At 38.6% G+C, this 72,089-nt stretch overlaps 1 protein-coding gene and 1 long non-coding RNA gene across 2 annotated transcripts; one reads left to right on the top strand and one right to left on the bottom strand.

Moving 5' to 3' along the window:
- Window positions 1-14,217: 14,217 nt before the first annotated feature.
- LOC148043834 (uncharacterized) lies at window positions 14,218-33,154 on the top strand. The gene is made up of 4 exons (XR_015697888.1): window positions 14,218-14,242; window positions 19,232-19,317; window positions 29,854-30,025; window positions 32,663-33,154. It is a non-coding gene; the product is annotated as an uncharacterized LOC148043834 (long non-coding RNA).
- On the bottom strand, window positions 31,937-40,016 carry PCDH18 (protocadherin 18). Its single transcript, XM_014064332.2, has 4 exons — window positions 37,527-40,016; window positions 36,280-36,365; window positions 36,020-36,183; window positions 31,937-32,842 (listed from the first exon to the last, which is right to left on the bottom strand). Exons 1-4 carry the CDS (start codon window positions 40,014-40,016, stop codon window positions 32,184-32,186), a joined length of 3,399 nt encoding a protein of 1,132 aa, XP_013919807.1. The 3' UTR covers window positions 31,937-32,183.
- Window positions 40,017-72,089: the final 32,073 nt, after the last annotated feature.

The following is a 72,089-nucleotide window of genomic DNA, read 5'->3' as shown; positions in this document are numbered from 1 at the left end:
ATTGACTTTATTTTTGTATTTTCGTCCTATAATGTATGTGTGATACAAACAATCATGAAAATCTTTTTATTCTATAACAGTGATGGCCAACCTTTTCGGCACCGAGTGCCCAAACCAGAATGTGTGTGCATGTGTGCACGCTGGAGCACCAGAAACCCAAAGACCGGCTGGCCAGTGCATATGCACATACTGGCCAGCTGGTCTTTGGGGTTCCAGCACACACATGCATGCCAGCCAGCTGGTTTTCACATCTGCCAGAGCACTGAAAACCTGAAGACCAGCTGGCTGGCATGTGCATGCCTGTTTTCTGGGCGTTTTTGGGGCCATTTTCCAGTGCTTGGCTTTTTGGTGGTTTCTGGTACTCTGGCCAGCAAGTATGCACATGCTGGAAACCCGAACATCAGCTGCCAGTGCACATGCCAACAGAGAGGGATCTGTGTGCCACCTGTGGCACATGTGCTATGGGTTCGCCATCACAGTTCTATAACATGCGGTATTTTTTTTAAAAAAGACACGAATAAAAAACTTATTAACATACTGTAGATCCTTATTTTCTCTACTATCTGCACTATTGGAGCAAATGTCCATTAATTCCTTCTATTTTCTCCTTATTTCTCTCCATGTGGATTATATGCAACACTATTCCTGTTCAATTCACAAATCTCACAAAGAATGTTGTTACAGTTACACATATCACCCCATCACCATCCAACCCCCCTCTCATTTCCTACAGCATGCCCATCCACCAAGTGTGGCAGCCCTGAAGATCCAAGGAAAAAGATGGCCTCCAGGGCTGACAGCACAGGGTTGGGAATTGTAAGAGAAACAGAGAAATGTTTAGGAAATGTTATGAATCTTGATTCCATTCCATTTACAAAATGAAAATTATATCTTAAACTTAATTTTGTTACAGCTAGATAACTACATTGCCCATGTTCAGTTCTAAGAAATGGATGAATGATATTTTTAGAGTACTTCCCATCAATATTCAAAAGCATACATTATCAATCCTAATTAATCTTTTTTTGATTGATGTCATCTTTGCCAGAGACTTGTATAATGCAATCCACTTCATTCATTCATTGGAAATTCTGGGTAATATCATTTTTCTACTTGTGATCCACCTACATTTTTATCATGTCTTCTTTACTCTTTTTTTCTTTTCCCACAAACACAAAATGTGTTTTAATGTGAAAACTATGCAATGCAATTTCACTGACAGCTGTAGCAACTAGGCAACTTGGAACTCCACACTAATTTCAAATGTCTCTTTAAGCAAACACTTAAAATCATTCTATATTAATGTATTCCTTGGAGAAAATGGAAGGGAGCAAGAGAGGAATAAAAAATAGTATAAGAAAAAGTAAAGATGGGAAAAAGAATGTAATAGAGACTAAAAGATTGCCAACAAGAGAAAACTGTGACCCTATCTACTTCAGTTTCTGATTACATCTCAGATAATTTCTGACCCATCCATCTATTGGCATATGTATTCTCCTAACATATAATGATGCAATATGTGTATTGAGAGTAAAAATGATACCATACATGATTTACAAGCCTCTGATTTGACTTCTACTTAAATAGGTTTTCCAAGTAATTTCCAAGGAAAGGTCTTAAGTATGCTATAAAAAAACAACCTAACAGGTGAAAAGAATTCAGTGCCATCATTTTCAATCTGCTAGATCATGATCTGAAGTTGGTGTTGTCAAAGGCAAACCCATTAAATACAAACACTTTGATTCACTCAAGAAAATAGCCATTTCCCTCAATCACAGGCTTTCTATTGTCACCATCTGCTTGCTCAGGTCTTGAGAACATCACATTCTGTGTCCTACCATTAAACTTTGGCAATCTGTGTGCTGCTTTCTCCAATTAACTGTAGCAATCTATGTGTTACTGTCAGCAGTTGCCAGCAGACTTATTATTGGAAAGGCTGAAAATTACTGTGAGAAGTTTGTCCAGCTTTTCTTTACTTCTTCAGAACATAGAGGAAGCTAAATCATTCTGGTTGGTAAAAAATATTCTTGTGTTGTCTACTTTGGGGGCATTCAAATATATATATATATATATATATAGAGAGAGAGAGAGAGATAGATAGATAGATAGATAGATAGATAGATAGATAGATAGATAGATAGATAGATAGATAGAGATAGAGATAGAGATAGAGATAGAGATAGAGATAGAGATAGAGATAGAGATAGAGATAGAGATAGAGATAGAGATAGAGATAGAGATAGAGATAGAGATAGAGATAGAGATAGAGATAGAGATATAGATATAGATATAGATATAGATATAGATAGATAGATAGATAGATAGAGATAGATAGATAGATAGAGAGAGAGAGAGAGAGAGAGAGTGATAGAGATAGAGATAGAGATAGAGATAGAGATAGATAGATAGATAGATAGATAGAGATAGATAGATATAGATAGAGATATAGATAGAGATAGAGATATAGAGATAGATAAATAGATAGATAGATAGATAGATAGATAGATAGATAGAGATATATAGATATAGATATAGATATAGATGATATAGATATAGATATAGATGATATAGATATAGATATAGATATAGATATAGATATAGATATAGATATAGATATAGATATAGATATAGATATAGATATAGATATAGATATAGATATAGATATAGATATAGATATAGATATAGATATAGATATAGATATAGATATAGATATAGATATAGATATAGATATAGATATAGATATAGATATAGATATAGATATAGATATAGATATAGATATAGATATAGATAGATAGAAAGAGATAGATAGATAGATAGATAGATAGATAGATAGATAGATAGATATTATATATCTATATCTATATCTATCTATCTATCTATCTATCTATCTATCTATCTATCTATCTATCTATCTATCTGTTGTATTTGTGCTGATAAATAAATAAAGGGAGACTAGTATAGATCTATTTCAAGCTATTTAGCTCTCATCAGCTAGCCATACCCTTACTGGGATTAGAACCTGTGCTGTATTGCATTTTAGGCAGATGTGTTAACCACTAAGCCACGGAGTTCTTCTCCTTATCAGCTGAGCCAGGGAATAGGTATGTATTTAAAGTTACAACCCATGGTATGCCCAAATATGGGAGGAAGTCCACTGCTTCCATTCTCTGTCCATCGGCTCGTCACAAGAGACCATCCAGACAGAAACCCAATATTTTTTTACTGTTGCCTTTGTTACATTTGTGTTGTATTTAATACAATGTATGTAATAAAGGGAGACTAGAATAGATCTATTTCAAGCTATTTAGCTTTTTTATAATCAAAATTCTTTGCCAATTGGATCAGGCAATTGTAACATATTCATTTTCTAAATTCATTATTTTCCAAATAGCAATTAAGTTTCAACAACAGTTAATAGAAGTATCAATAACATGTTCATCATTGACCCACAATTCAGTTTCAAATTCAGTTTTTGTATACTCAAAATAATGGCTTTTCTTAACTAGATTAAATCTTTCTATTTGTTGCAAATATGTGAAGCAATGACAAATTCTCCTTCCAAATCCAGTTCTTTTTTCAATTTCAAACTGGATTCATCTTGAGTAAAGCATAGTAGCTCACCATAGATCCACCATATTGGCCTTACTACTTTTGCTTTTCTTTTTTAAAAAAAGTTTCTTGGGGTGACAATTAAAAAGGTATTTTAGGATGGAGCCTTGTTTTATATGTAATCTAAAGTCAGGATGGCACGTACAAATAATTGAAAATTATTTGTAAAATCTGCATTCACCTAGACCAGTGGTTGGTTCTGGATCCCGGTGCAGCCGGTATGCTGTGCATATGGCTGGGCATCCTAGATGGGCACGTGCACTGCACATGCATGCATACTCCACCACCCTGCAGCACCCAGCTGCCCTGCTAAGGTCGTGCAAGGGCCAAATGTTGTGTGCAGGTGCGCAATGGGCCAGTCGCAGTATTAAACGCCCATAAAACGCGGGCGGGTGGGCCAAACGAGCCACAGTACCAGTATGTTGGCTGCTTCTCCCAGCTACTCCCAGTACGACTATACCGGGCAATACGGCCCGGAACCCAGCACTAACCTAGATCCATGCACAATGTTCCTCCAGGCCTTCCTTTCCTCCACCATCCTCTGGAGACAATTTAAGCTCATGCATACTGCTTCGGTGACTCCATCCAGACACCTTATTTTGCCCTCTATAGTCCCCAGCATTAGGCTCTTCTCCAGTGAGTCCTTCCTTCTCATTAGGTGGGCAAAATATTTGAGTTTCATCTTCAGGTTCTGGAGTTCTAAAGAGCAGTCACTGTTGATCTCCTCAAGGACTGACTGGTTTGATCACCTTGCAATCCAGGCGACTTGCAGGAATCTTTATGTGTAATTTTTAAAAGGGTTTTACATCATTATGCTTTTTTATGTACATGGTACACTACACTAGAAGCTTTGTGAAATAAATAAAAAGCATATGATCTCCTGTGATATGAGTGCATATATAAGGGGGAGACCAATAATAATAATTTTTTATTAAATATATTGAATTTTCTCAGAGACACAGTAAGGTCATATAGTCTGAAGAAATCTGAAAATATATTGTCAGGTTACCCCAACTTATGCTGGTAGAAGTGGAAGAGCAGAAATAAAAAGAATATAAGCTTTGTATTAATAATCATTATAATAAATATAAGTAATGTAAACATATGCTATATATTGCTACACCTGGTAAGCCCCAGATGCATGGAGTTCAGTTCCCAGAATTTCCCTGCCAGCACAGGAAAATTTGGGAATTAAAACCACACATTTAAACTTGATAGGTGTGAGCAACACAATGCTACCATTGGTTTTTTTTAAGTAAGTTTTGTATAATTAAATAATTTGGCTTCTTTGCTCGTTCTCTTTTTTTTCATTCTCATGAATGAAAAACCTTAGATTGGCACTTCCTGCAAAAATTGTAAAACATATCTATCTACTCTGCATCTTGACATTGGTTGACTTAATTCAATATGTTCCATATAAAAACTCTTTTTGCATATAAAAACTTTGGGTTGTGTGCAAATATTTCAAGGTAATCAATATTTTAATAGCTGACCAAACTTTTAGACGTTATTAAAATATTTGCTAGTGCAAATGAATAAAAATATTATTTCACATCTCAGGTCAACAGTTGATTTTGAAGTGTTCAATCTCATTGTTTTAATGAATGTTCAATATATGCAAAACAGCTTGATATTTAGAAATATCACTAAAGAAATGCTGCTGCATTATGCAAATTGAAATCTGATAACAAATCTCTTATTGTAATTGTACTTGGTAACCACTCAAATGATAATACCCAATGTAATAAACTGTTTCTTCAAAGAATTACAGCATGAAATAATATTTAAATCTCTGTTTATGAAAAGCTTATCTTAAGGTTCACTAAAAAATGCAAATAATACATTTTTGTTTGGGATAACTGGTGCACCAGTTACTTACAAGTTAGGAAGACAAGCTTATTTTTAAAATATATGTCTCCACAACTGACAAATTTTGATGTTCATATCAGAATATCTGTATTCAAAATTTCATTCCTAAAATATTAAAATATTTCAGAATTCATTAGCTACTAGCTATGTGTTAAAACTTTGATGCTAACAGAATAGAAGGCTCTAATTTACTTTAAATAATAGTGAACAAGATAGATGTATTCTGCAGTATTGGATTACATGAATAAATGCATTTCCTAATTCTGTGATTCAAATTAATCAGACTAAGTACATACTAGCAAATGGTTCCAATATGCAATAGAGTTAGGCAATAATTTATTCAAGAAATTTTAAACTGTAACACTGAATTTTTTTTTATTTTTTTTTATTTTTGCCACATGCTCAGCCTTCTTCCACTTCTGGTTAAGCAGTTGTTGAAGTGCTTCAAAATGGTGAAAAGACAGTTTCGCTTGAATATGAGAACAGAAATTAACATTGATTTCACCCAGAAGTGACTGCCAGGGACAGTGCTAAGTCCTCAACTTACAACTGGCACAAAATCCTTGAGCTACGACCGGTGCCAGGTCCTCGACTTATGACCTGTCAGCCTGGTAACTGGAAGACAGCTCCCATTGGCTAAGACGTGCCTGGTTTTAGCGGGACTTTTACAGCTCACTGATTGGTTGCTCTGCTTGACAGCTCAAGTATAAGTAGCTGTCAAGCAGAGCGTGGTGCTGAAGTTGTTGTGGTTTAGATCTGTTGCTGTTTTGAAGTTAATAAAGCGTTTTGGGTTACTTCAGTGTCACCTCCATGAATCTGCCAGCAAAGCAGACAGAGTGGTCATTTTTCACATTTATGCAATCTTCTCCTACAATGGCTTGCCTGGTAACTCCCTGAGCATCTCTCTGGTAACAATACAATTGCTTAGTTGCCTTTGGTTATAGAAGCTTTATTTTGGCACACTGTTTTCAACCTTGGCAACTTTAAGCTGTATGGACTTTAATTTGCAGAATTTGCTGGCTGGGGATTATGGGAGTTGAAATCTACACATTTTAAAGCTACTGAAGTTGAAAAGTACTTCTGTAGAGGGTTTGGGGGGAAGTAATGGTGGGCTGAAGATGTGTCCACAGAGAGTGAAGTCAAATGCTAGGCCAGAAACAGGAATGTGTGAATGGATTGGCTCTGGAACAAGTGCAGAGGCAGGATTGCCCACAAATGCTCCACACAAAGGCTCCACATGAGGAAACTGTAAGATAGTGGTCTTTGGCAGGTTTACAATTCTAAGAGACAGGGAAAGTCATCTTGCAATAAACCATGGATCAACACTTTCTAAAAGGCACTGGGTTCACATATGAACAAAAGCACCAAAAACTGGTGGGATTACTGTGCTTGATTGGCTCTCCATTCTTCCTCCATACTCTGGGACCTTGGTTTCCAAATGAGATGCAAAAGTTGCTCTCATCAGAAAAGAGGACTTTGGACCACTGTGCTTTATTAAGACCAGGGTCAACGCAGCCGTCTACCAGGAGATTTTGGAGCACTTCATGCTTCCATCCGTAGACAAGATTTATGGGGATGCTGACTTCATTTTCCAGCTGCCCACCTGGCCAAAAGCACCAAAACCTGGTTCAATGACTGTGGGATTACTGTGCTTGATTGGCCAGCAAACTCATCTGACCTGAACCCCATAGAGAATCTATGGGGCATTGCCAAGAGAAAGATGAGAGACATGAGACTGAACAATGCAGAAGAGCTGAAGGCCGCTATTGAAGCATCCTGGTCTTCCATGACACCTCAGCAATTGAGGCAGTAATTGCTGCAATAGGGGCCCAAACTAAGTACTGAGTACATATGCATGCTTATACTTTTCAGAGGTCCGATATTGTTCTATGTACAATCCTTGTTTTATTGATTGCATGTAATATTCTGATTTTCTGAGATTGTGGATTTGGGTTTTCATGAGCTGTACACCATGATCATCACAATTATGACAAATCACGGCTTGAACTATCTTGCTTTGCATGTAATGAGTCTTATCTCATATATTAGTTTCACCTTTTAAGTTGAATTACTGAAATAAATGAACTTTTGCACGATATTCTAATTTTTCAAGTTTCACCTGTATATGTATGTCTGTGTATACACAAAGTGGTGTTTGTGGGGGGGGGGAGAATTTGAAACTAACTATAAGAAGTTGTCTTGTGGGAAAGTGTTATTGATTAGTTTTAAAAAGGAACATGATAAAAGTGGGCTTTGAAGTTTGATTAAAGGGAACCAGAGAGTACTAAAAATTGCATTTAAAGGAAAAGTGACTCATTAATATAATGGAACAATGTTTTTAAACTGTGGAAAAATTCAGGCATATTTGGTAACAGATTTTACTGAGATTTTACTAATGTGGAAGTCAGGCCTGCAATTATATTCCTTTTAGAATTTTGGCCTGCCACACTTTCTCTTATTTCAATATGCTGTTTCATTAGTATAGTTGATGGAGGGGGGAATAGAAGGAGTAGGATTGTGGAATGTATTGTTTTCATTCTTTACTAGAAGCCGAGGTCATCCTTTGTCTTCGTACTTTGACACCTGACCGGAAACAGCTGGGTTTGGATGCCAGCATGGAAGGAGAAGATTGGACCATGTGATGGATTGTGGGTGTGGGGACAAGATCATGAACTTTTAACTGGGTGGAATTCTGATGTCATTTCCAGTATTGGGATTCCATAGCACGATGCCAACCTGTCTGTCTTATTAAATTGGAACCTTAAAGATAGCTCTGCCTTGGACTCTGATTTAATTCTGCATGATATTTGGAACGCTAACATTATCCCAATACTCCCTTCAAAATAAATCATCAGCACCCCTCCCTCCCTCATGGAGAGGGGGGGGGCTGGTGAGGGTTGCTGTTTTCCCAACGTGAACCACCCGGTCAGCGTAAAATATCAGTGAACAATTAAGAGCCAGCTTTTTGAGATAAGAAGCTGAGATGAGGCACAACTCTTCAAATCTTCAAAGACGAAGGAGTTTTGTCTTTTAAAATTTATTGCCGCTGGCAAGAGGCCCAACCTGTGGGGGATGGAAAGAAGAGGAATGAAGAAGCTTATTCTCAATGCAGAGAAAGGATGGCCAGATGATCTGATGAATGGAGATCCCAGCCACCCTCAAGCAGTCAGCTTCGATGGCCTTCCTGGACCATTCTGGACAACCAAATGTGAGTGCATATTACCCCTCCTTCCCCCCAGCCAAGGCTTGGGAAAACCCCTGTAGTGGAGATTTTCCCTCCTTCCAAACGGGGACAATTGAAATGAGCCAATGCCCTGCAACTGAGTTGAAGACAGAATCCCTATCAAGATGGGATTTTCAACCCAGCCAGCAAGAAGGGATTTGGCCAGCATCTTTCACTTGCCAGCCACCAGGAATTGGGCTGCAGCTAGTGGATGAAGCACCACTAAATTGGATTTTCTTCCCAGAGTATGGATGGTTAAGATGCCAGTGGGCACCTCCAGGACCATCAACATGGGAAAGACCCCCAAGCCAGCAGAGGGGCCCTTGGCCCAGAAATCCTCCAAGCCAGCAGAGGGGCCCTTGGCACATAAAACCCCCTAACCAGCCATCATTAGGTGAACTGCAACCTGTGAATCAGGTACCCTCGGGATGGGTCTTAATCCCAGGTCATGGATGGAAGAGATTCCAATTGGTACCTGCCCTTCCTCAGCAGATGGCACCATGGCAGACAACTGGGCAATGGCCAACCGAGGGATTGACCTCCCCACCGGTTCCAGTCTCCCCTGCAATGCCTCAAAAGGTTCTTGGCAACCTTCCTACAGAGAAATGTTCTGAACAATTGAAGAAGGGATTACAAGGGGCAAGCTACAGAATGGATGGTGGAAAATTGTGATGAGGCGGTTCCTAAGTTTAGAGATGTAACTAGGTCCCTTTCCTTGTGGGGGCCAATAAAATGCCACCTTTGCTGTCAACTTGGCCACAAAGTGTCAGAGTGCTTGGCTCCAGCCCCATTGCCACAAATATGCACACCAACCACCACCACGGTGGAAAAGAGAAGGCCCCAGATGCCACCACAAAAGAATCATCTGGCCCAACAACCTCTAGAAGAGGATCCCCAATTTAAGGTGATGAAAAGTCGTACCAAGGGGGAGGCCTCAGAGGAGGAAAAGGGTAACCAACCTCTGGAAGAGGATCCCAAACTTAAGGTGACAAAGAGTCCTACCAAGGGGGAGGCCTCGGAGGAGGAAAAGGGTCAACAATCTCTGGAAGAGGATCCCCAACTTAAGGTGACAAAGAGTCCTACCAAGGGGGAGGCCTCGGAGAAGGAACATGCTGAAGATAACCCAATGGTAAATTCACCCATCCGCTCCCTCCAAGTCAACCTCCAAGTGCCTAAGATGGGGTTGGAGGGGGAAGTTGAAGCAGTTGTGAGCACCAGTTGTGCTCGATGCTTAATCAGCACATCAATTGTCAAGCAACTAGGCATAAGCACAAGACCTCTAGCCTGTCCCATTCGGGTTGAGCAGGTAGATGGAATGCTAATTGGAGGGGCCCAAACCACGCTAGTAACTGACTGGTGAAGTTACAAGTGGGCCGTCACTGTGAGCTTCTCAGATTCATTGTGGCTCCAGAGATGTCAGAAAAATAATCTTGGGGCTTGCATGGCTTGACAAGTGGAAGCCTATGATAAAGTGGAAAGATGGTGGTAGGAAATTGATGATGGTGGTTGAGCCGCTACCACCGGTGGAGGAAAAGGGCCAGCCAGGGATGATTGAACTCAAGAGCCCAGAACCTGCAGCAGAGACAAAAACCCCAACTGTTCAACAAGTTCCCAAAAACCTGTTGGGGGATGTTTTGTCAAGAAAACCGCAGCATGATAGTAATGGAAGCCAGGATAAGCTGATGACAGCTATGAAATTGGCACTTCCAACAGACCAATCTGGACTGCTACAATGAGTGGCCAGCCCTAACAGATCATGAGAAGAGGTCACAATGGACTTCATCATGCAACTCCCAGACAGTGGTGGAAACAGAGTAATCTGGACAGTTATGGACTTGGTTTCCAAGCAGGCGCACTTCATCGCTTGCTCAGAGTTGCCGTCCACAAAGAAATTAGCGAAAATGTTTGTGGAACACTTTTATTGCCTACACGGATTGCTCAAGAGGAACATTTCAGACCATGGAGTCCAGTTCACAGCCAGGTTCTGGAGCCAGGTTCCGAGATCCATTGGGTCCATACAAGAACTGAGCTCAGAGGTTCATCCCAGCATGAACTGCGCAGCAGAGAGAGCCAATGCGGTAGTGGAACAATACATCCGGTGTTTTGTGGACTATCAGCAAGACAACTGGTCAGACTTGCTACCCTTCGCCGAAGTGGCGTACAACAATGCAGTTCACAGCAGCACTGGATTTACTCCTTCCCAGATTACCAGTGTCATGGAATTTGTTGCCATGCCTGAGCTGCCTAGAGAACCTCCCTCCTCCATGTCTTTGAATGAATGGATGGACATGCTAAAGAAAGGATGGGAGAATACGAAGAAGGCTCTAGCAGATGCAGCAGAAGCCTACCAGAAGCAAGCTGATAAACATCGCTCGCTCCAGAACCCCTTCCATGTGGGGGAAACACAATCTGAGGTGGAAAAGATTGTAGACTCTACGTTGAATAGGGGTTGCTTACAGTATTTAGTGCAATGGAAGGGTTACCCTTTGTCTGAAGCCACTTGGGTGAAAAGTTGGAACTTAAAAGTGGAAACGTTAGTAGAACAATTCCATGAGAAGTTCCCCGATAAGCCAAAGGGTCCCCAAGGGGGGGAAGTAGGTGGTTAATTTTTTTATGTTAACTTTTATGTTATTCTCTTTTCAGGAAACGTTTTTCTTCTGAGGAGAGGCCGCCTGTCAGGCCTGCAATTATATTCCTTTTAGAATTTTGGCCTGCCACACTTTCCCTTATTTCAATATGCTGTTTCATTAGTATAGTTGATGGGAGGGGGGAATAGAAGGAATGGGATTGTAAAATGTATTGTTTTCATTCTTTACTAGATGCCAAGGTCATCCTTTGTCTCCGTACTTTGACACCTGACCGGAAACAGCTGGGTTTGGATGCCAGCATGGAAGAAGAAGATTGGACCATGTGATGGATTGTGGGTGTGGGGACAAGTTCATGAACTTTTACCTGGGTGGAATTCTGATGCCATTTCCAGTATTGGGATTCCATAGCACGATGCCAACCTGTCTGTCTTATTAAATTGGAACCTTAAGGATTGCTCTGCCTTGGACTCTGATTCAATTCTGCATGATATTTGGAACACTGACAGTGATTATTATTATGATTCATAATGTGAATTCATAATCTTGAATGTGAATTCGTAATATTGAATCTGGATCTGAAAGTGGATTTAAAAATGCCAGACTACAAAAAGGACACAAACATCCTCTTTTATAATTAGATAATAAATATGTTTTCTTTGTAAATTCTTCTGGAAAATTTGAACTAAGTTACATTCTCTCCTAGTAAAAGCAGTTTTTATCCTACATTTTACCAATTTTAATTTTATTTTCTTATTTATTTATACTTTTAGCATTGGACTTTAAGTTCAAACAGATAGTGTCCAAATTTCAGTTTGTAGTCATTTTGTGATCCATCATAGGCATTCTACTATGATTTTTGGTATTTGACCGTCTTGGGACTAGTTTATTTTAAATATTAAAAAAAAGCAAATAAGACTATTTTGCTGCCAAGTTTATTGAAAATAGCAGTACTACTCCTTTCAGAAACAATTTCTATCAGTCCTTCCTTAAAAAAATATTTATATATTTTTATATGAAGAATTCTCAGTGTAATAAATATTCTACTAAGGAGAGTGGTTAGAAAGGTCTTCGTTACAGGGTTTCAAATAATTATAAACTTCTGAAACCATCCTAGCAAAATTGCTGCTTATCATATAAAAGATTGGAACTCAATTAACTGTTTAATATCCTTTCCCCCAGTGAGATCTATCAACAATACTGATATGGTCATTCTTAACATTAAATTACCAAAAACTCTAGTGGCCTACAAAAGAAGCCTATTAATTGCCCTTGCAATATCAACCATGTTGACTACAACAAACTATCTAATTTGGCTTCTCGAAGTTGGCAATCAGTGAAAGCAGAACCCTTTGTCTAAAGGTAGCAGTGTTATGATTGGTTACGGTGGTCCCATATCACAGCAGCGGTGGTCCCATATCACAGCAGTCTCCTATCATTGCCTTTAAAGACTAAATTCCTCTGAATTATCTCACACCTAATAATATAATCCTCTGTTATATTCAGAAGTCGTGTTATACAGCAAGAGCTCCATTTCATAGTTTCTAATAGCCTGTATTTTAGACAGTGCATGAATGTACTTACCCTTTGATTTATACTGTGTTTTTTTTAAAAAAATAAGACGATGATGATAGGGAAAGAATCTACAATTGTGGGGGGAAGTTTGGACACCAAAAGGACACCAAAACAATGTAAGCTAAGAAATATAAAGTCATGATGAATAGGATAAATAATTGAACAACCAAGTAAAGAGGCAACTGGTAAGGAGTAAATTAAAAAAGAAACATATCTAAACTTGGCTCTTACCTGCTTAACTTGTTATCCAGTCCTTTTTAGAATTCAAATATATTTTGAATTTTAAATATTATAAATATTGCAAAAAGCAAAGGACTTTTTGAAGGAAGGTTGAAGAACATATGAAAGTATGCTGTAAGACACATGTGACTTTGTAGTTTGTCCACTTTTGCCTAAAGAAATTTAGCCATGGTGACCAAAACTTCCTTCTCTAGCTTTTTCAAGACAGTACTATACATCATGGTTTGTATTGAAGAAATGACATGTACGTCAGGGGTGGGTTTCAATTTTTTTTTACTACCTATTCTGTGGGCATGGCCTATTTTGTGAGCATGGCTTGGCAGTCATGTGACCAGGTGGGCATGGCCAACTTGTAAAATGTAGTGAAGCTCACTTAACAACTCTCTTGCTTAGCAACCAAAATTTTGAGCTCAATTGTAGTCATAAGTCAAGGACTATCTCCGCCTTCCTCTGCATGGCAGTCTTGTCCTAGTAAACTCCTTCTCCTTTCTGGCAATTTTCCTTTCTGTTAGAGGCACAAAAATAATCCAGACAATGAAATGTTTCCTGCTGCAGCAGGGGGTTGGACTAGATGACCTCCGAGTAGCCTTCTAGCCCTAAATTGCTGTTCTTTCTTTCTTTCTTTCTTTCTTTCTTTCTTTCTTTCTTTCTTTCTTTCTTTCTTTCTTTCTTTCTTTCTTTCTCCCTTCCCTCTGTGGGAAGCAACCCTCCCAATGAAAAGGCTTTCAGAAAAGGAAAAATCAAGCTGCTAACAAAGAAACCAGCCTGAGGCTCATTCCACATTCCTGCCAGATAGAGATAGTGAGATAATGAGCCCATAAAAAGTTTAGCTGCATTCACATAAGCAGGGAATCATCCAAACACAAAGCCCATACTGCACAAACATTAAAACTTCAAAAACATAGAACCATATAAGAATCCTTCCTTTTATCCAGTTTGTTATTCAGCTGACCTAGAAACAAACTGCTGAATGTCACTTTGCAAACCTCCTTCCGAGCAGCTTTTCAGGGGTCTCCAAAGTTTGCAGCATTAAGACTTGTGGACTTCAACTTCCAGAATTCCATAGCTAGGCATGCTCAGTTTAGAGACTCAGATTTAAAGTGACAGCATTTGTTTTTCTGTTGAATCTCCCAGCTGAAAAGTGAGTTTCCTTCTAACACCTCCCTCTTTCTTTCTTTTTCTTTCTCATTCTTTCTCCCTTCTCTTCCTCCCTCCCTTCCTCCCTTCCTCCCTTCTGCCCCCCTCTCTCTTTTTCTCTCTCTTTTTCTCTCTCTTTTATTTTTTAAAGCCTTTTTTCCCTTGCCTGAGCAGGCAGGGGAAAAAGCCTTTTTAAAAAGAAAGATTCTGGTGAAGCTTCTGACCGGAGAACCAGTTGGGGGCGTGGCTAACATTACTACCGGTCGAGTCTGATCTGCCAGATTTTCACTACCTCTTCTGGCATACCGTTCTGTATCAGGAGGAACCTACCTCTGATGTAGATGTGCATGAATATAGGTGTGTACAAATTGGTTTGTGCACAATCCAAAATGTCAATTTGCCAACTGATTGGAGTCCTAAGACTGGGCATTCTTGCTATACTGTAACAATGTGGATGATGTTCTTTATTGCCCATCAATAATTCCAAAATACAGAACTTTTATCTAAAATTATCAACATTACCATATTTTGAGAACAGATACTAAGTTCTCTACTCTGCTTTACATGTACTTCTTAAAATAGAAATCTCTCTAACCCCAAGTAGCTTGAACACTGACAATCATTTATTATTTACTGTAGCTTATACACCACAAGTAACTCTTTGAAGGGGAAAAATCACATTCAAACATATTGTCAGATTCTCTAAAGAGGAATGTTTTCCTATGCAATTTACCAGAGGGATTTTCCTCTCTTATTACAGATTTAAATCTGACACAACCCATCATTTTCATTTCATTTCATTTTTCATTTTAATTTATTTGTATGCCGCCCTTTTCCCTAAGGGGACTCAGGGCGGCTCACAACTCAAAGGGAGGGAAAAACAAACAAAGTTACTGTCAGCTCCTCTCCATTAATTAATTAGGAAAGAAAGACCATGAGACTCCATGTGTAGAAATCAAATGTACTTTTACTAATTAAGAATGGTTAAAAGGCAAAGCGTAGCGAAGTCTGGTTAATTAGGCGCGAAAGCAATTGATGTATAGAATAGCCCATTCCCCACCCCTTGGCATCATAGACCCAGTCCAATCATAAGTCTTCCAAGTGTCAGGTGCAAGATAACTTCAAAAGGCATCACGAAGATGGAATGTCGGTGCCGTTAGTCCTGGCGGGAAACACCCACGCATGCGTAGTCGGATCAGTCGGTGAACTCCAGAAACTTCCACCAGCGCATTAAATAACCCCTCCCAAAACCCATGCCCTCCCTCCCCGTTTCATGGCAGCTGAAGCGATAGCAAAGCAGAAGCTGACAGTTACAGAAAACATAAAACCATACATAGTTAAAAAAAAGTACAACAGTCATACCATTTGAAGTGGGGCAGCAAGTCTTTAGCCCCAGGCCTGTCGGAAGAGCCAGATTTTAAGGGCTGTGCGGAAGGCCTGGAGGGTGGTGAGGGTATGAATCTCCACGGGGAGTTCGTTCCAGAGGGTCGGAGCAGCCACAGAGAAGGCCCTCCTCCGGGTAGTCGCCAGTCGACACTGGCCGGCTGATGGAATTCGGAGGAGGCCTAGTCTGTTGGATCTAATTGGTCTAGTAGAGGTAATTGGCAGTAGGCGGTCTCTCAAGTACCCAGATCCAATACCATGAAGGGCTTTGTAGGTGACAACTAGCACCTTGAAGTGTACCCGGAGATCAACAGGCAGCCAGTGCAGCTCGCGGAGGATAGGTGTTACGTGGGTGAACCGAGGCGCACCCACGATCGCTCGCGCGGCTGCATTCTGGACAAGCTGAAGTCGCCGAATACTCTTCAAGGGCAGCCCCATGTAGAGCACGTTGCAGTATTCCAGTCTAGAGGTCACAAGGGCACGAGTGACTGTTGTGAGAGCCTCCCGGTTCAGGTAGGGACGCAACTGGTGCACCAGGCGAACCTGGGCAAATGCCCCCCTGGTCACAGCTGACAAATGGTGTTCAAAAGTCAGCTGTGGGTCCAGGAGGACTCCCAAGTTGCGGACCCTATCTGAGGGGCGTACTGTTTGACCCCCAGCCTGAGAGATGGAACACTTGGCCAATTAGTAGGAGGGAAGCACAGCAGCCACTCGGTCTTATCTGGATTGAGTACAAGCTTGTTAACCCCCATCCAGTCCCTAACAGCCTCGAGGCCTTGGCACATCACGTCCATCGCTTCATTGAGTTGGCACGGGGCGGACAGATACAGCTGTGTATTGTCCGCATACTGGTGGTATTTTATCCCGTGCCATCGAATGATCTCACCCAGCGGTTTCATGTAGATGTTGAAAAGAAGGGGGGGACAGGACCGAACCCTGCGGCACCCCATACGTTAGGGGCCTAGGGGTCGATCTCTGCCCTCCGACCAACACCGACTGCGACCTGTCCGAGAGGTAAGAGGAGAACCACCGTAAGACAGTGCCTCCCACCCCCACCTCCCGCAGTCGTCGCAGAAGGATACCATGGTCGATGGTATCGAAAGCCGCAGAGAGGTCAAGGAGTACCAGGATGGAGGCATGACCTCCATCCCTGGCTCTCCAGAGATCATCGATCAATGCGACCAAAGCGGTTTCCGTGCTGTAGCCAGGCCTGAAACCCGACTGGAAGGGATCTAGATAACTGGTTTCCTCCAAGGACCGCTGGAGCTGAAAGGCCACCACCTTCTCAACAACCTTCCCCACAAAGGGGAGGTTGGAGACTGGACGATAGTTGTTAAGGACGGCTGGATCCAAAGATGGTTTCTTCAGGAGGGGTCTCACCACCGCCGCCTTTAATGCGGGGGGAAAGACCCCCTCCCAAAGGGAGGCGGTAACAACCGCTTGGATCCAGCCCCGTGTCACCTCCCTGCTGTTAACAACCAGCCAGGAGGGGCACGGGTCCAGTACACATGTGGAGGCACTTACAGCTTTCATGGCCTTGTCCACGTCCTCAGGGGTAACAGCTTGAAAATCAATCCAGTGATGTCCTACCAGATTATCCCTTGGTGCCTCAGCTGGTTCTGCAGGATTGGAGTCCAGGTCCGCCCATCAGACAAATTGCACTGATACTTGTTTCTGCTGTTTTTAAAAGCCAGATTGGAGCACATTTGTGTTTGCACAGATGTTTCATTGGACCAGGTTTCAACACTGGGGAGATTCACAGTGCAGTTGAGCATTCCAAATTCAAAACCAACAGAAATTGTTTCTAAAATCCATCAGGCTTGCATTGCCAATGTATAGTATTAATCTCATAGATAACTGATAATATACTTCTTTCACTTGAAAAAAATGAAATAATTTCATTGGAAGAAGATTATATAATCTTTGACTCTGTTCAAATTATGTGTCTTCTTTTGATCTATTTGCAAGCACTCAAAAATTAGAATTGAAGAAAAGACTTTCATGTTGAAGGTATTAACTAAGAAATGGAAAAAGGGAATGTTCAGATCGAAAGGAGTCTGAATAAAATTTAATCCCTGAAATTTAACATGGAAATGGCAGAGGAGCTAGCAGAGTGAGCAACGATTGTGCCTGCCAGTTTGAAGCTTTCTGCCCACAAAGCAGGCACCATATGTTTGGCTTTCAACCAGACAGCAGTCCCAGGGATGAGACACAGAATTCAAAGAATTCCTCTCAGAAGAGATTACAGGGCATGAACACTTCAAATAGTTTGTCAAACTTCTTCAAGAAACAATGCTGGTAATGTCTGATACAGCACTTAGAGTAGTATCTCACAGAACTAATATGTCCCAGGCAGTATCTGTCAGAATGATACTTGTACAATAAGAAACAATAAGCAAAATAGATGAAACAGATCAGTGAACATATTCAGATGATGACTCTGTTTATCTTCAATTTATTATTTTAAAAACCCACAGGAACTGTATATTAACTTAATGTTTGCATGTTGTTTGGCCATATATTTTTAGATCCAGTTCCTTGATAGTGTTTTGTACAAGAAAAACTATGTTCTGTCAGGAATGGATGAGTAATCCAGCATTTGGTTCACATTGCACAGCAAGTATAGTACAGGACACCAAAATAGAGTTTGGATAATTTGTAGTTCAGTATAGTGCATACACTTAGCCATCATCCTAATATTTATATGCAGCTATAATAAGATTTCTTTGCTTTAGCACATCACATTATGTGAACTAAACAAAAACTATAGAGTTTAGCATATTATATGAACTGAGCCAAGATAAACATAGTCTCAAAAGGTTATAGAGGGACGAGATTTGCTTTGAATTAGTATTATGCTTATTAATAACCTCATTTTGCCTCCTGCATCTCTAATATTGTCTTTGCATGTTCAATATCAGATATGAAAAAATTATCATATTCATAATGAAATGAAAACTTTCCTCACAAAATGTTCTTTTTAGTTTCTTTGAAAAGGTGCTAGGAAATAATAACTGTGACTATAGGGAGTTTTCTTTTTATATTTCAAAAAGAGCACAACAATTTAAATCAAAGGGCATTAGTTAGAAGTTACTTATTTTTTCATATCTACCCTCCTCCACCCTTTTGCATGTGTTTAGAACTCGGTATTCATTACATTAAAAAGATCAGAGAAGAAATGATCTAGACTAAATGACTTAAAGACTTTATGGTCATAAAATTATAAAAACTGTGCCTGATTATCTCTAAGATTAGGCTTATTCTTTTATATAGTCCTTCAAGCAATCCTTTGTTAGATTTGCATGAATTTCTTCCCCATCAATATATTTGTCACTGTTTATTTATAACAGGACTAAAATTGGTCTAAATCAGTGTTGATCCATTGGCTATGACAAAATTGATGAACAGGAAATGAAATCTCCTCGTTTTGAGCCTGAAGTCTTAACCACTAGATCAAACTGTTCATCATACATAAATAAATATTTTGTTTATATTATTCTGTGTATGAATATAACAATGGAAATATGTAATATGTGTTATATGCATATGTATGTAAAAGTAAAGATAAAGGTTCCCCTTGCACATATGTGCTCATTGTTCCTAAATCTAGGGGGCGGTGCTCATCTCTGTTTCAAAGCCGAAGGGACAGCACTGTCCGAAGACATCTCCATGTATGCTGTTACCTTCCCACCAAAGGTAATTCCTATTTTTTCTACTTGCATTTTTACGTGCTTTCGAACTGCTAGATTGGCAGAAACTGGGACAAGTAATGGGAACTCAATCCGTTATGTGGCACTAGGGATTCAAATCGCCAAATTGCCAACCATTCTGGTCGACAAGCTCAGCGTCTTAGCCACTGAAACACCACATTCCACATATGTATGTAAACATGTATGTAAACCGCTGGCTTATGGTCCTGGGGGATTTCAATTTGCCTTCGCTCGGTGAACACTCTGATGGGGCGCAGGAGTTCATGGCTTCCATGACAGCCATGGGCTTGACCCAAGTAATTCGGGGCCCAACCCACTCAGCGGGTCACATGCTCGACCTCGTATTCCTCTCAGAGCAGTGGACTTGTGATCTTGGTCTGAGGGGTAATGAGATCATACCCCTGTCGTGGTCAGACCACTGCCTACTGAGGCTTGACTTTCGGAGACCAAACCCCCACTGTAGGGAGGAGGAACCGACCAGGTGGTTCCGCCCCAGGCAACTTATGGACCCCTTGAGGTTCCAGACGGAGCTTGGGGTTATTCCTGATACCCTCGCCCACAGTCCGGTGGAGACTCTGGTTGCTGCCTGGAACTCGGCAGCGAAGGAGTCTCTTGACCGGATTGCGCCACTACGGCTGCTCCAAGGCAGTGGATTCCGGAGGCCTCCTTGGTTTACCGAGGAGCTCCGGGAGAGGAAGCGCCGGAAGAGACGCCTAGAGCACGCATGGAGGTCCAATAAGTCCGAATCGAACCGAGCACTTTTAACATCTTGCATCAAGGAGTACATCAGGGCAATTAGGATGGCAAAAAGATCTTATATTGCCACCTTGATTGCGTCCGCTGAGTCGCGCCCAGCCGCCCTGTTTAGGATAACCCGCTCCCTCCTAAATAGGAGGGATACGGGGGACCCCCTGCAGGGTAGGGCTGAGGATTACGTCCAGTTCTTGGCGGACAAAGTTGCTCGGTTTCAGTCGGACTTGGACTCCGATTTTGTAGATCCAGCCGAGGCACAAGGGAATAATCTGATAGACCACCGCTGGGTTGAGTTTCAGGATGTTGCCCCGGGCGATGTGGACAAGGCCATGAGAGCTGTGAGTGCCTCCACTTGCGTACTGGACCTGTGTCCCTCCTGGCTGGTTGCTAACAGCAGGGAGGTGACACGGGGCTGGATCCAGGCGCTTGTTACCACCTCCCTTCGGGAGGGGGTCTTTCCCTCCGCACTTAAAGCGGCGGTGGTGAGACCCCTCCTGAAGAAACCATCCTTGGATCCAGCCGTTCTTAATAATTATCGTCCAGTCTCCAACCTCCCCTTTATGGGGAAGGTTGTTGAGAAGGTGGTGGCCTTCCAGCTCCAGCGGTCCTTGGAGGAAGCTAGTTATCTCGACCCATTCCAGTCCGGTTTCAGGCCTGGTTAAAGCACAGAAACCGCTTTGGTCGCATTGACCAATGACCTCTGGAGAGCCAGGGATGGAGGCCATGCCTCCATCCTGGTTCTCCTTGACCTCTCAGCGGCTTTCGATACCATCGACCATGGTATCCTTCTGCGACGACTGCGGGAGGTGGGGGTGGGGGTGGGAGGCACTGTTTTACAGTGGTTCTCCTCTTACCTCTCGGACAGGTCGCAGTCGGTGTTACTTGGGGGGCAGAGATCGACCCCTAGGCCCCTAACATATGGGGTGCCGCAGGGTTCGGTCTTATCCCCACTACTATTCAACATCTACATGAAACCGCTGGGCGAGATCATTCGGCGGCACGGGATAAGATACCATCAATATGCGGATGATACCCAGTTGTATCTGTCCGCCCCGTGCCAACTCAATGAAGCGGTGGACGTGATGAACCGGGGCCTTGAAGCTGTTATGGACTGGATGAGGGCTAACAAGCTTGTGCTCAACCCGGATAAGACCGAGTGGCTGTTGTGTTTCCCTTCCACTAATTTGGCAAGTGTTCCATCTCTCAGGCTGGGGGGTCAAACATTACACCCCTCAGACAGGGTTCGCAACTTGGGAGTCCTCCTGGACCCACAGTTGACCTTTGACCACCATTTGTCAGCTGTGACCAGGGGGGCATTTGCCCAGGTTCGTCTGGTGTGCCAGTTGCGACCCTACCTGAACCGGGAGGCCCTCACAACAGTCACTCGTGCCCTTGTGACCTCTAGGCTGGAATACTGCAACGTGCTCTACATGGGGCTGCCCTTGAAGAGCATCCGGCGACTTCAGCTAGTCCAGAATGCGGCCGCGCGAGCGATTGTGGGTGCACCTCGGTTCACCCACATAACACCTATCCTCCGCGAGCTGCGCTGGCTACCTGTTGATCTCCGGGTGCACTTCAAGGTGCTACTTACCACCCATAAAGCCCTTCATGGTAGTGGATCTGGATACTAGAGCCGAGGTGGCGCAGTGGTTAAAGTGCAGTACTGCAGGCTACTTCAGCTGACTGCTAGTTCGGCAGTTCGGCTGTTCAAATCTCACCGGCTCAGGGTTGACTCAGCCTTCCATCCTTCCGAGGTGGGTAAAATGAGGACCCGGATTGTTGTTGGGGGCGATATGCTGACTCTGTAAACCGCTTAGAGAGGGCTGAAAGCCCTATGAAGCGGTATATAAGTCTAACTGCTACTTGAGAGACTGCCTCCTGCCAATTACCTCCTCGCGACCAATTAGATCACATAGATTAGGCCTCCTCCGGATCCCATCTGCCAGTCAGTGTCGACTGGCGACCACACGGAGGAGAGCCTTCTCAGTAGTAGCTCCGACCCTTTGGAATGATCTCCCCGTGGAGATTCGTACCCTCACCACCCTCCAGACCTTCCGCGCAGCCCTTAAAATCTGGCTATCCCGTCAGGCCTGGGGCTAAGATTGTAATCTATCCCCACCCGAATGGTATGAATGTTGTGTTATTTTTAATTATGTATTGTGCTTATGTGTCATTGTTTGTATCCCCTTTCCCTATGAGTTGTAAGCCACCCTGAGTCCCCCCAGGGAAAAGGGCGGCCTATAAATAAACTTTTCCAATTCCAATTCCAATGTGTAAAACATAAATTCACAGAAGAAAACATATAGTATAAAACATCTCACATCCCAAAGCTTTATTTACAAATTTAAACTTCATCTATTGTAGGGCTGTGAACTTTCCAAAAATGATTTGGCAGAAGTGTTTTGGACTTCATCCAATCATAACCCCTCATTATTTTGGTTCATATTATTTATTATTTAATGAATAAGAACAATTCTAAAAAGGACACAGCCCTAATCTGTATTTCAAAACTGTATATGTGTAACTTGACAGAGTTGAACATTGGGTGCTATCTAACAAAATAAAATTCAATGGTGAAAAAAGTAAGGTTTAGGCAAGAAAAACCAAATTCACAGGTACAGTATAGGTGGTACCCAGTGACGTGTGGTGAGGTTTATGGCTGGTGATGCAAGCGGGCAAAAGCCACCCTGCTGCCCCGGCGCTATGTCCGACATAGAGGCGGGACGTCTCTATGTTGGACATAGCGGCAGGGCGGCTTTTGCCTCTAGTGCCGGGGTGGCAGGGCGGCTTTTTCCCGCTTTCAAGAAAGCTTTCTTGAAAGTGGGCAAAAGCCGCCCCGACACCCCGATGCTATGTCCGACATAGAGGTGGGACACCATGTCCGACAAAGAGGCGTCCTGCCTCTATGTCAGACATAGTGCCGGGCGGCGGGGCGGCTTTTGCTCACTTTCAAGAAAGCTTTCTTGAAAGTGGGCAAAAGCCGCCCTGCCACCTCGCCGCTAGAGGCAAAAGCCACCCTGCCACGTCCAAAAGCTCTGCCGCTATGTCCAAAAGCCCTGCCGCTATGTTCAAAAGCCCTGCCTGTCAGCCTCTGTTTTGCTGCTTGCTTTTCGGCTGCCATTGAAACGGGGAGGGGGGGGGCATGGTATTTGGGTGTGGGAAATATTCTGTACAGGAGAGACTGCCAGAAGGGAGTTGTTCTCGCCATCTACTGCACATGTAGCGGGAAGAGGAGTTTCCTGCCAAGGCCAACTCTCCGGCATACCAACCTGATGATGGTTTTTCAAGATGTCTCCCACATGACACCTGTGGAGTAATTGGATTGGACTATGGGTTGGGGTTACCAAGGGGAGGGGAATGGGTCATGCATTTATATCTATGCTTGTGCATGCTTTTATCTCAGATCCAGCTTTGCTTAGCTTTTATTTACTTATAACCAGTAAAAGTACTCTTAATTCTGCAAAATGGAGTTGAGTGGTTTCTTTCTTGGTTACATGAAGCAGCCCTGACACTGCTGCTATGTCCAAAAGCCCTGCCACTATTTTCAACATAAAAAAGTGCCAGCCCGCAGGCCAACAGAAGCGGGTAAAACACACACACACACACACACACACGCACGCACGCACGCACACACACACACACTACTTACAATAATACAATTACTTACAAATTACATTAATTTTGAATTCCTCCTCCTCCTCTGACCCACACACCTTTTCCAGCTGTTTCACAGAGGATTTCAACTCTGCTCTTGTCTGCCATGATGAAAATGTAAAAATGTAAAAGGAAAAAGGCAAGAGCTGCTGAGGTCAGGCTGGGTTAGCTGCTGCCAGAGTCCCCAATGGATGACTCTGCTTAACTGTTTAAAAAAGCCTCTAAAAAAACACCCTCTACAGGAGGAGGCAAGAGAACCAAGTTCCTCATCTACATAAGGAATTTTTCGGCTTTTAACCCTTGCTTAACTCTGCTCAAATGATCATAAACATAGACTAAATTAAGCATGTGGTTCTCCCGCCTCCTCCTGTAGAGGGCACTTTTTTAGAGGCTTTTTTAAACAGTTAAGCACTAAGCAGAGTCATCCACTGTGACTGGCAGCAACTACCTCAGCCTTTTTCCTTTTACATCTTTTTTCTTTTCATGATGACAGTGGTGAGGCCCTGCCTTCCCTGCATCCCCTAACTGCACGTCACTGGTGGTACCTCATTCAATAGTGGTGACTGTGAGAGGGATCTTGGAGTCCTAGTAGACAATCACCTAAATATGAGCCAGCAGTGTGCTACAGCTGCCAAAAAGGCAACACAGTTCTAGGCTGCATTGACAGAGGGATAGAATCAGGATCATGTGAAGTATTAATACCACATAATAATGCCTTGGTAAGGCTACATTTGGAATACTGCATCCAGTTTTGGTCATCACGATGTAAAAAAGATGTTGAGACTTTAGAAAGAGTGCAGAGAAGAGCAACAAAGATGATTAGGGGACTAGAGGCTAAAACATATTGGGTATGTCTAGTTTATTGAAAAGAAGGCCTAGGGGTGACATAATAGCAGTGTTCCAATATCTCAAGGGTCACAAAGAAGAGTGAATCAAGCTATTCTCCAAAACAGGGCAGGACAAGAAGCAGTGGATGGAAACTAATCAAGGAGAGAAGCAACCTAGAATTAAAAATAAATTTCCTGTCAGTTAGAAGAATTAACCAGTGGAACAACTTGTGAGTACTCCAACACTGGATGTTTTTAAGGGGATTTGGATAACCGTTTGTCTGAAGTGGTGTAAGATTTCCTGACTGAGCAGAGGTTGCACAAAAGACCTCCAAGGTCTCTTCCAACTTTGTTATCTGTTCTGTTCTGTTCTATTCTATTAACTAACATGTAACAAAAATCAATGGTAATAGTAAATCTAACTTTCAAGCATGTCTTCAGGGTTGCTACTATGTAGAAATAATCTATAGGAAAAAAGTACAATTGGTTCTACATCTTAGTTGCCTAGAATAGCAAAATTGCATCTATATTCATAAGACTTGCTGTTGTCTACCTAAGAAGGGATAGGGGATAAAAAGTATATGTGTAACCCAGAATAGCATGATAGCATCACATATCACTCTACTGTATATAGGATGATCTCCCAACTCTGCAGTGTTCCTAAGAACTAAGCTAGAATATCTAAATTTATTCACTATCAAAATGTAGGATCCCTGCATCAAAACATTTATGTATTTAGGTATCAAATGAGCAAACACAGTGATGGGATGGGAAGGGTAGAATGGATACATTTAAATATTAACGAGGCTTTTAAAGGATCTTTTCAGTTACTTCTAAGCTATTTAATTTAGTACATTTTTTTAATCATTACCTGGCAATAATTGTGCACATAGCAGATCCTCAAAATGTCTACTATGCTTTCATTTCAAAGATTTAAATCCATCTTTGACAATATGTCTATTACAGCTGAGAGACATTAACCATGAGCCATATAAAACCAGGGGGGGGGGAGATTTTAAACTTCTAAGCTACTGATAAAATATGAAGGAAAAAATGGGATTTCCTAAGATTTTCTATTTTATATATATACATATACATATACATATACATATACATATACATATACATATACATATACATATACATATACATATACATATACATATACATATACATATACATATACATATACATATACATATACATATACATATACATATACATATACATATACATATACATATACATATACATATACATATACATATACATATACATATACATATATATATATATATATATATATATATATATATATATATATATATATATATTCCATGACACAATCAACCTCCTATCTATGCACCAACTGAAGAAGCATTTTCACAGACCTCTACCAGTAAGCAGAATTGTGTGAGAGAAATAATCCTTGCTTAGAATGGCTCAGTGGATTTTCAACAGTCCTTGTTGAGAAGGGCACTGTCACAGATACATGTAAGAATTCAAAGGCTATGTTTAAAAGACAGAAGAAAACAGCATTCCAATCCCCATCTTTTTAAATTCAAATGTATAATCTCATTGTATTCTCAAAAGAATTTGTCTTCTGTCAGCTTTAACCCTATTGATCAATCCTTCTGTTGAATATATCAGGCTTCACATCTCCTCTGCTTTTGTCCCTCAGATCAGGTCCTCAACCGCTTGGTAGACTTCAAATGTTTCACAAATGAATGAGCTCTCAGCAAAGCAAACATTGCCTAATCCGTTTAAAGATCATTAGTTGCTCTTTCTTGGCCTAAAATCAACAATCCATGTTCAATGGCCAGTAGAATTGTTTATGTTAGCTATTTTAGCTGTCAATCATCATTTATAAGCATCTTCTTCCCATGGCCTTCTTAAACATTTTCACTGCTTACATCTTTGCCACTTCATATCTGCTCCCCAATGTTTTCTTATGAGCTACTTATGAAAAGCATGTCTTATGAGAATCTAAGTGACACCAACTCTCAGCTGCAAAAATTGTTTTCTTGGGTGTCTGCATGTCCCAATGCAGCCGGATTGGATCATCAGTTCTTTTGGATCTGGAAACAATGTTTACATAGCATGAGTACTTAAGGGTTTATTTCAAGACAGGATAAGAAAATAATGTAATAAAAAACCCAAGATGGTAATCAAAGAATATTAATCAAAGCAGGGGTGGGTTTCTGCTGCCGTTATTGCTGGGCCGGTGCGCATGCAATTTGCACATGCTCTGTGCACATGCACAGTTACCTCTAAATAGATCTGTGCATGCGCAGAACTTTTAAAATGTAAAAAAAAAAAAACATGCCGCGGCAACCGGGGAACTGGTTCGGGGGCATAGTGAGCCTGCCATCCCTACCTGTTCGGCGACCCAGTCGCAATTTCCACTACCGGTTTGCCCAAACTGATGCAAACCAGTAGCAACCTGCCTCTGAATCAAAGACAGAAATTTTAACAATATACAAGAATACAAAATACAAAATATTCAAGAATACAAATTACAAAATATTCAAGAATACAAATTACAAAAAGAAGGGAAGATCAGTTCACTTTTCTGCCAGTTAAATAATCCAAAAATGTATAGGTGAGTAAAAACCCTTCAAAACCATAAAATATGCAGCATCTTCCCACTTAGATCTCATCAAAGTTTCATCTCATGGAAGTTTATGACTACCTTATATACACTTTGAAATATAGTTAAGCACACCTACTTTTCAATGGTCTTGTCTCACTAGATTGTCTCACCACAAAGATTTCTTGGTTTACATGGCAATATCTCATTAATTTACATTACGGTTAGATGCTTTGTGTGCCAGTAAACGTTTCTCAGGCATGTTGGGGTGCATCGCCTCTCTTTTTATGTTTATATGTTTCATTTAGTTTTCTCTTTGGATTCATTCAATTAGTTCACCCTATCCCATACCAAATGGTAAGTAGATATGAAATAAGTTCTTTCACTTCCTTTCTTCATTCCTGAAAAAAAAAGGGGGGAAAAAAAACACATTTTGTGTAATTTCCTTGAATCTGAGGTATGCATGTCTATTTATTCTGGTGATTAATATAAGTCAGCACTGTTGTGTTTTAATTAATAAATATTGTATGTTGACATTTGCACCTATAGATTTTTCATGAAGTCTATAGAAATGTATTGAAGGAAAAACTATATCTTCCAGCCTGAGAAAATAGTTACAGCATTTGATAATACATTGGAAATGGTCAGATATCACCATTATTAAATTAGTGAGTGAGACATTAGTTTAAAACAAAAGTTGCATCTTTTCTGTTTGTCTTCTAGGCACAAACTGATTTAAAGATTTTGCATCTCCAGCTGTTAATCCCCAGTGGATTGTGGAAACTGAATGTAAACCAATATACTCTCTTATATCTGGAGGCATTTTTGGCATGTATTCTTCTTGGAAAAGCTAAATATGCATGGGAAGAGAAAACATGTATCCTAGACTTTGGAAACTGAGTGTCATAACTTCAGGGAGTGTATGGTCATAATTTTAGCTAATTCACTGTGTATTTTGGCACACACAATATTCAAGATGAATTGTTTGATATCTTAAACTGTCATTTTCATATGCTCAGCTTCAGGATCATATATTCTGTGGCCAGTCATTAATGCATTTTTGTTTCCTACAATATGTTTGAGTCCTCATAACTTCCATGCAGGAAGATCAAAAGAAACACGAAGCTATAGATAACGATTCTGATACCATACAGAGGTGGTATTCAGCCAGTTCTGACAGGTTCTAGAAAACTGGTGGCAGAAAGTTTGAGTAGTTTGGGGAACCAGAAAATACGATCTCTGAATGGCTCCGCTCCCAATCTATTTGCTGTCTCCCAGGTCTCAGCTGATTGGTTGGGTGTTCTTTTGTTGGCCTACACAGGAGAACGGAGCTGGACAGTTGGTGGGGTGGGGAGGGAATGGGGATTTTACAATATCCTTTCCCTAGGAGTGGGAGGGAATTGTGATTTTGCAGTATCCTTCTCCTGCCACACCCACCAAGCCATGCCCACAGAACTGGTAGTACTAAACTTTGAAACCCGCCACTGACATACATTTCCCTCCCTTTCACTGTGAACCATTCATTTGTCAGTTTTAGCAGGAAGGAAAGAAAAGCAGTGACTTCTATTTGGTTTCTCTTTCTTAGTTTCTGAAAAGGAAAAAAAAAAGAATTCATTACATAGAATTTTCTAACTCCATGAAGTTGCTTTGCTTCTTCTTCTTGGTCACTTAGAGGGTTACTAGAAAATATACTGTATATATTTCTGTTTATTTGTTTCTAAGATACCATCCCACAATGACCTCACCTCGTACAATGAGCTAGACGTATTAGAGTGAAAAGCATCTAGGTCACTTGCGTTTAACCATGTGCAAGCATAAACAGCAACATATATTTTCTGTCATGTTCCCATGACATTGCCTTCATAATATTCCCAGGTCATGAATGAGTTAGCTTTAATTCATTCTTGGTGAATTGGTACTGATATTAGTGTTTCCCCCTTATTTGACATATTCACAAGGTCAAGCTCACAGTGCATAAATCTGTTAGATTTCAGCATGCATTACGTTGCAGAAAATTCAGAGACATTAGTGACAGAATAGAGAACATCAATGAAGCAGTATGCATTTCATGCTGGTATAGCTTCACTGAACCAATTTTTGCTCTAGTATTGCTCTAGTTGCTGCCAAAATGATGGCTTGTCTCAATTCTCCTTTGTGTTTTGAGGTTGGTGGGTGACTGCACATACCTACATTTTACTGCTGGCATCTTTCCTCTTTGGTGTTTTCTATCTTTTACATAGTTGAAAATTGCCACTGAATCCCTGCTGTGTTTATTTCATTCTCCAATATGCTGCAAAGCTGGATGCTTATGAAAAATGCAGCCATTTCCTTCTTTGCTTAGTGATTCCTTGCCTAGTTCCCAAATGCTATTTAAAGGCTTAATATATTTATTGAAATTCATTCAAATGTAATTTTCTCAGTCACATCTCAACTGTAACTCCTGAATCTCATTTTCAACTTATTACTGCAGATATAATTTTCAGAGAAGGAGGAGGAAAAGGTAGAAGTTTCTCTCCCTTTGGTAGATAAATAACTCTTCCAATACCATTTAATTCCCTAGAAGGTTTTGGCTATCCTGTCTTTCCAACAACTCGGGTGCTTATCTCTACAATGATATGAGTGTGGAAAATTGCTTTGAAGCTCAAAATGAAAAAAAGGCTTTTAGTCTTGATACTTTTCCTCTATCATTTCTTTGCAGAGGGATAAATTCTAACACACTTGGCTCTGCTGAAAAGCATTGGTTTTACTGGTTCTAGAAATAAAGTCGAGCAAAATTATGCATAAGGATAAAAATATCATTGTCTGGCACCCTGAATTTCTCTTCATAACACCATAAAGGAAGCTGCAAGCTGAAGACAGATTCTAGAAAGGTATGGAGTTTAACTCATTTGTAGAATTAACATGTACGCATGTACAGTTTCCAGTTTCAAATTCAAAGCTTAGAGATATTAATATTAAACAGTGTACCCAAATAGTACACAAGAGAAGCAAGGAGGCCAATTATTCTTATCAACCCCTAATGCTTATAACAACAAACCAGAAAATCCTTAAGGAATACAATATCAGGTTATCTACAGCTGTTACAGCTTTTTTCTAGATGAGGTTACACTAGAAATTGACTGAGACAGATCAAATAAGAGGATGTGGTCACAACAGTAATGACATGTCGTAAGTAAAATTAATTAAAACCAAATCAACAAATGGAACATATTTAATATGGGAATGTTCATGAATTTAATAATTTGACCACAACTCTAGCTTTTTGATCTATGTTCCACATGTAGCCAGAAAACTTTACTAAACTTTGCTGTGTATCTCTGGATTATATTAATTACATGACATAGATTGCCATCCATGTTCTCGTATGACATTAAATATACATGGGAACATACACATGCCTCTTTCAAAACAGAGCTATGTGAAGGAAATTATTTTACCCTCTCCTATTCATATACACAGGTGGCTTTGAGCTAGACTCTTCACTTTATACATATGTGTATGTATAAATAGATTAAAAATAAGGGTAAACTGAATTATGCAAAATTTCAAGGCTGATCCAAGACCTGAAGTAGAGCAGAAAATGGCACTATATATGAACCCTCCAAATCAGTAATATTATTTTGACGCTTGAAGCAGAACATTGAAGTCCAATCATTTTTAAACTGTTGACCCATTTATGCCTTTCATGCTGTGGCATATCATTATTCTCTTCTAACCCCCTCCCCCGGCCTCCCCAAAAAAATCTCAGGGAGGCTTTCCCAGGTACCAGTCCCAAACTAGCCTCATGATAACCCCAGATTCCTTCCTTGGGGTAATCGGCCCCAGTTTAACAACTAGTGAACTAGAAGGATCTTCACCATTGTGAAAAATATGATAAAAGTAATCAACCGCTGATAATATTCTACCTTCTCACAACACCAAAAGCAGCTATCTAGTTCTATTTCATCCTGCACAATGTACCACACTGAAAGAAAAACAATCTGTCAAAAAGCCATGCTTGCCTACAATCATTTGGGCATATCATAGTTTTTCTAGCCAGTTGGAAAGAACCTATTAATTTGAAACATATGTGTAGGGTAACTTAGTTAGATTTACATTTTTGCTTTTTCTGGAAGACAACTATGTCTGTCAACTCTGTCAGACCAATGCTAGTTAAAATGCATATTAGCATCATTTATACCTTATGCTTCAATAATGGAACAGATGTAAATATTAAACAAAGCAAAACAAAAATCAGACCACCCTGCACGGCTAGAGTGGAAGGAAATTGAGCCCAATACATGAAAGGGAACTTACCCAAAACAGAGCTGTACAATTAATTTCAGTGGACCAATTCCAATCTATATGCTAAATTAAATTAAATTAAATTAAATACAACACAAATGTAAAATATACACAATTCCATTCTTGGAATTATTTGACCATTTGGGAATTAGGCTATGATTTACAATCAGAATAATGTACATCTTTCCTTTTTAATTATCCATATTTGAAAATAAAAAAATAAAAAATTCTAGGCTTCCAGAAAGTTGACAACTCTTTATTATAAGAATTGAAACATTGCAATAAGTTCTTAGATCATTAATTATTGAAATTTCCATTTGGATAAAGTTTCAATTGATTCAATTTTGTGTCATAACATTAAACGCTTGTGGAAAAACCCATGGAAAATGGCATTCCTTAGGTTTGGGGTATTTATACACTTGTGATAGAAATACTGTACGTTGACACAAATGGTGTCAGCGGCTTATATGTAGGAAAACATGCTTGCCATGGGAGTACAAAAATAAAATTTATTTGTTAAATTATGCATAAATATAAGATACAAATGTATTTTTAAAATACAGTTAAAGATAATCACACTTGCATTGTGTACATATGAAAATACAGTATTTTAAGATTCAACATACACAGACACATTTATGATAAATGTAACTAATTGGCAATGCCAGTTCTTTTCATTATGAGTTCCCATCTCTTCATTTCCCCAAAAATATGGGAAATTAAGATGCTATGAAATAAGACACTCTAGTTTTGCCGGACATCATGTAGCAGCTTGTTAATTTCTGCCACCAGTTCACTAGCATCCATGAGTTCATGTTTACCATCACTGAGGTGGTTAAGTACATTGTCAAACTCATCTTCTTCATAGTTCTCTGGAATTTCCTCCATGGCAGGTAGCCATTTTGAAGTGGGCTGGGCACCTGAATGAGTTCCCATAGTAAGCCCAGTGCTACTTGCAGGGTTTTGAAAATGAGTACTGGCTGCCCAGGCTGCGACCCCTTGTGGATAGCTTACAGCCTTGGCTGGCAAATGTCCTTTCCTGCGCTCTAGTGAGCTGGGAGGCTCTATTTCATTACACTCTGTGTAAGCATCCAACGAAGGAGGCAAGAGACGTTGGAAGACGCTGTTCATTTCAGAGAGTAGAGATGAGGTACATATGTCAGCTGCTTCTTCTATATTCTGATTGTCTTTGCCAAAAGTTGAAAAGCTCTTTTTCTTTTCAGATGATTCAACCTCCTGATGATCCTCCTCCTCCTGTGGTGGCTGGCTTTGCTGAGGCTGAAATTCTTCTCCTGGTATAAACATATTGCTTCTATAATCAGAAGATGGGGAAGGCAGGGGTGGCATCCAGCACTGGTCAGAATGCCCCAGGACTCTGCATTCCTCTGTGCATAATCTCATTGCTGAAAGCAAAATGAAACCAGATGTTAAAATCTGCAAGATTTCAGGCACAATTCAAGGTGTTAACTCTTGACTGTTTAAAACTTTAGTTAAAAGTAGTTTGAACAAATATACATATATTTTCTGCTCATTCACTAAATCAGTACTTCAGTTTTTCACTGAATCTTAAAATAGTAGTGTTTAATTTTGTCAAAGGTTTGGCCTTTGGCTTGCATTCTAAACTTATATTCCAAAGAGCTATGTAAAGGTAAGGACAAAAGCTAAATTTCATTTAATTTTCCTTTAAAATGAAATAAAGTATAAATTGAGTCTAATCATGGGTTTAATTATTTATTTGACTATATTTGGAATTTTGAAGTAGAAAAATATTGGCCCATGTTTGTGTTATTTTGGTACTATAATTATATGAAATATTATTAACTGGCTTGTTTATATCTTATTTCAAATATTTTTCTCATAACTTTTGTTGTAAATACCTTTTTGCTACTCAGAAAAGAATAAAACAGCCTAATTATAAAGATTCCCTAGCTTTTAACACACTTAAATCCAAAGTTCTTGATTAACTTCATGAATCTAAGTCGTGAAAAAAAAAATTCTTAATTAGTGACAGTAAGAGAGCAATGTGGCATCAACTCCTGCCTTTGACTTTTATAAATCATTTTGTTGCGTTCCATTTTGATGTATATCTTTTAATCTAGTTAAACAAATAGCTGCCATTTAGATTCTAGATCTACAGAATCTAGAATTCCATTTATTAGATATTACTCATCTAATTCAGAATATATACTCAGTTTTTTTATAACTGGACTAGTTTTGAACCATGGTGGCACAGTGATTAGAATGTAGTATTTCAGGCTAATTCTGCCAACTGCCATTGGTTCGATCATGATCAACTCAAGGTTGACTCAGCCTCCTATCTTTCTGAGGTCAGTAAAATGAGGATCCAGCAATATGCTGACTCTGTAATTATGAAGTGGTATATACTGTAAGTGCTTTTGCTATTGATATTATGCTTGGTATAGATTTTTATAGAAAAAGTTTAAAAGTTTATAATTTACTGGTAAGCTTCAAAGCACCTTTGTTTGATAAGCATATATTGTACTCTTTCTTCCAGGTATGCAAAGTATAAGGTAGCAGTCCATTCTCCATTTCTTCCTGTGAGAAGAAACCCATGATGGAAATTTAGTTGAGAGAAGCTTAACTCTTGGCTAAGGGTATTTGACACTGCATTTACCCAATTTATGAATGCTTAACTAAAACTCAGACCTTTGCATTTTTTCCTACTGTAAATAGACAGAGATTTGCTTTATGAACTCCAGTGCATGATTCTGCTTAGACCTATCATAACGCACAGCAAGGGCCAGTGATTTGAATGATTTGAAAAGGGGTTGGGTATATTTATGGAATTTATGAAAGCTGTGAAATTTGGACCATAAGAAAGGCTGAGTGCCAAAGAATTTAGTCCTTGGAACTATGGTGCTGGAGAAGACTCCTACGAGTCCCTTGAACTGCAAGGTGATTAAACTGGTGAATCCTAGAGGAAATCAATCTTGACTGCTCTTTAGAAGGCCAGATCCTGAAGATGAAACTCAAGTACTTTGGACACTTAATGAGAAGAAAGGACTCACTGGAGAAGAGTCTAATGCTGGGAAAGATTGAGGGCAAAAGAAAAAAGGGACAACAGAGAATGAGGTGGCTGGATGAAGTTACTGAAGCAGTAGGAGGGAGCTTAAATGGGCTCCAGAGGATGGTAGAGAAGATGAAGTCCTTGAGGATCATTGTCCATAGATTCACAATGGGTCAGACACGACTTCGCAATTAACAACAACAACAAAAGATTTGTGGAAGATAGGTCCATCATGTGTTATCAGTCTTAAAGATTTATCATTAGGTCTGGACTGGAAGCAGTATTCCTCATGCAGTTGCAGAGGAACAAGAGTAGAAAAGCTGTATGTGCCTGCTTGTGAGCACCTGGCTTGAATTTAGCTACTATGAGAAATAGATGCTGTACTAAGGTAGACATTGGTATGAACCAGCAAGCCTATAATGATGACCTTATGCCCTCACATTTGGAAAACTAACATTTGGAGAAGAGCATGGTATTAGTGTGAATACAAATAGCTACACTAACAATAGGCTTTACTACTAGATTTAAATGTGGATAATATCTGCAAGATGAAACAAAAATATAGCTATCAGAAATGGTTTCCTTATTAGTATCAATATCTTAGTTGGATAATATTATATTTTACCTGAGAGTCTACCAAAATATTTAGTGTTCTTAAAATAGATAGAAAAAATTATCATGCTAAAACCCTGTATACATCTGTAACCTTTAACATGGAGTCTGTATACATCTGTAACCTTTAACATTCATAAGCAATCCATTTGATACCCATCCAACTTAGTAACAATAACTAATTAACCAAGGCATACCTAATTTAATCTATCAAGATTGATTTATACTCACTTTGAAAGCAAAGTAACAGGATTCCTATTGTAAGGTCTACAGCTCTAATGGTGGTTTCTTTTACAACTGTGATATTACTTTTCAATTCTTTCTTATTTTTATTTTGCCTCAAATTGTCATAGGGATGTTCACTTTGTCATGACAAGGATGTTCAGGCCATGGGGACAAGGAATTTGAGAAGTAAAATGTATTTAACATTCCAAAACTCCAGCTTCCCCCCAAAAGCCAATTATTTTGGAAACACCCAGTAAAAGAACACTCTGAAGTGGGCCAAGATCAGAAAAGGAGGCCAGAAAGTCAAGCATAGACATGGATTTCTTACTTGTGATTTAGCAGTACTGTTATTAAAACAGTGTTATAGTCCAAGCATTGTGGTAAACTACTTGCCATTCACATTAACAGCAAACAATATCTATTTGCCATTAACATTTGATATCTTCTTACAATTTTGGGGATTCAATACATTTTAGGGAAAATTTAAAGAGACAAATCATGGGATAGATACGCACTCCAGAGAGTTGTGACTATTAAGTTTTAGACAAACTTTTAAGCCTTCCTAGGACAAATATTTATTGAGAAAGTTCTAGGTGTTGTTCAGTACAAAGGGAAAAAGAAGATAAGAGTTTATTTTTCATCAGTATAAATTTGTCTATGTATTATTGCTTGAGAATGCTGAAAATAAGCTGTTCAATTTTCACTGAATTTTTACCTGCAGGAATTCTCCCATCTGTAAGAAAAAGGTCACTGAATCCTTCTCCAAGAAGTCGGTCAATAGGAGAATCTCTTCCTAAATCATAATCACTGTCTCCTGCTTCACTGTCACCACGGCCACTATCTTTCAGGCTGAACTTATCCATATCTTGAAGGGCATACCTGTGATAAAACAAACAGACATGTTCATTAGCTCATGACCTAAGCCTATACCCTCTGATAATGCTACTCTGAACTTTGACCAAAGAAAATCCTTACCTGTAGCTTCTGGAATACTTGTTGCCTCGAAAACTTGGCCTTGGCTGATATTGGCCTTGATGAAGCATGGAGAGAAGCTGAGACACCTGTTATGAAACACATAACAGAAAGGGAAAAAATGAATCTTTGCAAAGGTTATCCATATATGTCAAATAAAATCTATGTATATTAATCACTTTTTAAAAAAAAACAAACTGTCTGTTAAAATAATCTGTCAGAAGAAAGAAACAGAATTTACTCCAATATAAAAGACAATTATAAACATCTTAGGGTATTAGATATACTTTAGCCTTGTACCTTAGCCTCATGATCCAAAGCACATAAAAACCTTAACGCTGAACCTTAAGCTAGTTAAATTCAAGTGCTTGGCTCTAAATAGTTTTAATTCCATTGAAGTCAGTGAAAAATTAGCTATATTTAACTGCTCTGAGCTATGACTCAAAGGCCTTAAACACGTTCATTAAAAAATTGCATGCACAGTTGACACAAGCTGTTAGAACAGATGTAGTTAAACCTTCACTAGTGTTAGTAATATATTTCTTTATTCTTTTGTCCCCTTTAAATATGCAAATACATTAGAAGTATATTGAAATACTGAAGCATAAAAGAACGTGATTTTTACATCCTGGAATGATTTCCAAGGACTAATTCTATAATATATTTAATTAACTGGAGTAATGTTACTGGTAGGCTATTAAAATTCAGTTAATATCGTATCAATAGTAACTAAATTTTAACCAATTTAGTTAATATTGCACCAATTACTACAAAATAGGGTAATAGCTATAGATTGCAAAACTCTGGATCACCACTAGGTACATTTGTTCCCATCTAGTGGTCATCTGGAATTTGGATAGCAAGAATAGCAAGATCTAGCTACCCTATTATTCATGGCTTTTATGATTTGTACAGAAATTGAAATCATACTCACAGCTGGTATTCCATGATATTGTTATATTTTTATCCAAGTAGTGTAATAAGAAATGAAAATATTATCCATCCAATACCGTGTGTGTGTGTGTGTGTGTGTGTGTGTGTGTGTGTGTGTGTACACTTGGGAAACTGCAATGAATGTATATTCCCAGTGAATTTCTGGATATGTATAAATGCATATAGTAAATACAGGTGTGTAGAGTCATCATATATAATAACTGAAATGATACATTGCAATTTATTGTACTAAATAGACATAGGATTTGCTTATTTATGTGAATGACTTTTTATTAAAGCAAACTGTATGATCTTACCTCAACAGCAGGAGTAGCATGACTGAGCTCAAGAGAGAAATTCTCAGGTACATGATTTGATGAGATGGTCACCAGACTATTTAAAGACTGATGACTGTGATGGCTTTGTCGACTGCTCATTTGCCCTCTTTCCAGGGTTGGAGATGATGAAGGTGAAGCTTTGTGATGGGATCTGATTGGTAAAGTACCATTAATGGTAGGCACTAATGTAATGTCCCCTTTGTGAATTTGTCTTGATGGCCTTTTGGGATGATGCTGGTATGTGGATTCTGCAACACGACAGTTATAAGACCGGGTGTCTTTCTTCTCACGATTACACATTGTAGCAAAGACGACCATGACCACCAACAAAACTGCACATATTGCTCCTAAGGATATTATTGTGATCATGGAAATATCTAGAGGAGGTTGGCTTGGATATGTTGCTTCTGTAGATGAAAGTTGATAAATATTTTTAACAACACTGCATTTCAGAAGTGCTTTGGTACTCAGTTGAGGGCTTCCTTTGTCCCTAACAACCACTGTAAGTTCCCATTCTGTTGATATAACAGATTCAATACTAGCATTAAAACAAATGTCACATGTCTGTGGATCCATCACAAAGAGTCCTTCTTCACTACTAGTTGCTAATGAGCAGCTTATCTCTGCATTAACCCCTGAGTCTCTATCTATGGCTCTTATCCTAGTGATGCAATAGTTACTGTCAGCTTCCTTAGGGATTGAAATCTCTGCTGTATTGTTGTGCAGTGCAGGCCCCACAATCAAAGGAGCATTATCATTTTCATCAATAATAGTTAGTACCACTGTTGTATTGCTAGCCAACTGTTGACTCCCTCCATCTCTAGCTTGAACCATAAAGACTATCTGGTTTACTTCCTCATGATCAAAAGTCCTAAGTGCATAGATGGCTCCGTTAGAGGGATCAATGGTCACATATGTAGTTATGGAACTTCCCAAAATAGATAGCGTCTCCAAGATAGTGTAGGTCACCTGCCCATTATCTCCCAGATCTGGATCAGTTGCTGTAACAGAGGTGATATATGCACCCGGAGAATTATTTTCCAAGATTACAATTTCATATCTATTTGTCTGAAATTGGGGTGGGTTGTCATTTTCGTCAATGATCTGGACAGTAAAATGTTTCACTGTAGAAAGACTTGGAGTTCCTTTGTCTTCTGCTATGACTGTCAGGCTATACTCAGATCGCTTTTCTCGATCCAAAGTAGTATTTGTTAATATGAAATAATTATTCTCATAGGTCTTCTGAAGTTTGAAGTGCCCATGTCCATGAAGCTTGCAAACCACTTCTCCATTCAGTCCAGAATCTTTATCTTGCACCCTAACAAGGGCCACAAAAGTCTCTGTGGATGCTTTTTCAGAAATATAGGCAATTTCTTCTTTTCCTAGAGACATCAGGTTTAAATTGATTTCAGGTTTGTTGTCATTCACATCTACAACCTTAATAATGATTTTACAGTGAGCTGGAATTGAATTTGGACCCAAATCTTGTGCCTGAGCATCAATTTCATAGGATTTGGTGGTCTCATAATCCACTGGTTTGAGAAGAGTTAGTTGACCACTTTCAGAGTCCATTTTAAAAGTCTCTATAATTTTGGGGTTCACGTGACTACTGAAAGAGTAGACAACCTTGCCATTAGCACCTTCATCTGGATCAGTGGCATTGAGGTCAATAAGTAACGTGCCAACATGTGAATTTTCTAAAAGTTGAATAATGTATGTCTGTTGTTCAAAAACGGGACTATTGTCATTAGAATCCGAAATGCTGATTTTCAGGAGAGATGATCCACTTCTCTGAGGCACACCATTATCAGAGGCAGTCAGTTGGAGTTCATAGCTTGATTTCAGCTCCCGGTCCAGTTCCCGCACCACAATCAATTCTGCATATTTGGCTCCATCTGTCCTTGTTCTAACTTCAACGGTAAAGAAATCGTTGGCCGAAAGTGAGTATGTGTAGAGGGAATTTTCCCCAACATCTGGATCAAAAGCACTATCCAAAGGAATCCGCGTACCTACGGCGGCACTCTCCGAGATTTCAAGAGGAATAAGAGCTCTGGAGAATTGAGGCGAATTGTCATTAATATCCAACACTTCGACCTCGACATGGAAAAGCTGCAGATGTTCAGTCGGCAGAGTGATCACGTCAAACTCTATGGAACAGTTTAAGTTCTTCTGGCAGAGTTGCTCCCGGTCAATTTTAGCCCCAATGCTGATCTCTCCGTTGTCCTCCCGAACCAGCAACAAGGGAGAATTCCCCCTCTGCATGGCTCGGAACCGCACAGATGAAGGATTGGGCAACCTATACAAAACGTCGGCGACATCTTCGGAAAGCCTGGCAATGACCGAGCCAACCCTCTGCTCCTCGTAGATCCTGTATTTCAGATTTTTGGCCGCTGCGCCTTCCCAGCAGGACATGACGGTCGCCAGTACAAAGAAAAAAGGAAAGTGCATTTTTCGACCCAAACACGGCATCGCGACACAGGCTCCCCGGCTTCTTTCTGCCCAACAAGTTACAAAGCAATTCGCTTAAGTTAAATCTCGATCCCTCAAACCCAGACGTCCATTTGGTTCTTGGGAGCAAGGGGAGGAAGGGGGGCACCCGCGCTTGCAAACCTTCCTTCTGAAACGGATGCCACGTCCCAGCCGCTCAGGAAAAGTTGTCTACAGCAAGACCGAGGCGGCGGAGCTCCCAATATACATCCCGTAGGCAAGGCGGCTCGGATTCCTCCGCTTCTTCTCGTCCAAGAGGTTTGCACATCAAGGCTTCTTGCTTCCTTCCGCTGCAGCTATTATTCACCGAGGGTCGAAGGGAAGGGAGCCGTGGCTGCGCGGCGGCGCGGTTCCTTCCCGAAGAGACCCTTCTGAAACGCTCGCTCTCCTCCGCTTCTGGCGACTAAGTAAGCCCAGATTGCTGACTCCCGTCTAAAAATCGGTGGAACTTCACTTCAACTCAGACAAAGCTTTTGCCCGGCTGGATGTGTTGAATCGCTTCCAGCCAATCATCTTGCTTCCAAATCAAAGGACAGTGAAGTCACATATGCTCATAGTCCCAAAAAAGAGGGAGGAGGGTGGTGGGAGCGGCTTCCACCTTCCTCTCCCCGCCCTTCCCACTACCACAAAAAGAAACAAATTGCTGGAGAATGTCTTAAAATCAACTTCATGTTCTCCAGTTTTTATGAAGATTTCGGTTGGGATGGGTGTCTTTCTTTGTCTTTGGAACGAGCACTTTCATTAATATCCTGGCATAGGGATAATAACCCTTCAAATTTTGGTTAAAAGGCAAGCCAAGACTTTTGAGTAAGTTTGCTTAATGGAGAATTTGTCCTCCCTGCTTTCCTTTGGCTGCTTTCAAGAAATTGATCCTTTGGATTTTTACTTAAAATGTTTTGCCCACAAGAGAATTTGGTTTTTAATCTTACGCTTCCCTTCATTTTACTGTCAAGAAAAATCTATCCATAGTTTTCTTCTTCTCCTGGTTTCAGAAAATGGCTATGTAGCATTTGACATTGTTGGGCTCTTGGGGTGGTCTGAGCTTGGGTGCTTCCTTGCAAATGTTTCATAGCAAAAATGGTAATGAAATGCCTGCAAAAGAAAACAAGAGCCCAGCATTTCAGCCCTTAGCTTCATACATTCTCTTCTATTTCATATTGCTTTGTAGGTATGTTATCTTCCACAAAAGCCTTTTCTTTCTTCTTACTATAATACAGACCTTGCAACTTCAGAAGGTTTTCCTTCCTTTTAAAAGCAGCCTTTGTCTTTGACTTGATGAGGCATGCTAAACCAATTGGCCCATATGGGAAATCAGTTTAAAATATATTTGGGTTAGGATATTAGAAAATCAGGCCAGCATTCTCCAAAGGACAATTAATTTTATTTTGTTTTATTATTTTATTTATGTATTTGCTAGAATTATATGCTTCTTTTCCTTCAGGAACTCTGTATGGTGTTCATAGCATTCCTTCTGCTCATTTTTGCCCCTAAAACCGTAATGACGAACCTATGACATGCGTGCCAGAGGTGGCATGCAGAATCCTCTCTGTGGATACACGCGCCATCACCAGATGCTCTTCTGGTTTCCATTGTGCATATGCACGCTGGCCAGCTAGTCTTCGCAGGGGCCAGAGCACCGGAAAATGGCCTGAAAGCAGCCCGAAAAACAGCCAAAAAAACCAAGCTGTTTTCTAGGCCATTTTGGGGGCCAAAACCAGCCCCCAAATGGCCATGAAAACAAAAACAGCGCGAAAAACAGCCAAAAACACCAAAAAAAAAAAAACCACTGGCTTGCACGTGCAGGGAAGTTACTCTTTGGGTTTCTGGTGCTCTGACATGCATGAAGACCACCTGGGTGGTGAACATACACGTGCTGGAAACCCAAGACCAGCTGGCTGGTGTGCATATATGCACTGGCCAGCTGATCTTCGGGTTACTAGTGTTCTGGTGTGCACATGCATGCACATGCATGCACAAGCATGTACGTTCCTGTTTGGGCGCTTGGTACCGAAAAGGTTCATCAACATATTAGCAATAGCACTTAGACTTATATACTGCTTCACAGTGCTTTTACAACCCTCCCTAAGCAGTTTTACTGACCTCGGAAGAATGGAAGTCTGAGTCAACCCTGAGCCAGTGGGACTTGAACCTGCCAGACTGCTGGCAATCAACAGTCAGCAGAAGTAGCCTTCAGTACTGCACTCTAACCACTGCACCACCACGGTTCTTACTGATACTCTGAGGTACTCCGGGATTGGGCGGCCTATAAATAAAATTAAACTTGAAACTTGAAACTACTGTCCTGAATTACTAGCTCAAAATCTCCAGCACAGGTAGACCTGAAGATGGGTCTCCTCAATTCTAGTCAAACAGCTTAATCACTGCACCACACTACATCTCCACAAGTTCTCTTTTGTTTCCCTGGAACCAAATGTCATTTCTTATAACTCTTTAATAATTTTTTTGGTAGCTTTGCTAACCAGTATATAGACCAAGGCTATCATAATGCCTAGCCAGGATATCATCATGGATTGATGATATAGATTAATTGAGGTAATTTCAAATTTGGTTACAAACTTAACTTTAGTTTCCAGTATGGTCTGTAATGACATCTGACTTTGAAGTTCTGATCCTCAACCCATGGCAAACTGTTTTCATTTTGAGAACATGACAAGGATCAAAGAAGTGCTGCTTACTTGCTGAGAGTTTGGGTCCATAGTGGTAATTTCAGCACATCTTGGAAACGGCAAAAATTATTGGTGAGTGATGTTGGGGATGCACACAGATCAGTCTAATGAGTTGTGTAGAGCACATACATTCAGTGTGGAAAGTCCCATGTTCCGTTCCTATCACCAGATAGGATTGGAAAAACTACAGTCTCAAACACTGGAAAATTTCTATTAAACAGCATTGACAGGATGCAGTATAAACCTCAACATTGGAATAATAATCTCAGAATAAGCTTTTTCTGTTCCCGACTGTATAGATACCTTACATCCTCTTTTGTATAGTTATGTTGATAATTATATGCAGGAATGAACAATTAAGAAAATTTTCTTCAATGAATTAGAGGAATTTAGAAATGACTTGGCTCATGCAGAAATGAATCAGTGGAAGAAGACAAGATCCATGAGCTTCCAATTAAGTTCAAAATTATTATTTGTTCTAAATAATGAATCAGAAATTAAAATCTTAATTGGGTTCCAGTTTGTTTAACTGTATTACTGTTTGAACTCTGAACTATAAATCAATTGGCATTTCCATGTTGAATGTGAATCAATGTTTTAAAAAACTATTTCCTTGAACTCTTACAAATATTTGCACCTGAAAAGTTTGGTAGAAAATGATGACAGATGCCTCTCTATGGAGATACTGTGTCTGGAGACACCTGAAAATAAATATTTTTGTACCAGATTATTATCTTTTTATTCTTCCCAACTTTTAATAATTAAAGCTTTACCCCTTTATTTTGCAGATTGCTAATTATATTTCATATTTTGTCATGTGAAGCTACTTGAAGTGTTTTGAAGCTGAAATTAATACTATAACTTTTTAAAATAGAATACTAAAAAATATGTTTCCCAAAACAGGAATATTTTATTGGACATTAGCCCAAAATCTACAATGCATATGTGGAAAACCACACTTGAAATAATTGTTGAACTCATTTATAAGTAGGAATTGAGATCCATCTCTTCATACACTACTGTGGCCTAAGTATTTATGAATGAAACAGATGGGATACATCACAGAATGTATTTGATGTAATGGGAGAACAAGATTTCCATGTCCACTTAATCAAACTGATTCTTGACTGAATAATTAATTGTCATCTGTTAGTTTTGAACTTATACACTGAAATTGTTATGAGTTCAGGTGTGGGCTACAGGCTTATCTGCTTAAGTTGTGCTACTTTAATTACCTTCGCAATATATGAGGGGGGGCATGGTGGCTCAGTGGCTATGATGTAGAGCTTGTCGATCAGAAAGGTCAGCAGTCGGTGGTTCAAATCCCTAGCTCCATGTAACGGAGTGAGCTCGCTTTACTTGTCCCTGTTTCTGTCAACCTAGCAGTTCGAAAGCACATAAAAATGCAAGTAGAAAAATGGAACCACCTTTGGTGGGAAAATAACAGCGTTCCGTGTGCCTTTGACATTGAGTCATGCTGGCCACATGGCCATGGAGACGTCTTCAAACAGCACTGGCTCTTCGGCTTTGAAACAGAGATGAGCACTAACCCCTAGAGTTGGGAACGACTAGCACATAGGTGCAAGGGGAACCTTTACCTTTAATATATAAGGATTAGTGACCTGGCAGATATCTACATGATTTGAGTGGAATATAGATGACTTTTCCAATTGTATTCAACTCAGCTGGAGTCTTTACATCTTTCTGGATCCAGAATGTTTTATTTCAGATCAATTTGACTATCAGGCTGTATCAGCACGGGCTTGTCTAGAAGTCTAATAGACACAGAGATCACTAATCACTAAGTGTTTTTTTCTGGCCAAGAACTATTTATCCTTTAATGTTCACATATCAGCCAGTAGCAAAGGCTATGTCTTGTCCCCATCACTTCTGTGTCCAAAAGTACATCTCTTTGCCCTCTTGATAAACATAAAAGGAATAAATTATAACTGTGTTCATTACAGTAGCAATCTTTGATTGCCTTCTATTTTCTAAAGTTGGTGTCCTAGTAATTCTACATTTTAGCTTATCTAATGTTTCTAGCATACCTCCAGGAATTGGGAGTTGGGACAAAACAAAATTCTCCATCAATAAAAGCAGAGATTTAAAAAAAAACCACAAGATAATTATGTATTGTCATTTTGGATGACATTCACTATTTTGAAATGGCATTTGTCATTCATAAATGTAGTGCCATTGGCACATGGATTTTTTGAACTGCCTTGCAATTGTAAACATCTGGCTACAATATTGCTTGATCAACAGATGTGTGGGTGATAATCAAGCCTATCCTCTGATATTTACATGTGTTTTTTGGCAGTATCTGCTTTTGTTCTTAATAGGGCTATGGGATCAGAGGTGCCAAAATATGAGCAACCTCTAGATGGCTGCAGAAAATTACAGTATTCTGTATGACTGTGCTTTCATCTAGGGATCATCAATATATTTACAGACCTGATTTAAAAATCATGCCACATATCTCCATCTGATGCAACACTGTTTTTCCATCCAATCAAATTTCCATCCCTGATCTTGTGACACTACTTCTTGAACTTCGCACAGATCTTATATTTTTTTTCCTTTCAAACAATAGGTAACCCAATGCATGAATATTTATTCTCATATGCACCTGCAAAGAACAAATATTACATATTATGTATAATGGTTAAAATGCTGGACAACAATTACAGAGACCCAAATAGACCTTCAGCCCAAAACCACTCTACTTGAATTTGTTCCAGTGGTTGTCTACTGATCGAACTTCAGATAGTATTGTTGGAGGGGACCAGGTAGTGAAAATGGGCTTTATGCATGTAGCCTTTGGGTGGGTGCAGGGAAAAAAAGATATAAATCTATTTTTTTTAAAGTACAAATATATACAGACACACAATGATACCTGCAAACATCACAAAAAGTATAAATTTGCCAGTCTGTGCTAGACATGATATAATCATGATATAGACATGATATAACCATCTCAGTAAATACTGAGATGATGATCTGCTAGATTTCTATCCGTAATATATGGAATAGCTGGGAATGCTTATTTTAAATATTATAAATATAACTATAGAGATTGATTCTGCATTGAGAATAACTAAATATTATTTTCCAAGATTACAAATATTGTTTCTATTTCTCTTTTCTATGTATTTCATTTCAGATATATGCTGTTTCCTTCTCCTTCCTTCCTTCCTTCCTTCCTTCCTTCCTCCTTCCCCTCCCCTCCCCTCCCTCCCTCCCTCCCTCCCTCCCTCCCTCCTTCCTTCCTTCCTTCCTTCCTTCCTAAGTCATTCCAAATTTTGCAAACAATGATCTAGATATAATTGTAAAACTTTGGTTGCTTCTTTGCCCCCACTACCTCCAGGGCTGTTGTTCTCATCAGAATTCAACAAAAGTCACTATGAACCTTCTTCCAATAAAGAAAGCAGAAGAGTCTCAGTGTGAACTCTCCTTTTTAAGGATTCAAAAGCAGTTTATATGCTATTGTCTCTTCTTTTTTTTTCAGAAACCAGTGTTGTGTATCAAATTGCATAGAAAAGACATGGCTATAATGAATGTATTTAGTAGTGAGTCACATAGATGAACACTGTGCCCCCCATTAATAATACTGTTTTACAAGTTTGCAGTCTTTTCAAAGTTCAGATCCCCAAACCGTATAGGCAGACCGAAAAACCTAATTCAAGCAACTGGGATTTTAACAACATATAGCCATCTGGCCTAAATCACTAACAACCCAAGCCAATAATTATATCAATTCAGGCTTTAGTGCTCCAAAAAAAGCAAACCAAGGAATTAGTGTCTTTTCCAAGTTGGGTACAGAAAACTTACAGATAATTCCATTAGCTCAAGAGCACTCATTTGTATTGCTCTGCTGTTTTATTTTGTTTTAAAATATAAAAATATAAAAAATTCATTATTTTAAAATCTGGAAGTACAATTTGTTGTTTGCTTTTATTTCCTCCCCCACCCCACCCCCCATTGCTTATAACTGAGCATATTTTAAGATTCTTTCAAAAGTCAATATTGGAATTGAATTTGTCACCTTTTAAAAGAGTGTCAAGGGACTAATCATAGTAGAAAATAATTTCAGACCTGCATCTTAAAATATTTAAACTCTCTCTATGTACTCTCTGGTTCCTAAGAATAATAATTAAGTTAATGCATGGAAGCTGAACCACACAATGTATTTATCTTCAGCATGCAATAATTTCAAATGGATTTCTGAGGGACATGCGTATTAGCACAAGCAACAGAACATATCTGAAATCATATCCTAAAGCAAGAATTTGGTCCTTGAACTTCTGTTTATTCTATTATTATACTTTATTCATTAAAAGTGAAACTCAGCCAAATGAACATTCAAAAATGCATTACAAATACCAGTGACTGGTGCTAAAGGTTGATACGGTTTGCTGCCAGCGTCCTAGGTATCAAACAAGTACCTTCTTAAAATATAAGATGTTCTGAGTAGCACAGTTTTTTGCAGTTCTGCTGATGTTATTGCAGGAACCTGCAATTTGTTGATGCATCTTGTAAAATTCTTGGACATGTTTATTGTATTATTAATAATAATAATAATAATAATAATAATAATAATAATAACAACTCCGCCGTTGCCGGTCCCAAGCCCGGATGAGAAAGGAGGAAGGTTGGGGTCAGGTTGGCATCTGGTCCCATAAAAAAAACCCCGCCAACCCATACAATATGGTGAAAAAAACAAATAAGAATTCCATACCGCATCGGTCGTCGCGCGGGTTAACAAGGGCCGCGGTGGATGTTGGGGTCCCTGGACATCCGTCGACAAGTGGGCTACAAGTGGACCAGCCAACAAAACGACAAAAATATAGTGCAGATGAAAACCGTGCCATAATGGCCTGTTACTACAACTCAGAGCCAGAAAAAAGAGGCTATTTAAAGAGAATGTATGAATTATGGAAACAACAATATCCAGATGTAGAGATTGTAAAACAGCAGATAACAGCAACAGCTAGAAAAATTGAAAGATATGAGGCACGAATCATCCAATATAAACAAAATCAGCAATTTCGATCAGACCAACGGCGTTTTTATCAAAGTCTTAATGTAAATGGTGACACCAAAAGTGAAAAACCAGAAAAACAGGCCACAGTTGAATTCTGGAAAGAATTGTGGGAAAATGCAAAGGACTACAACAAGGAAGCAAAGTGGATACATGACTTTGAGAAAAGCATTGGCAACAAACAAATGCAAGCATTAGAAATAACAACTGAGATGGTCAAAAATCGAGTTAAAAAGGTAAAGAATTGGACATCACCTGGAAAGGACCAATTACATGGTTTCTGGCTCAAATATCTGACCAGTTTACATGCAATATTGGCCAGGCAACTGAATGAAATTTTACAAAAGGGCCAAATTGATGAATGGTTGACAACTGGAAAAACATACTTGATTCAGAAAGATGCAACTAAAGGAACAACACCTGAAAACTACAGACCAATAACATGCTTGCCAACAACCTTCAAATTACTCACAGGCATTATTGCAGATAACATGATGGATTATTTGGAAACAAACAACATCTTGCCAGTAGAGCAAAAAGGCAACAAAAGAAGGAGCAGGGGCACAAAAGATCAGCTTCTAATTGATAAAATGATATTAGAAAATTGTAAGAACAGAAAAACAAACTTGAATATGGCCTGGATTGATTACAAAAAGGCATTTGACTCACTGCCACATAGTTGGATCATAAAATGCTTAGAAACAACTGGCATTAGCAAAAATATTACATCCTTTACTGAAAAGGCGATGAAACAATGGAGAACTGAGTTGGCAGTGGGGAATGAGATCTACGGAATGGTTAATATCAAGCGAGGAATTTTCCAGGGTGATTCACTTTCACCTCTTCTCTTCATCATCGCAATGATCCCACTATCAGTAATCTTAAAAAAAATGAAATTAGGCTACCAAACAGCCAAAGAAGCTGAAAAAATTTCACATTTACTATATATGGATGATTTGAAACTCTATGGAAAGACAGAAATAGAAATCCAATCATTGACAAACACAGTCCGAGTATTCAGCACCGATATTTCAATGCAGTTTGGCATGGAAAAATGCACCACTGTATCCATAAAAAGGGGCAAAATCACTGCATGTGAGGGAATTGAAATGCCCAATGGCCAATTAATTAAATGCAATGAAAATGAAGCCTACAAATACTTAGGCATTCTGCAGTTGGATAACATCAAGCATGGAGAAGTAAAAACTATTGTCAGGCGAGAGTACACCAACAGAGTTAGGAAAATTTTAAAATCTAAATTGAATGGTGGAAATACAATCAAGGCCATAAATACCTGGGCAATACCAGTTATAAGATACACAGCTGGTATAGTTAACTGGACACAAGCTGATTTGGACCTTTTGGACCGAAAAACCAGGAAACTAATGACAATGCACTACAGTTTACATCCACGTGGTGATACTGATAGACTATATCTGCCCCGAAAATCAGGTGGCAGAGGATTATTACAAGTGAAGCAAACAGTTGAAGAAGAAAAACATGCACTGGCTGATTATTTAAAAGAAAATCAAGAACATCTATTAATCGAAGTAAAGAACAAAAATCTACTGAAGGCCCAACAGACGAAACAAGAATACAGAAAAGATGTGATAAAATCAAGAATGGAGAGTTGGCAGAACAAAGCACTGCATGGCCAATTTCTGGAAAAAATAAAAGATAAAGTGGACAGTGAACAAACTTGGTTATGGTTAACAACAGGTACATTAAAGAAAGCAACAGAGTCACTAATCCTGGCTGCGCAAGAACAAGCTATCCGCACAAATGCCATTAAGGCCAAAATCGAAAAATCCTCTGATGATGCCAAATGCAGACTTTGCAAAGAAGCTGATGAAACTGTTGATCACATACTCAGCTGCTGTAAAAAAATCACGCAGACTGATTATAAATTGCGGCACAATTCAGTAGCACAAATGATCCATTGGAATTTGTGCAAAAATTATAATATCAAAACAGCAAAAAACTGGTGGGAACATCAGCCTGAAAAAGTCACCGAAAATCAGATGGTCAAGATCTTGTGGGATTTCCGTATACAAACCGACAAAATACTGGCGCATAATACACCAGACATCACACTGGTTGAGAAAAATAAGGTCACAATCATAGACATCGCAATACCAGGTGATGGCAGGGTCGCCGAGAAGGAACATGGAAAAATCGCGAAATACCAGGATTTAAAAATCGAAATTCAACGACTATGGCACAAACCAGCAGTGGTAATTCCAGTGGTAATTGGCACACTGGGTGCTATTCCAAAAGCACTGGAATTACATTTAAAACAGTTAAAAATTGACAAAATCACCATCAGTCAAATGCAAAAAGCCGCACTGCTTGGATCTGCACGCATATTACGAAAATACGTTACGACGTCCTAGGCCCCTGGGTAGGGCCCGACTAGTAACCAATGCCAAATCCGGCGAAACAACTGGCCGCTGTGATACAATTGTGTAATAATAATAATAATAATAATCCAAAAATCAGATGGTCAAGATCTTGTGGGATTTCCGTATACAAACGGACAAAATACTGGCGCATAATACACCAGACATCACACTGAGAAAAATAAGGTCACAATCATAGACATCGCAATACCAGGTGATAGCAGGGTCGCCGAGAAGGAACATGAAAAAATCGCAAGATACCAGGACTTAAAAATCGAAATTTAACGACTATGGCACAAACCAGCAGTGATAATTCCAGTGGTAATTGGCACACTGGGTGCTATTCCAAAAGCACTGGAATTACATTTAAAACAGTTAAAAATTGACAAAATCACCATCAGTCAAATGCAAAAAGCCGCACTGCTTGGATCTGCACGCATATTACGAAAATACGTTACGACGTCCTAGGCCTCTGGGTGGGGCCCGACTAGTAACCAATGCCAAATCCGGCGAAACAACTGGCCGCTGTGATACAATTGTATAATAATAATAATAATAATAATAATAATAATAATAATAATAATAATAATAATAATAATCATCATCATCATCAAGATACCAGGACTTAAAAATCGAAATTCAACGACTATGGCACAAACCAGCAGTGGTAATTCCAGTGGTAATTGGCACACTGGGTGCTATTCCAAAAGCACTTGAATTACATTTAAAACAGTTAAAAATTGACAAAATCACCATCAGTCAAATGCAAAAAGCCGCACTGCTTGGATCTGCACGCATATTAAGAAAATACGTTACGACGTCCTAGGCCCCTGGGTGGGGCCCGACTAGTAACCAATGCCAAATCCGGTGAAACAACTGGCCGCTGTGATACAATTGTATAATAATAATAATAATACACCAGACATCACACTGGTTGAGAAAAATAAGGTCACAATCATAGACATCGCAATACCAGGTGATAGCAGGGTCGACGAGAAGAAACATGAAAAAATAGCAAAATACCAGGACTTAAAAATTGAAATTCAATGACTATGGCACAAACCAGCAGTGGTAATTTCAGTGGTAATTGGCACACTGGGTGCTATTCCAAAAGCACTGGAATTACATTTAAAACAGTTAAAAATTGACAAAATCACAATCAGTCAAATGCAAAAAGCCGCACTGCTTGGATCTGCACGCATATTACGAAAATACGTTACGACGTCCTAGGCCCCTGGGTGGGGCCCGACTAGTAACCAATGCCAAAATGCGAAACAACTGGCCGCTGTGATACAATTGTATAATAATAATTATAATGTTTTACATTATTTTAATTGTATTTTGAAAGTTGTAAACTACCCAGAGTCTTTTGAAGTAGGATAGCTATAATAAATGCTATTGTTGTTGTTGTTGTTTCCAAAGTTCTTGAACATGAGGAAGTCAGGATCCTGTGGGACTTTCATATCCAAACAGACAGACATCTGGCCCATAACATGCCTGACTATTGTGGAAAAGAAAAAAGTCTGGTTCGTTGATATTACAATACCAGGTGATGTAGAGCTAGAAGTGAAACAGCTAGAAAAAAGTAACAAAATATCATGATTTACAAATTGAATTTGAGCAACTACGGAGGAAGAAATTAATTGTTCTACCAATAGTAATAGGAACCCTTGAAGCAATACCCAAAGGGCTTCCTAGATACATGAAAAATTTGGAACTTATTAGACCAGAATATCCTGACTTTGCAAAAAAAAAAAAAAAAAAAAAAAAAAAACCCACCCCACCTACTTGGAACTGCCTATATACTCAGATTCTATCTTAATAGCTTTTAGATCTTTGGTTAGGACTTGAACTCTTTTTATCAGACTGTAAAATCCTAACTGTGAATCAAATTGAAGATTAAATCTTAAATAACAATAGCAGCAATAATAATATTTGAAAGTATATCTGCATTACAGATGGTTTGGTTCATACTATCCCAATGTGGGCAAATATTTGTGGAAAACCTAGCTTGCTCTGAATTAGTATTATGAAAAAAAGGTAAGAGAAAAATGTATCCTTTAATTATTATGCATAACTATGCACTAAAACCAATAAGCAGTTATAAAGTTAACTAAAAATTAAAATTTTCATTTAAGATTTAGGTTTTTTTTATTTTTGGATATATTATGTTTACAAACAACATCCTGAAGCTTTTCTACATTCACATCCTTGGAGGTCTTTTTTGGATATCCTCCTACATTTCTATGTAGCACACTGAGGTCATAAAGAAAAAAGACAAGTCTACGTACAAACCACATACATTTTTTACAGAAGTATTTATTATGGGATGTTGTTAGGCACATATGAGGTAAACATAAGGTAGACATTGAATTGCACTCAACTTCTGGTAAGTTCATGGCCATATGCTTGTTTTTTCTTCACAATAATACAGGAAGTGGTTTGCCATTGTCTCTTTCCAGGATATATTTTTATATGAATGAATGGTTTAGCTTCTGGGAAGGTTAAAATAATTTAATATGGATTAAAACTGTTTCTTTTTTTACCTCAGAACTTTCTTTCCAGAATTTTTGTTTCTTTTTAAAAATATCCAGCATTCTATCAAAGTGAACAAGCATGATAATTCTCAGAAGCCCTCCTGATATCAGCAACATTACTTTCTTTTTTAATATATGTTTTATTGATACATTTTTATACATATAAAAATTCCATATCTATCTGAACAGCATGTTGTTTGGACACAATTAGTTTTAAGTAGAGATAGAACATTAATAATAATAGTAATCATAATAAACATAGCAATATTAATTGCAAAGTAGTAATACAATTAGTTTTTCCATCTTACAAAATTTTCAATACATTTTTTTCCTTTTGGGTCTTTTTAGATTCTAAATTCTGTTTCTGTTAGTTAACCATTGGTAAAACAAGTCCCATGTTAAAAAATATTTTGTTTCTTCCTTTTCTTTTCTTTTAAATGTTAATCTATCCACACCAGCACTTTCTAATTGTTCTGTAGGGAGAACGAGGCAGACAGGAACTGAGGCAAGGCAGGTTGAAGCTAACACAACCTTTATTTACAGTGACATACAGCTCAATGTAAGGCAAACCTCGAACCGGCAAACAGCAAAGCAAGGGACAGCTGACAGCCCTTTTATACTAGAGCTGTCAGATGCTTAACCAATAGGATAGTGGGATTCTCCCACCAGCTGGCTGCTCGCATCTCAGCCAATCAGGAGCCAGCAATGTAAGTCAATGGCGTGGTAGACACTAGTACTTAACACTAATATTTTTTAATTACACTTTCATCTGTGGGGATATCTTCATTTTTCCATTGTTGTGCAAACACAATTTTTGCTGCCATTAATACATTTATAATTAAGTATGTTTTCTCTTTGTTATACTGTTCTGGTAATATACCCAACAAGAATATTTCTGGTTTCAAATCTATGAGCAACCCTAATTTTCAAGGTACCAATTTCTAGTCCATTAATTAACTTTTATCCCAGCGCACACTTATTCTTTACATGTGCATATTATAGATATTAAAACTGGCCACTTTTGTAAGCATAAAACCATGTATTATTTTGATATAAAAGCCTTGGATGTTGAAAACAAAACTCAGTAAATAAAACAAAGCTAGAAAGCAAGAAACTACTAGATAACATTCCCTCTACGATGAGACTCTGCCTATCAGAATAAAGCAATTCAATCAATAATATCTGTTTTGTGTTGAAAAAAATTAATTCATATTTTGCATATCACCTGATGAGATATATCACATCATATGATACCCTGTTTTTCTGAAAACAAGACCTCCCCGGATAATAAGCCCAATTGGGCTTTTGAGCACATGCACTAAAGTAAGTCCTCCCCTGAAAATAAGCCTTCCCCCAAAATATTGCAACATAGCAGCAGCCATGAGATGAACACACTCACCACCTCCTGCACCTCAAAAATAATAAGACCTTTTCGAAAATAAGGTCAAGTGCTTATTTTGGGGGTCAAAAGAAAATAAGTCTCTTGTCTTATTTTCGGGGAAACACAGTAGCATGTCACCACAAGAAACAAGATTTATAGGAAAGAAATGTAGTATGACATATCTATAGTGAGATAAAGACATAATTTTTCAAAATGAATTAAAATTTTGTAAAATATTTTCATTGTAATGGAGGACATAACATCCATAGAAAATAAAATGCTTCCTCATGAAAAGGAAAATTATGACATTCACAAGGGGTCTTCTCACAGGAATATATAGCATAAAGATGCAAAGCAGAAACAATGGAAATTTTACCAAGTCCCTGTACCAAAGAAAACTGATCTGGCTTCAAACCAGCATTAGGAGGTAATGTGGCACAATATTTACAAGAAGTCTTGAAAAATGGGAAATCTAAATTCAAAAGTAAGTAGCACATATTGTATAATGGTTACTGGAAGAGTTCATTTCCAGTTTTTCAGGTCAGTGCTTGTGGATTTACAGGTGGATGTTACGTATAAGCCAGTGACGTGCGGTGAAGTTCACGACTGGTGAGGCAAGCGGGCAGGACCTCTATATTCTCCTCCCCCCACCCCTCCAATCTAGGCAGGACCAAGCCGCTCCGGAAAAAAACCCCTGCCCGCCTCTTGCCTTTGAAGGAGAGGAGGAGGAGGAGGAGGGCACCCGCTTGGGGAGGGGAGGTAGGACAAGCTGAAGGGTCCATCTCCCCACCGCATAAGGATCGGAGGGCTTGCCTCGGAGCCCGCCTCTCCGAGCGTGCGCGTGCTCGCTATAGCTAGGTGAGGGGGGCGGCGGGGGCTTTAAGGCAAGCGTCTGAACGCAAGAAATGAATAATCTCCCCGAGCAGCCTCACACACCAGAAGCACCGAGGAGGGGCAGCAGCGGCTGGCATTGGCAGGGCCCCCTGCCTCCGCCCACCCCCATGGGCCAGGATTTTCCTTGTGGCATTTTGCCTCCCCCCCCACCGACCGGAATATTGCGTGTGCACGCACCATCCACCCCCCCTCACCCCAGCTGCAGCTGAAGAGAGGGAGGAAAGCCAAGGAGAGCCCCCCATTCCCATGCAAAGCCCCCTTAAAGTAGAGAACAAGCCCGCTCTATGTCGGACAGGCGCGCTGGCACTTTAAAGTGCATGCCGGCACTTTAGCTTGTCCCTCGGCCGCCATTCAGTGAAACATGTTTCGCTGAATAGCAGCCGAGGTCTAAACTGCCAGCATGCCTTTAAATGCCTGCTTGTCTTCCACGCGGTCCAGCGCAGAAGGCAAGCAGGCTCTCATGCCAGCACTTTAGCTTGTCCCTCGGCCGTCATTCAGCGAGACATGTTTCGCTGAATAGCGGCTGAGGTCTAAACTGCCAGCATGCCTTTAAATGCCTGCTTGTCTTCTGCGCGGGCCAGCGCAGAAGGCAAGCAGGCTCTTCAAAGTCATGCCGGCACTTTAGCTTGCCCCTCGGCCGTCATTCAGCGAGACATGTTTTGCTGAATGGCGGCCGAGGTCTAAACTGCCGGCTTCCCTTCGCGCCGGCCAGCCATTCAGTGAAACATGTCCTGGTTTGTGGCCGGGCTGCACGCTTGCACTTTAAAGTGCATGCCGCCCGGCCACAAACCAGGACATGTTTCGCTCTATGGCGCACCGAGGTGGCATGGCTTTAAAAAAATAAAAAAATAAAATGAAAAATGAAAAATAATAAATGAAAAATGAAAAATAAAAATAGATGTGCCAGCCCACATGCCAGCAGAGGGAGGTAAAATAAAACCACACACACACGCACATACACATAATAAAAACAAATTATATTTATTTACATTACAAATAATGTAATTGAATTCCTCCCCCCCCTCGCTCTAACCCACATACCTTCCAGCTCCGTCGAAAATGCTAGATTTGGTCTAGCCAGGGCCAGGCAGGCTAGGCTAGTTGCTGCTAGAGTCACCACGTGGATGACTCTGCTTAAACATTTTAAAATAGGCTCTAAACAAAGTGCCCTCTGCAGGAGGAGGCAGGAGTATCACGTGCCTCATTTGCATACGTAATTTTCGGGTTTTAACCCTTGGTTGACACTTAAAAGGCGAAAAAATCCTTAAGCAAAGGAGGCCGATAGTTCTCTAGCCTCCTCCTATTAACTGCACTAAGGAGACTCAGAGTCACTGTGACTTAGAGTCTGGGAGCAACTACATTGGCCTTTTTAATTATTTTGAAAATAGTTTCCTTTCCCTCAGGAGACTGGTGAGGCCTCGCCTCCCCTGCCTCTAGTGACTGCACGTTACTGGTATAAGCTGGATTGACAAAATCAGAAATGAGAAGATAATAAGCCGCTTGGGAAAGACAAGGGAAATCATTAAAATCACAAAAAAGTAAAAGTTAGAATATTGGACATGTGATGCGACACTCGGAAAAATACAGCATACTTCACTTAATCCTCTAGGGAAAAATTGAAGGCAAATGAGCAGAAGAAGAACATCATGGCTTTAAAATCTAAGGAACTGGTTTGAACAAACCTCAGCAGCATTTTTTTGTGAGGCTGTTGATAAAAAATAGGATCACCAACGGCACAAGAAGAAGTTCAGTACTACCTTAAAAATTGTAATAACATAAGAAAAGCATAAGGTGAGAGGAAAAAATAATAATAATTTGGAATTGCTTGCAGAGATGCAAAGGCAGAAGGGTATGAATTAGAATGATCACTTATCAAAAGTAAAATTGTCTGATTGGTCTTATCCTTTAAGATTTTGTGTCACTGCCAGTATAGAATTTCAGATTTACAATTATATAATAAAATACAGCTCCTTGATTTTAGCCTTTGGAAAGATAATTCTGGCAATTACTGTGAACACAAATTATAATATATTAAGGGGGGGGGGAAGCTGAGGATGGCATTGTAAAAGTGGAATTGAGATCTAACCATATAAACATTTTAGTGTATTCTTCATTCCCCCATCTAATTATACATACAATTTCCTTTCTATGAGAATCAATGTGAACTTGGATGTTTATCTCTAGATAATGACTTAAATAATGACTTATATGTTTCTACTCAATTTTATGTACAGCCTGAATCTCCCAGTATTCTTGCAGAAGCTAACCAGATGGACTTTCTTCAGCTTCTTTGCAGACATGGCACTTGCTGTCTGTTACTTTCTTGCTATTATTATATACACAACAATGTAAAATCACAGTGCTAGTTCCTTAGCTGGTATTGCCTTTTATAGTTCATCACAGGAACCTAGAATGTTGTCATGTATTGGCATATTATATGTACCTATATTTTCATTGTATATAATTGACAAATGGAAAATTTGTCAATACACAGATTTTCCAAGTGTTGTAAGATTAGGGTAAGGTAAGGTAACATAAAATCAGATTAGATTTAGCCAAGCCATTCTAATGTAATAAAAAGAGAAAATGGCTGAAAACATAATTTGCTTGATTTTCTTCTTTCTTGTTATGAACATCAAAGTAGCAGCAATGTTTGAAATATTTATTTTGACAAAAGATTTCCTTGGGAAAATATTCTTAATATTCTATTCTACCCTCAACAATTTATACTACTTTCTTGGAGTCATAATAAATATAAGAGAGCAGGATTATAACAGCTATAAATGCAATAAATAGCTCAAGGCAGTTTTAGCATGTGTGAATAGTTCAACGTAATATTTATGTGACTATAAGTCAGCTTTGCAAAACTGTCAGGAACATTTACTCACACAAACATAAAATCCTATCACTTGCCCTTTCTTCTGGTGACTGATGACTGGAAAAGAAGATTGTATAAACGTGGCATATTTTAATATATTATTTGATTTTCAACTTTGTCATTACAAAATAACCAGACCATTTAAACCTATAGTTTTATGATATGTTTTTTTAATGAAGTAGTTATAGCCCTATATCTTATATTCTTTTAAATGTCTATTGAAACTAATTCATTCCAGTTATGGATGGTTAATGTTTTATTAATGTTCTTCAAATATCATGAATTTTGAAATAAAATCTCAAAACGACTGTTTTCTAACATTTTTATTGTACATCATTTGATTAGTCATAGAAACTCACTATACTAGATGGCCCTTTGGCTTGACCAGCAAAATTATTTTTATGATTTGTTGTTTTGTGACAAGGTTCTCAATATCACACTTGAAAGATTACAGAATACATAATGGGATATACAAACAAAACATGTATGAGAAATCTCAGATCTTATGTATGGAATATCTTATCAATGAGGCTTAAAAGGCAGAATATTTTATATAAGAGGAAACCAATTTTTAACTATGGGGCATGCAGTTGAGTCTTGCTCGATGGTATCTTAGCTAATCTCAGAAAGATAGGGAGAGTTAGAGTTAGTTAATATTATGATGGGATAATAGTATGCTAGTCCAGGAAGTGAAAAAAATCTGTAAAGACATAGCACAAACCATTTTCATGTTCATGGAAACTATGCAAATTTTCATGAACTCACGAGGAATTGAGCTTGAAGAAGGAGAATACAAGTACTTGAAGTAAAGTCTCCCACTGTTATCATTCTAGGGGAAACTACATGTTATATCAAGTTGTTTGCCTTTGAATTCAGTTTTTTTTATTTCACAGATACCCAACATGACAGGTACAATTAGATAGATTTATTTTGAATTAATAACCGCTATATTTATTTAACCTTATAGACAAATTCAAAGTGGCTTATATTCCCAAATAAAAATAAAAATATTTTTAAAGTTAGTATCATAGAATTAAACAATAATTTTCACACATAGTATTCCCACTCCAAAAAAAAATCAAATCCAAACTTTATATAATTTATAATATTTCTATAGGAAGAAATCTAATCATGCAGGTCCCAATTTTTTTTCTGGAACAACTATGTGGTATATGTTGAGGAGTGCTTTATTTATATTCTTCTGCTATCTACATATATTTTATTGCCAAATGGAATTTAATTTCATCTCAGTCCCCAATCTAAATGTACTGACATGATACCTTGTATATGATAGCAACTTCTTAATATGATTCAGTAGATAAACAGTTTGTTACTTATGTTCTGACCCAAGACTTTAGGAAAGTGATTTTTCATGAAGAAATCATGACAGATCTTCCATCTTTTTTGTCACGGTTACCCGTTTAATAGATCAGACAGATGTCCTTGACATAATGTACTTCGATCATAGCAAAGCATTCAGAAAAAGTCTCTCATATATATTTATTAATAGAACTCAGACATGGAAGTGTTAGATAATTCATAATTACTTGAGTGACTAAATCTGGACAGTACTCATAAATGACTCCACATCTGTTTAGAGAATTGAATCACATGAATGACACCTTGTTCTGTTCTGAGAAATATGCTGTACAACTTTTTCATTATTTGGATGAAGGTATATCATTTGCAAATGATGCAAAACTATTTAGAATGTAAGCTAAATAGGACATCAACAAAGTTGAGAAATTTTAAGAGGAATGCTACAGTGGTGAGGGAACTGGAATTCAAGTCCAAACAGGAGTAGTTAAAGGAACTGAGTATGCCCACACTGCAGAAGGGAAATCAGTTCATATACATAGAAATGACCTTGTAGAAGTTAAGTTGAAACCATAGTTGAAACCATGAGTGAAACCATGAGACAATCCCCCCTCTCAAAAAAGAAAGCAATAAAAACAAAGTTGCCCATCTTTGATTCCCTTTGATATAAGAAAAAGGAAAGGAAAAGCACTATCAGGTTTATTAGCCTAGCCTTCATCACTAAATGTGTAAATAATTATTCTACTATTTCTTGTGGTGTCTGTTTCCTAATCAGATCAACTTTAACATTCAGATATGAAAAGGATATATATGTATATATGGAGAAAGAGACAGAAAGGGAGGGAGCGGGGGAGAGAGAAGAGGATATGGAAATGTCATGTATTACTGCAGGTGGCAGGAACAGAATTAATGGGCTGAAACTACAATAAACAGGATCAGCTTAAAACTTAGGAGAAAGCTCCTGATGGTAAGAGTCACAACCAGTAAAAGAGGTTGTCCCATAAAATAGTAAGTTTGCTGATGGAGTACTTCAAATGATGATAGGAGGGCCATCTATACAAATATTTTAACAGATTCTGTATAAGCTGAGAGGGGAGGAACTGACTAGATAACTCTAGAGAAGATTCCCAACTATGAACACAGTGAAGAGTGATCCAAGTTCAGCTTAAAGCTTTATTGTGCAAGGAACAAGAATGTATTAGACTACAATATGAATATTCAGATTCTTACCCTGCTTGCTTGTTCATTATCCCTTAAGTAGTCTAATATAAAAGAATAATGGGGATGTTCAAATAATGACAGTTGACGTGTCCATACTGAAGGCGACTTCCTTTATATTTGCTTGTCGGGGTGGGGAGGAGTGGGAGTTTGTCACTGTATGTTCGTGATGCATTAGAAGTAGACCAATGAAAAGCAAGCATCAATGATGTCAGTGTCTAAGAGACATATCCATGTCTAATGAAACTAACTAAAACTATTTAATAATAAGGCTAGTTTTCTCAGTAGCAATTATTTCAAAGGCTCAGGACCTCTCTGACTTGCATGAAAAACTTTAAAACATGAAAATCATTTACTTTGATTGTGTTTGAACAGAATATGAATGAAAGTTCCCTGTTTGATCTCCCTAGTTCAGACAGTATTTTTTTGGGGGGGTATTCTGGTTTGGAGTGAAATATAATCATTTCAATTCTTCTTTTCTCTGATTGCTTTCAAAAGTAGGATTATGTTTCTAATGTAGCAGAGCCTGATTGGAAACAATTATTTTAATAAAAATGAGCAGAGTATTTTGAAGAGGCATTCAGAATTTTAAGCATATGCAGTACTGGTTCATATTTTAGAATGATTAATGAAGGAAGCCATATCTTTGTTTAAAAAAAGCAACAATATTCTATTTCAATGTTGCCTTGATTCATCAGCTGAAATCATTGTGCATAATTGCCATTTCCCAGTTTATTGGATTCTATTAAATATTAGTTTGGTATCTCACAAATGTGCTTAATTAGGAGTAGTCTGTCTTCTTTATTTGGAATAATCACTAATTATCTGATCAAGATAGATGACACTGACCTCAGGATTGGAGAGAAATATCAAAACAACCTAAAATATTCAGTTGCTAGCTTGGCAAATCATAACAAGCTTATTACAAAACTTCAGATTTAGCTTAACCAGAAACTATCACCAAAGCATTGCACTGTTGAGCCATATGCTCAATATTTTCTTCAAAGCATCACAACAGAAGATTTCTCTTTATTCCTATGAGCACCATTCACACAACCTATCAGAAAGGTCAATTTAGATCTAGTAGATTAATTTCCCCAGTATTGGTTAACTGTTACCTTGAATTCCTGCACTTTGTTATTTGTTTATTTGTTTGTTTTGCTTTATTTCTGTTGCCTATCATTATATAAAACCCAGCAATTTGATTAATTTATAATATAATGTATTGTATTGTGGAACTGCAGAAATTGAGTGAGCATCCATCAAGCATGTATACAGTCAACTATTATATAGAATAAGGGGCATCAGTAGTCTTTGGTATAAATCTTGCAACAGTTTAACAACCCATGAGAATATGGGTCTATGACAATTTGCCACAGCCAAACCCACTGTGGCCAACTTGCCATGGGACAATTCACCATGGCCAGCTCACCATGGGACAACCCGCCGTGGGACAAGAGTTACACTAATATCATAGAGGAATAGAATAATTAAAGAAAGGATGCCAAAGAAGGGACAAAATGAAATGTGAATGACAAATATATAATTATTTTAAAAACTATTTAAAATAATTAAATTGAATTGTTGAATTGTCCCGCAGCGAGTTGTCTTGTGACAAATTGGCCATGGCAAATTGTCCTGTGGCGAATGGGCCATGGTGAGTTGACTGTGGTGAATTGGCTATGGTGAGTGGGTCATGGCAAGTTGTCCCATTCTGTGAGAAGACTGGTTCACTGGTTGGTTGGTGTTTAAACATATGCCAGTTAGAGTTGCATCTTAGGAAAAAAATATGAAGATACTGAAACAAATGCTTATGTGATTCCACCCAAGCAACTGACAACTGGGAAAAGAAGTATGATATCTTGGGGAGTGGGAGAAATGTTGATTTTTGGTCTTTAGTAACAAACAACACTATAGATCAATATGTAGTCCAAATAAATGAATAAATCATATGTATTCTGACATGCTCATTCTTAATATAAAATGTCAGTATACTTCTTGTTTCTTATCCACTTAGGCATAGAAATGTAATCTGTTCTTGATTACAGTGCCTGTGGAATCATATGCCAAGAAGAATAAAAATTACTGCAAAGAAACAATGTATTATAAATTCCATGTCTAGAAATCTGACCTTGACCATGTATACACTGTGACATCATAGAATTTCAAAAAATTTAGAATTACAAGGTATCTCTTGACCATTTTCCTCTTTCACACAAAAGATTTTCAGTGTCCTGAGCTACTATTATAAAAGAAAACTGTACATGATTATAGATAATTTATGATTCTGCATGAATGAAAAATAATACATGCTGTTTTCATTGCCAGTAGAGCTTACTTTATAAGAACTATTTGTATACTATTGTTTTTCCTATGTACTCTTAGTCCATGGAAATGGTTGTTCATAATTTAATCATATTATAGAAATGTGGTATGTCACGTACCTAATGTTGTTTCTCAGCTACAAATCTTCTAAGAAATTCTTATGACCATTTTAATAACAGTTACTTAATATTTCTTTAAATCAGAAACATTTAACATTTATATTTGTTTATGTCTAGTTTATCATGTAAAGTATTGGTTGTTGGCAATTAGCATTCCAATACCGTATTGAAATAAAATGGTGGAGAAACAGCATGAGCCTGTATTCTCTTCACAAAGTTAAAGTGTGTGTGAAATTATGGCTTCATGTAAACAAGCAACCTGCATAAATGGTTGGACTAGTTCTTGAATCTTGTAAATTAAGTATTAACTCAACATGGTGAATATATAGATGTGTGGAAGGGACAATAAATTATTGTTCTAATTATATGTGTGAGTATGTTGAAACTTTGTGTGAGGATCGGTATAAGGGTGTGTGTCCCATGCAAAGTGAATAGATAATGCTATTTTGGAAGATCAGTAACTGATCACTCAACTATAGAAGCTCAAGTTTGACTATACAGTGGTACATCAGTACTTGACTGCTTCAAAACCCATTAAATTTGATACATGATGCATTTTCACATAAAAATGTTGTCTTGGTACTCAGCATTTGTTCATTACTTGATGTGCTGTGATAGGAAGAGGGGTACAGCTGCATAGAATGGACAGGACGTTGGCCATGCTGGGAAGGTTGCTGACATAGGAAAAAGTTATTCCTAGCTGAAACAAAGGGTCATTTGGTAAGTCACGTGGTTTGTTTGGGATTCATCCTTTTTAGTACTTGTTGCAAATCTTGGAACCAATTAATGATATGTACCTAGGTACACTGTATATCCTATAGTTATCTTAATAGCAATGTTATTTCCACAGTTAATACTACTTTTCTCTTGTCTCCTCTGTTTTTTTTTATAGAACAAATTAGAATAGAGTATACACAAGAGTGGGCTTCAAAAAATTCAGCAATGGTTTCTCTGCCTGGTTGCTGGGTGGGCGTGGCCATGGTGGGCATGGCCTAGTCGGCCTCCTGCCCCACGGTGCGGGAGAGACATTTTTACATTCCCCAGGCTCCAGGGGCTTTCCTTGAACCTCTGAGAGGATGAAAACTGCTTCCCCCAGACTCCAGATGCCCTCTAGAGGCCTGAAATGGGCACATTTCTGGCTTTCTGGAACTTCTGGGAGGCCCATTTTCCCCCCTTCCGGAGTCTCCACATGGGCCCTGCACTTACCTTGCATGCAAAATGGGCCACATGGAGACTCCTGGGAGGGGAGGGGTAGGCAGGGCAGGGCCTGCCAGGGGATTTGGAGGTTTTCTGAACCAGCCATAACATTAGCTATGGGTTCTCCTGAACCTGGGCAAACCTGTAGCAGTCCACCCCTGAGTGTACAGAGAAAAGAATCATAATTGCAAGACTTTTATTTATAAGTAACAGTTTATTTTGTAGTAGCTTTATTAATATATATCCACAAGCAGACAGATATATTACTTAGAAAAAAAATTAGGAAACAGAAATTACAATAGGTGCCCTATTGGATGGAAATCAAAAAGAGAAGAAAGTAGGAATGCTTAAAGGACAAGTCGTAGGTGAATTTTGTGTTTTCTTTAAAGTCAGATGTTTCAATAGCCTGACTATGATAAACCTAGCACCATAAAGTCATTGCAGAAGACAGCAGTCAACTTGGCAATCGTAACTGTTTTTATTTTCTTTCTTTTTCAAATGTAAACAATAGTTCTAGCAGGTGGCAAGTGGCTGAAAGTGAGTCTATCACCATCTCCAGGGTGCCAAGTTATCCCTGAAAGTTTCAGTGGGAGGAATTTGTTGGTGGGATTTGGATTGTAAAGGCACACGAGCATCTGCTGCCTGCTCAGTCTCATTACCATTCACACAATTAACTCCTGCAGTTCTCAGCCTAGCAGCAAAGGACAGGATTCAATTTTACTGCCTCTTTGACAGTTCTCATTATCATTCATTTGAATGCAGAGCTCTTCTTCAAATCACTAAAGCAAGCAAGCAAGCAAGAAAGAAATCTACAAACTCTGGAAAACTGGCAGAAAAACTGCTCCTTTAGCTAAAGTTACCTCTAAGCATTTTAAAATAATCTTTATGATCTGTGTCAAATATCAATCCTAATAGTAATAATGGCATTTTATGACTACTACGGAAGTCATTTTAGACCACTCTACATATTTTAAAGCTATCTATATGTAATATCTGTCCTATTTTTCTCATTTTCCTCCTTTTGTACTTACAGGTAAATAGGTATCACTGAATATCAACAAGGTGAATATTTAAATTCATACTATTATGTGAACAAGTTCATTCATTTTTCCAACACTTTAAACTAGTGTGTGAACATTTCACACTATGTATATATTACGGGATTTATTTATGTGATTTTCCTTTCTTTGGTCCAAAAGAGTGCTAGGCGGCTTATGGATCTTTTATTTTTAAAAAGCCAACAATAATAAACAGTAAATTACAATTCTAACATTCATGGACTCAAAGTTACAATAAGAAACTAATATATTAAGTAAAATAGGCAGGGGTCCAAAACAGCAGGCAATGTTTCCAGTCATGTTTCCTGAGAGGAAATCAAGAAGATTAGAAAAAAAAGCGGGAAATTTCATGTAATGGGAAATCATAACAAAGAGTTAGTTATGAATGAGCTAGAAAAAAAGCATTTGACATGAAAATAATAACAAAATGCTGTTCAAGTATTCTGCCTAATCAAAGAAAAACACCAGCATGTTTACAGAGCAGAAAATCTGTTATTGTTCAGATACTATTGGAATAGAAATTCTGTCTTTCCCTATCAATGGTCTATGAAATCTTGAAACATTTGGGGATTACAGTTTCCACAATCATATATTTTTCAGACCAGCCTCCTGTTATTTAGCCCTGAATGAGAAATGTAGGCTTCACCTCTGTTACTCCCTAACTGCAATGACTTATAAAAGCAGATAGTTGCTGTTCTATCCTTTGTTCTTTATATGGCGAGTTCTTTAGCACTGCCACCAGCCCCATTCTGTCGGTAGTCCTCTCAATCTCTCAGGTATTGAATTTGTCTTCCAAGTCATCCCTGTGAGGGGCTGTATGATGTAAGGCTCCTGCAGCGCTCAGCATTTATCTCTGATGTTACCTGGGGTTGTTAGAAAGCATTTGATGGCACTCAGTGTGCTTTGTTGATAGTTTGTGACTAGCCTCAGCAGTAAGGAGCGCTTAGAAAGATACCGATTAGCAACCAGGCACAAGTAGAAAAGGATTGTAGAAAGAAAGTCTGTAGCTTGGAAGCTGCAAAGCTGGAGGGATGTCTAGGTAGTGAATGAACCCCTTGAACCCAATTTTGTTCTGGGTTTATTTGAAAATGGCTATGCTGCTCCTTTTCTTTCTGTCCAAAAACATTTGTTGCAGTCTTTCTCAGAAGAAAAATAGAAATTGCTTGTGTTTCCTTCCTTCTCCCAGATCTTAAGCAGCAGCTGCTACTCTTTCAGTATAGCCATTTCCTTTCTTATTTGGTATATTAATACTTGCATCATTCATCACTTTCGTTAATTGTGATAGTTTTGGTTATGGTTGTGTTTACTTGCCCAAATTACTAAAGGTTTTTTTGGGGGGGAGTCTTGTGACTTCTCCACAACAGTCAATTATATTGTATTTACATAGTGATTATTGCTTAGTAATAGCATATTATCATATGTCTTATTTTGGTGATGCAAATACATCCCTATCTAGAAAACAGGATATATTGTTAATAGGCAAAATGGGTTCATGCCACAGTGTTCATGTCATTCTGATGAAACCTTGAATGGTTTCAGTCTGAGTTGAATAAGAAACATTTTAACATACCCTCACATTGGTTCTTTAAACTAGTTCTGAAAAAAGAGGGCTCTTTCCATTGACATAAAGTTTTTAAAATATTTATTTCTTTATATTGTTGTTATCTATATATGTGTGTATGTGTGTATATGTATGTGTGTGTGTGTCTCAAAATTATAAATGGATAATTAGATTTGCCTTAAATATGTTTACCTCTTTCTACAAAAAAGGAAAGAGAAAACATTTTCCAAGTGCTTTATTTAAGTTCATTAACTGTAATGGTATGTGGGAAATACCTTGGGAAAGTGGACAAAGAGATGCCTCCAAGGAAGTCAGGTAAGAGCAGATTCAGCTGATTCTGACCAGTTCTGGAGAATTGGTAGTGTAAATTTTGAGTAGTTCAGAGAACCGGTAAATATCACCTCTGACTGGCCCCACCCACATCTCCTCTCTGCCTCCCAAGCCCCAGCTGATTGGGAGGGAATGGGGATTTTGGAGTAACCTTCACCTGGAGTGGGGAGGGAATGGAGATTTTACAGTATCCTTCCTCTGTCATGCCCATAAAGCCACGTCCACCAAGCCATACCACACCATGCCCATAAAGCCACACCTACAGAACCAGCAGAAAAAAACAATTGAATCCCACCACTGGTTAACCTGAATAGTGGTGAAGCAAGAAACTCAGAAAAGAGCCTCCCTAGTTTTCTCAGGCTGTAAATAGATGAAGTGGATGCGGTGGAAAATTGTACTTTTATACTTGCAAGTTTCTGTCAATGTAGCATTCAATAAAGTAGAATTAGTTCTCCTTGTTGTGATTCCTATCTGATTTACCTCTCAAGTTTGACAACAATCTTGGAAGGTTGAAAGTCTTCAATTCTCCCCCCTCCCCCATCTCCTTTATATCCCAAGAGACTGGGAAAGGGTTATTTCTGAGTCTCTTCCCCTCCTCCCCACCTGTTTGCCAATTGCAGACCATGCTATGTCTTATCGGACCATTCTCTTCTCAGTGACTCTTTGGCCACTCTCTCAAGGTTTTCCCACATACTATCTCATTAACACATCGGCTCAGATGCAAAGTGATTTAAATGCATTCATCATACTAAATCACTGTTGGCTTAAACATGGCTTATCAAAAAAGATACCATTGTCTGGATTTCCAAACCAAAGGTGAAACAAACCTATTATGGCATAATATATTGTATCTGCCTGGAAAGTCCTGTCTCTTCTGTATTAGAATGTAAAAGAAATAACATACAAATGCTGAATGGGAAGAAAAGAAACAAATTCAGCTACCATTTTTAAATTTATAAACTGATTATAATATTATATGTATGGACAGGGTTCAGATTATGTAGAAACAAATTGCAATCCTTCTTAGATTATGTAGAAAAGCCTACTTTCATCTAATTCTCTGCCATATTTATATGAAGTTGTTTCTATTAAGCCTTCCCATGGAGTTTAACTCTCAGAACTCTTGACAATCTAAGTCCTGTTCGAATGCTGTTTCAATGCCAGGAAATGCATTCACTTTATCCAAGGTTCCCTTGGCAAGATTCCACATCTAGAATTACTAGGTATTGATCACTCCTGAAACAGTCACCGTGTTGCTTTTTTAACTGGAAAGAATAAAAGTTCCAAAGATCATCATCAAAATTAATTTGGAGAAGTCCTGGCAAAGTTGTGCCAATGTACTGTAGCTAAACTTTTTAGAATAATAAGTATGCCATAATTTGATTTGACATAAATAAACTCTACACTAAATCTTTCTAAATCCTTCTTGGTATGATTTTGTAATTTTAAAATATTCAATCTTTTGGTGCTGAATACTTTTATACCTTAAACAAAATCTGCCCTTCTCTTATTAAAATGTTCTGCTGCTATGCATCCACACTTATTCCTACAATGAACCCATTAAGCAAATGCAGAATAAGTCAAGTGTAAATAGTACGGCACATGAGTAATTTCATTAAAGGATATATATTAAAAAATAAAACTTGCCATAAAGAAATACCAGTGTCTACTACTGTAGTAATAGTTATAATGAGTTCAGTCTTGTATGAGTTAAACTCAAAAAGATGCCTTATTGTACCTAATATATGTTTGTTTTCACACGATGTGCTTTGTTGCTTCCATTTGTTTTCACACGATGTGTTTTGTTGCTTCCATTTGTACACTAGAACAGTAGCATACACATTGTATATACACATCCTTTAGAATTTTGTCAAACTAATCTTGGCATACAGTTTTCATATTTTATTTATTCTTTGATATAATGTAATGATTACATTTCTCAAGAGTTCAAGGTGAAAAAGAACAGAAGAATCTGCAGGCCTAGTTGAGTCATATTATGTTCCTATTCTGTTTCCTGAAGGAGTGAAACAACTGTAACCATTAGCTTCAATTGCTTTGTCTTGCCTTAAATATGTTCAAAATCTATTTGTTCCTACTAAGTGCTCCTGATAATTTATAATAGTTCTGAATAGGAGTTAGGATAAATGGAATATATGTTGTATGCGTTACAGTTAGGGTGTAATCTCAAGGCCAAAATACAAAGACCATTGTCTAGTTCACAAGGATCCGAATTACTACTGTTAGGGTTGAGGAAACTCATGAAGGTTAATGATGCATGTAGTAACAAACAGTTCCATAGCAATTCCTGGACTGATAGTCCCTCACTCAATAGAGCCAGTAATATTTTCCACTTCTTTTAAAAATAATAACAAATGAGGTAAACAGTCTAGATATATACATAGTTTAGATGATTACACCTCTGGTTCATTATTATTTTATTTAACAAATTACATATTTCCAACAAATGCATCTGATTATCTAATGAAATGCTTCTCAACCTTCACATGCTGCCAGGAGAATTCCACCCATCTTAAAGTTGTCAAGGTTGAGAAACACTGAATATGGAACTATTTCTTCAGATCCTATACAGAATCTGAAACTGCCTAGCTTCATCTTCGCAGGTATTTCTCAAATGTACTGAACTAGATTGGTTAGAACTTTTCACTGTGACCTTGCCCGAAAACTAAATGGCAACAAAGAAGACATACTTGACATGTTAGAAAGCAGGCTAAATGCCTGGTCTGAGCTAGAGCACCTGAATCATCACAGGTTAGTGGTCAGAAACAATTTTTCTCACTGTGAGTTTTAAAAGCTAAAAGAGATGTTTTATAAAACTTGAAATGCTGAAGGATACATTGAGAAACTCTGTTCGCGTTTAAGTGCTGTTATTAACTACTGTTACCACAGCATGGAGATAAATGGATATAGTAAGTAATATTTCATGAAGTACATTCTCCTGCCTGTCCTGATCATCTTGAAAAAGATAGCTGAGAGTTCTTCCTGTTGGTGAGGTTTACAGAGTTCAGGAAAAAAAATGCAGGCTTTCTCTATGGTAGTCTCTGTCTGGAACTCGGAGCCCCAAACATCTACTATTTAAGATAATTGCTAAAAAGCACACTACTCTGATCTCTGCTGGAGACCACCCTTGATAGTGTAGATCTGGAATGATTCTGCCCTGTTCAATCTTATCAGGAGGAGAAACATTGCTAGATATGATCCATAAAAGACTGTATTCTGGATCTACAGTAGCATCTGAGCGTCCTTGATAGGGATCTCCATGTTGAGGACAATAATTGAGGACAATAAAAAAGTGACTGATTCTTGTGAGTAAGGTTTTCCATTCCATTCTCAGACAGAGGTGTCATTTAATTGTTAAATTTGATCAGGGCAGACAACTGAGAAGCCTAGGATCCAATTTCCTATCCCTAGACTACTAACTGGTACCATCTCTAGACTACTAACTGGTACCATCCCGAAAGGATAGATATCTATTACAGAAATATGTCCCTGTTCCTAACAAAGAGAGATAGCTTTTTTAAAAAATATCATGTTCAATAATATTGAAGGCCAATGCGTGATTCTTGACCAGAATCATGGTCTCACCAGACATAATGCTGATGTTGATGATCAACTCTAGGCAGCTTACAATTGTTAAAAACATTTAAAAACAAAGAACAAAAATAATCTGACAAGAACAGCATCAACAAGAAGAGGTCATCCAACAGTGTGATCAAGGGAAGTTTGTGACAAAGCCACATTCAGATAAACATTTTTCCACAATCTTCTGCAGGTGCAGCCCCACTACTTTCTGAATAAACTTCCCCTCAAAAAGAAAAGTCGGATACTAGTTGATAATTATTCAAAATTTCTGGAATATCTTCCATAAATCTGTTTAATCCACTTTTAAATCACCATCCTCTACTTTTCTCTTTAACCATTGCATCATATTAAATTTTTCTGTATACTGTATGTCCATTATTCAAAGTTGTTACAGAATAGCAAAGAATCTTCGCTGTTCATCACTTATGCTTAATTGAAGTGTAAAATGTTTCTAAAAAACAATTATTTCAGCCTCTTTATTATTTTAGTTTTTGAAGTGTAGCAGAACAAAGAACTGTATTCCAAATGTAGTAGAAGTATGCATATATTTCTACAATAACAGATTTGGTTTCTTCCCTAATAATTCCCAACATGCAATCTTCAATTTGCAGCAGCCACATACTGTGTTAATGTTTTCATCAACCTGTCAATTCCATATCACCAATCTTTCCTGGGTGGTTACCACCAACTCAGGCTTATTCAATATACATATATACATATATACGTATTTTTTTATTTGTGCTGATAAATAAATAAAGGGAGACTAGTATAGATCTATTTCAAGCTATTTAGCTCTCATCAGCTAGCCATACCCTTACTGGGATTTGAACCTGGGCTATATTACTACTAGGCAGACTTCTTAGCCATTAGGCCACAGGCTCTTATCCGTTTATCAGCGAAGCCAGGGTGAAAGGTATCTATTAGATTTTTACAACCCCTGGTAAGCCCCAATTATGGGAGGAAGCTAACTGCTTCCATCATCTGTCAATCGGCTCATCACAAGAGTCCATCACGACAGAATGACTAAGAAGTCTGCCTAGTAGTAATATAGCCCAGGTTCAAATCCCAGTAAGGGTATGGCTAGCTGATGAGAGCTAAATAGCTTGAAATAGATCTATACTAGTCTCCCTTTATTTATTTATCAGCACAAATAAAAAACACAAATATAACAAAGGCAACAGTAAAAATATTGGGTTTCTGTCGTGATGGACTCTTGTGATGAGCCGATTGACAGATGATGGAAGCAGTTAGCTTCCTCCCATAATTGGGGCTTACCAGGGGTTGTAAAAATCTAATAGATATATACGTATATTCGTATATTCGTATATACGTATATACATACATACATACATACATACACACACACACACACACACACACATATGTTTTATTTGTGTTGATAAATAAATAAAGGGACAAATATAACAAAGGCAACAGTAAAAATATTGGGTTTCTGTCGTGATGGACTCTTGTGATGAGCCGATTGACAGAGAATGGAAGCAATTAGCTTCCT

The sequence above is a fragment of the Thamnophis sirtalis genome, unplaced genomic scaffold, assembly GCF_051295495.1.
Source record: "Thamnophis sirtalis isolate CommonGarterSnake01/CBP01778 unplaced genomic scaffold, rThaSir2_p1.2 scaffold_10, whole genome shotgun sequence".
NCBI classification, from domain to species: domain Eukaryota; kingdom Metazoa; phylum Chordata; class Lepidosauria; order Squamata; family Natricidae; genus Thamnophis; species Thamnophis sirtalis.
Note: the sequence above shows the minus strand (reverse complement) of the source record. Positions and strands in the feature narration are given on the sequence as shown.

Excerpts from the sequence above, each read along its gene's own strand:
- PCDH18 (XM_014064332.2), bottom strand. The coding sequence starts at position 40,016 with ATGCCGTGTTTGGGTCGAAAAATGCACTTTCCTTTTTTCTTTGTACTG. Across the intron at positions 36,366-37,526 it reads ATGCTACTCCTGCTGTTGAG|GTGTCTCAGCTTCTCTCCAT; the intron begins GTAAGATCATAC and ends GTTTCATAACAG. Across the intron at positions 36,184-36,279 it reads AAGTATTCCAGAAGCTACAG|GTATGCCCTTCAAGATATGG; the intron begins GTAAGGATTTTC and ends GTTTTATCACAG.